General features: G+C 41.5%; 1 protein-coding gene and 1 non-coding gene across 2 annotated transcripts; one reads left to right on the forward strand and one right to left on the reverse strand.

The window, feature by feature from the left end:
* The first annotated feature begins 3,776 nt into the window (after positions 1–3,776).
* On the forward strand, positions 3,777–3,850 carry Trnat-ugu. The gene has a single exon. It is a non-coding gene; the product is annotated as a tRNA-Thr (tRNA).
* A 14,779-nt stretch (positions 3,851–18,629) lies between these two features.
* On the reverse strand, positions 18,630–58,857 carry LOC124713868. The gene is made up of 11 exons (XM_047242982.1): positions 58,773–58,857; positions 57,309–57,376; positions 56,701–56,792; positions 54,753–54,938; positions 52,483–52,597; positions 52,064–52,115; positions 46,733–46,874; positions 34,887–35,025; positions 28,562–28,711; positions 25,717–25,874; positions 18,630–18,804 (listed from the first exon to the last, which is right to left on the reverse strand). The coding sequence occupies exons 1-11, from the start codon at positions 58,855–58,857 to the stop codon at positions 18,630–18,632; spliced, it is 1,362 nt and encodes a 453-aa protein (XP_047098938.1).
* Positions 58,858–72,089: the final 13,232 nt, after the last annotated feature.

Raw genomic sequence — 72,089 nt, forward strand, 5'->3', positions numbered from 1 at the left:
TATAGAGACAGATTTTTGGATGCTGGAGGTGGCCATTGCATTAGGGACAGCCTTACAACTGTCCCCAAGTAACAAGCGAGTTGGGAGAGCCTTCTCATTGCTAGCCTGACTTTGTAGCCCTGCAGGGCTGTTGTTTATGGGCCTCCATTCCGGCGGTCGTCCTTGTTCCGCTGGCGGCCAAGCAAGAGGGTGGGAACACCATGGCTGAATGCGAAATCACACTTCTTTAGAAACAGGCGGTGCCATGCATCCTGGGGCTGACCTAACGACTTTATTAGCGAGTGGACGTGGTGTAGGAATCTGCACTACTTATCCCATGTGTGGGTCCAGGTAAAGTCGTTTCGGGCTGGAGCCTGGCTAATTTGTTTATTCCAAGATCAGCGTACCTTGTGACAAGGAGCCTTGAATTTCTCTGGATGTCGCGTTTCTTAGATGCCACCGTGCCTCACCACGATCGGCGCCCGCTAAATCGTTTTATGGACGAGACAGAGCTTGTTTGCACTAGGAAGGTTCCCTCTTCTTGTGAAATGCACTGGGGGTCTGGCTGCAGGACCTCCAGGCATTGTGTGCTGCTTTTTCAGAGAACATAATGTGTACTGCACAGCAGTGATTGGTTGAGGAAGATCGGGTCGCTTTGCTAGAAAGCGTGATTGGCACAGTAGCCACTACTGGGCCATGATAGATTTATTCAAGAACATCCTGGGGAACATCTATTTTTCAGAAGAGTGTGAGCAACGGGAGAGGAGACGACGTGCCTCGAACATCGCGGAGTACAGTCGTTTCTGTGGAGAGAGCAGTTAGTTGTAAGGACGTCCGGACGCCCAGACGAAATTGTATATTTTCGCGGGCGTGAGCCAATTACAGGCAGATGTGGCGTCATATCTTGCAGTACGATGCCCCACTATACCTAGCAGCTTCGGCAGTAGATGACAGCATTTCGTTTTTCACTGGCTATATCAGTAATGTTGCGCAGCTTCAGCAAATTCAGAAGCTTATCAATCACAGCCACCTTCTTTTATACCAGCCTTGTACTCACAGTCGTCACTCCCAGTGTCCATGGCATGCTTAATTATATTTTCACGTGAGAGACCCATCAGTGGAATGATACAGCAGAATGTGCTTGCCTAGATTACCATTCTTCCATTCACAAAAGCCAGTCTCATCAACACGTTAATTCCAGTTAGGTTCCCCAAGTCTATTGCCAAACAACCTGAGTTCATGTTATTGAAATGTTATAGTGCTGAAGTTTCTGTTTATAAGTTTGTTGTCTCTTGACCTTGATATTAATTAATAAATCTCTTTGTGATACTGCAGGTCCTTGTTATTAATTTTTCAACAACACCCATTCTCCTTCCATACGATGTCACTTATTTTGTTGTGGGTTTGAAGGCATTAAATTAATTTTATGTCAGTTTAGTCAACTAATTGGATGATCCCCACAGGAGCCACTATTTACAGATGACAGATTTCCTTGCGCTGTTGATAAATTTGGCACCTCTTGGGTGTAATGGTTACTACTTTTTAGTCATTATGGCAGATGGAGAACTGCCGCCACCATAGGCTAGCTTACAAGTTATCGCACACCACTTACGTACCGCCCCCTGTCAACCTTACTCATTCCTAGCTGGATTCCCACAAGAGTTCAGGAGAGTGAATGCGTCTGAACTGAAAAGATCTTAATGATTATATACTCGTATATACAGTGATATTTCCATAAAAGCTCTCATTCTTTCACACTTATTTCCTTAGAAGTCAAATACCAATTTCCGTAGATTTAAATTTACATATGTTTCAATATAACAAAATATTTTCATAAAGATTAGTGGTTTAATTTCCATAAACTGAAACGTAATTTTTTATCCTTTGCTGAGGAGCTAAATACAAATTTTCTTAGATATGGCTTTGAAAATTCGTAAATAATGAAATATTCTCATAAAAAATTTTATCCCCTTTTTCAGTCCCTTTGGGTCTGAATTTCCAAAAATACTGATTACTTATTCCTTTATTTCTAACTGAGAAGTAAACTACCACCTCTCACTTATGTAGCTTTATAAAATGCTTTAGAAAAGCGTTAACAAAGATTTATTTTCAAAATAGAGGTTCACCCACTACTTTACATCCTTAGTTGCTGAATTTCCGAAAACGCTGTCCCACGTATTTTTTATCTCTGACTGAGAAAGAAAATAACTACTTTCATATTTTCTGTTTCAAAATTTCCTTAATATGCCACATTTTCAAAGAAATTTTCATCGCCTACTTCAGTCCTTTAGGGATGGAATTTCAAACAACGATGCCTGCAGTATAAGATCAACACTTTCCCCAAATTTCAAGTTTCTGTCTTAGCGGTTTTGGCTAGATGGTGATGAGTCACTGAATCAGCCAGTGAATTGTTTATTTCCAATTGTGAAGCTATGAGGGGAAGATTTGGCTGATGTGATAGAACAAGAAACAGGAGTCGATGTAGAAGAGATAGTGGATCCAGTATGAGAATCAGAATTTAAGAGAGTTTTGGAGGACCTAAGATCAAATAAAGAAGAAGGGATGTATAACACTCCTTCAGAATTTCCAACGTCTTTAGGGGAAGTGGCAACAAAACGACTATTAACGTTGGTGTGTACGAAGGTATGAGTCTGGTGACATATCTTGTTTCGGATAAATATCATCCACACAACTCCGAAAACTGCAATAGCTGGCTAGTGCTACAACTATCGAACAATCAGCGTAACACTCAAGCATCCAAGTTGCTGCCAAGAATAATATTCAGAAAGATGGAAAAGAAAATTGAAGATGTGCTAGATGACGACCAGTTTCCCTTTAGAAAACGTCAAGGCACGAGAGAGGGCATTCTGACGTTGCGGTTGATATTGGAAGCAAGACTAAAGAAAAATCCAAACACGTTCGTAGGATTTGTCGACCTGGAAAAAGCATTCGACAATGTAAAATGGTGCAAGATGTTCGATATTCTAAGTAAAATAGGGCTAAGCGACATGGAGAGACGGGTAATATACAATATGTACAAGAGCCAAAACGGTAGTAAGAGTGGATTTCCAAGAACAAAGTGCTCGAATCAGAAAAGGATGTAAGACCGGGATGTAGTTTTTCGTCCATGTTGTTCAGTCTGAATATCGCAGAAGGAGTGATAGAAATAAAAGAAAGGTTTCAGAGTGGATTAAAATTTAAGGTGAAAGGATACAGAAGATACGATTCGCTCATGACATTGCTATCCTGAGTGAAAGTGAAGAAGAATTAAATATGAAGACAGTAACTGTTCTCGAAAGAAAAGAATACTGTAGATGACCGTGCAGCTTTTCCCTGGAATAAATGATGACTAACTGAAACCGTCAGCTGCCGACAGGTGTTGTTGATATACCTCGATATGGACAGCTGAAAATGTGTGCCCCGACCGGGACTCGAATGCGGGATCTCCTGTTTACATGGCAGACGCTCTATCCATCTGAGCAACCGAGGACACAGATCAATAGCGCGACTGCAGGGACTTATCCCTTGCACGCTTCCCGTGAGACTCACGTTCCCAACCGTCCACAATTCTGTTCTTTCGAGAACAGTTACTGTCTTCATATATATAGTTAAAGGCTACCCAGCCATTGACCTTCGTCTGTGCGAATGCGCACAGGTTGACCAAACTCTTACGGGAATCACCAAAGCGTGCGCGAGTAATGAGTGAATGGGCAAATGTCTATAAGAACAGTTGGGAATGTGAGTGGCACGGAAAGCGTGCAAGGGATAAGTCCCTGCAGTCGCGATATTCATCTGTGTCCTCGGTGGCTCAGATGGATAGAGCGTCTGCCTTGTAAGCAGGAGATCCTGGGTTCGAGTCCCGGTCGGGGCACACATTTTCAGCTGTCCACATCGAGGTATATCAACAACACCTGTCGGCAGCAGAGGGTTTCAGTTAGTCATCATTTATTGAAGAATTAAAGGATCTGCTGAATGGAATGAACTATCTAATGAGTACGGATTGAGAGTAAGTCGAAGAAAGACGAAAGTGATGAGAAGCAGCAGAAATGAGAACTGCGAGAAACTTAACATCAGGACTGATGGTCACGAAGTACAGGAAGTTAAGGAATTCTGCTACCTATGCAGTAATGTAATCAATGACGGACGGAGAAGGGAGGACATCTAAAGTAGACTATCAATGGTATAAAAGTCATTCCTGGCCAATAGACGAATACTAGTATCAAATAAAGGTGTTAATATGAAGAAGAAATTTCTGAGAATTTACGTCTGGAGTACAGCATTGTATGGTAGTGAAACATGCACTGTGGGAAAACCGGAACATTAGAGAATCGAAACGTTTGAGATGTGGTGCTACTGACGAATGTTGAAACTTAAATGGACTGATAAGGTAAGGAATGAGGAGGTAATCCAGCAAATAACTGAGGACGTAGGTTGCAAGTGCTACTCTGAGATGAAGAGGTTGACACAGGAGAAGAATTCGTGGCGGGCAGCATTTCTTTGACGGTCACCATATAAAAGCAGCATGTCTAAACTTCTGCCTAATGGTGTATACGTCTGCATGCAAGGGAAGTTCAAGCAGTAATGATCTGCCGATAGACGTCACGGTTCTACTAGCTCTGCAGTGCAGGCAAGTAAATACTCGAAAGGCTTGGTACAACGACGTCGCCCGGCAAGAGCGTGATAATCCGTGTTTTCCTGGGAGCAATAATTTTGCGCCGCGTAGTGCATGATGCACATAGTGCATCAGCACCTCACGTCGGGCGTGACGGGCCAGATGGTTCTGGACAAGTCTAACGCCTTGTATGCTGCGTTCTAGTGAATGAGTGCCGAAGATGGTGGAAGAGTATCTGTGATCAAAGCAGTAGAGAGAGAGAAAAGAAAATAAGTTTGACATGGTCTGTTCCAAAAAAAAAAAAAAAAAAAAAGAGGAGAGCTTGGGAGAGCTTGGTACTGGTATAGTTGAGCTCTCTATCATGTCTGGAGGATGAAAGGAAAACGTTTTAAAATGTTATATTCCACAATGAAAATACGGAAAATGACACTGATATGTTGGTGGAACCCAATAATAGCCTCTGCAGCAACAACTGCGTATGAACTACTTTCTCCAAAATCTTATTAGACATTTTAGTCACCTCTTTTAGCCACAAGAATTGGCCAAGATCAAAAAGAGGAAATAAAATGATGCCTTTATTAAATTCTTAACGATTAGAAACTGCCCGAATCCACCACCAGAATAGATTGAGCAAATATGTTCTTCAAAGGCAAGGCTACGACCATAAAAAACTTTCAGTCCACACCAAACATTGTAGTCTTCCGTATTGTCAGAGGTAAGTGTTAATGCAGCTCTAGTTCACCAACCGTCATTCATCCTCGCACCACACGTCAGTATCATTCTTCGGGCCCATCACTGATATTCTTACAACGTCTATTACTGTAGTTACTCAAACAAGTGATATTGTCACTCAAACACTCGGTTATTCATTAAATGACCTTATTGATCAGCTGTACTAACAGGGCAACAACATGTAATGCAAATAGTATAGAACAGGAGATTGTATAGTTTAATTACTACACGTATACAAATAAGTGGAATGTGTGAAAATTGTTTTGTGGTTGGGTATAGCTGACTTTTTTGTTATGTGTTACAGTCTTGCGAAGCGTTTATTTTGCCACACAAAGAATGCATCCACATGATGAACTTCCCAGATAGCACATATGAGCTGAATAGTCTATGCATTTGAGGTTTCATTTTCTGGAAAAACAGAAATTCCTAACGTCTTGCGACCCCTCCTTTCCAAAGCTCTGCGTCGTTTTCAAGAGGCGCAAAATTCATTTTACTGCCAAAACCCAACTTTGTAATGTAATAGCCGATTCCGGTGAACTTGTCTACCAATTTTAGAATACTTCTCGGATTCTTTTGCGAAAAATTTGAACGTAAAATTTAACGAGCAAGCCGAAAAAAATATTGCGCTATTTAAAACATCGTAATTGATTCATTATCTTGATCTATACAGCAGTTAATATTCTACATCACAAAACAAAACTACATGCCTCTGATGTACTATTATTTGTCAAGAACCTTGTTTTGATAACTGGAATCGTTGAGTAAATAAAAGATGTGTTACATCCTATGTGAATCATCGTATATATGAATCGCTAACGGCCGAATGCAAACATGTACAGAATTTTTAAAATTCGTCATTTTTTCTGTTTTCCGTCTTTCCTTTAGATGCTTTAAATTCCTTGGAGGAATGTACCGTCTATGCAACCATTTGAAGGCAGTTTGTTTGTTGCCATACGCGTTTGGCTTCATTTATTTGGGAAGCATCATAAGTGACCTGTAATACATGTTTCCTTTTTTTACATACAATAAACATATTATGTGGTAGATATAATATGCTGCTCTATTACATTTTGTCCTGTTTTTCTCTTGTTTTTTAGATTAAAATCAACTTTTGTAGTACAAACTTCGTAATGTGAACTTATCGTTCGGTATTACTTACAATTTCCACTCTCATGTGTGTGGTCGTGAAGATGTATTCCTTAGTTTCCATACTCCAGTAGGCCGACAAAAGAAAGACAAATACACAACAGCAGTTGGCAACACTATACACCAAAAACACACATATATTGTTCACAAAATGGAAAGTACAAGTGATACATGCGATGTGACAAGCGTGGGTGAAAGAACGCCAGAAATTGGCCAGCTGGAATATGGAAACTAACGAATACATCTCCACGACCACACACATGAGTTGACTGCGCTGGAAATCGTAAGTAACGCACTACGAACTTTGTCCTAAATAGTTGATTTTAACGTAAAAAAACAAGAGAAATTCACGACATAGTGTAATAGAGCAGCATATCTACCACATAATACGTTTATTGTATGTAAAAAAAGGAAACATGTATTACAGACCACTGATGATGCTTCCCAAATAAATGAAGCGAAACGCGTATGGCAACAAACAGTCTTCAATTGGTTGCATAGGCGGTACATACCTCCGAGAATTTTTTTAAAATTCGTTTTACGCTTGAAAGGCGCCCAATTATGTAGGCACTTTGTTTATTCCTGGTAAGGAACTTGTCCAGAATCAATTAAGCGCCTTTAGTAGCACTTATAATTTGTAAAATAGGTCCATTTTCCTTCTGAAGAAGGCAGATTAACATCTGTCGAAACCATGGTAAATGTTTAATAACCCTTTATATCCCCAACTAGTTGGCTGTTATTTTCCGTTCCTGTCAAGTTTCTACGTGCATCTGAACTGAAGCGCAGCCACGTTTACAATTTTAAGAAGAAGAAAATTTAAATTGAAAATCACGAAGAAATGTTCTTTCCCCGTATTTCTTGTAGTCTAATAGCACGAATTTGTTGAGATACGGTGTATGAAAACAATACATGATTGAAATTCATATGTAAAATGCCTTAAAGGCGAAGGGCTTGTTTAAAGTGCAGATTGAAACCCATTGTGATGAAGGAAATAGACTATACACTGGAATATGAACAGACAAACAGCTAACAGGCACAGCACATGCAAGAAAGACTATTTTTGTGGATAGTGAGAGACGTTTCTACGAGTGTTCTAAAAGCAACAAAAAAAATTATTTATCAGTATTATTTGTATATGCCGTTGACCGTTCATACTTTAGCAATTATACGGTTTTCCATTTTTTTCGTTAGATTTTCGTCCACAGATACATTTTTTCAAATGTTTAGCCAAGAAAAGGACTGTAGAATTTGAGACTCGGAGAAGTTAACCGATATCCACTACTAAGACTTAACTATTTGAAAAGTGACTCTGAAATAATAAATGAAAGGTACAATAATTTTATTAAAACTGAACATTCTGAGAGAACATACTCCCAGATTTCTATCACAAGAAATCTCCAATTTCTTGAATATCGTAAGAGCAGTGCGACTAGAATTTCGGTTAGGATGTTTTGATAGCTACGACGAACTAGTTGTCGCAGTCTAAATGCTGAAATGTAATACATACTGTTACTAAGTTGAAACAAGTGCCTCAAAAAATACTTCAATAGATACAGAGGAAGTAGGATACAGTAAAGCCGTTTCTGTGAAATTATCTGGAAACAAGATTTTCGTTTTGTATTTGTTATGCTTGGCGAAATATGTGGAGGCAGTGTCCGTAGAATGTAAATAGCTTTTTATTTAGTGTTGTAAAGTTCTAGCTTCTATTGGCTCGACTTGATAACTCAAACGATGCAATGAAAGAGTCAGCTGTCAGTAACATAATGTCGAATAAAGGACGATAAAGTAAATGCCCTTTAGATTATCTGTCACCAGTGTAGGTTTTGGTGCCGTGTCTCGTGCACAAGAATCTTTTGTTACTTGAGGAAGAATCTCTCCGGCTTCCCGATGGACTGAATGATAAAGGCGTGATTTTAACTAGAACGATAAAGAAGACAATGCCAAGAGAATTACGGACGTCTATACGCCACGGTCAAACACGTGCTCCTCGTATCTGCTTGGTATTTCCAGGTAACTCTTTCTGCGCACTAGATAACTACATGGCATTGCCGTAGGACAATAGCACTGGACGATATAATAAATCAGGTAGCTCCGCTTCCGGGCGCTCGGGCATTGACTTGATGATGGCATCACAATAACTCGAAAACACATAGATAGTAGATTATGTATGATTTACTTAAATTCTTTAGCGGAGTACACCATGTAATTAACGTTAGTGACAACGTAACAGATCGACAGCCGAAATCATGGCCCAGACATCAGTATTCATCGCTCAAACAATTGCAGTATTCCAGGACGCCACCAAGATGTCTCAGCTTGTCTATCGCAGAGAACTCTCAGCTAAAAAGTAATACATCACATTTTGCCAGCATCTCTGAACCAGTGGTAATGCTTAATTCTTCATGATTTCCTTCCTCTCACGGTTTCTAGTACTGAAGGATCGTAGGAGAGCCTCTGCGCAAACTATGGGCAAGAATTGGCAGTAAGCTGAATCCTCGACTGTCCACCCCCCCACCCCCTCCCCCATACACGAGGACAGAGTGGCTGATAGCAGGCCAATGTTGGCAAAAGACAAGATTATGGGTTGAGAGATTAGTCTGGTACACAGTTTTAGCTTGCCGCAGAGCAGTCATAAGTAAGTTTATAAAGCAAGATAAATACGTAATCCGATCTTCCGATGAGAGTGGCTGGAATCATTTAAGTTTTGGACCCATTCAAAAATAGCCTATGATACGATTTTAGTGTTGGCGCCGTTAAAGTTGTTAACAAAATATCTAATACCAGAATTTTACTTATACAATTTTCGTTCTCTGTAATGAATATCATTCGATTTCGATTTCTAACCTTTTAATGTGTCCATAGAGGATTCAGGCTTCAAAAAAATATAATTTGAAGATTTTTCGTCATGCCGTAAAAGATGTCTTGAGAGCGCCAAATGCTGATGATTATAAAGTTTTTTAAGTTTCGGTTCTCAGGCATCATAACCCACAGATATTCTCAAAATAACATCGTAAGACCCCAAAAACGTAGACAGAACACAGGTTCTCATTGTCTCAAGCATCACAAGTTTTAAACAGTTTATAAATGCCCACCTAAGCACGTTCACAAGTAAACGAAGGAAGACATCGTCTTGGTCACTTCGCATGTTTATTAGGATTATCTGTTTCGATATTTATTACTGGATGCAACGTCTAATTACTGGGATGCACAGTTCGTCAGTACGGCGGAGTGTGACAAAAAAATAAAATCAATCTTCACGCTGCTAACAGCTGGACTTCGCAGTAATTAGGTGTTGGATCCGAGCATAACCTGCAACCGATAATCGTAGTAAACCTACGAAGTGATCCAGACGGTGTCTTTCTTCAGTTATAATGACAAATGGTCACGGATTTCTGAGACGTTAATCCTCCTGTTAAGAGAGATTTTCAATGTTAAGTGCTGCATCTTATCCCAATATTGTCTTTTCCATTCTTTTGTTGATGTTGTACCTGATGTCTTATTTCTCCTGCCTTGAAAGGCTTCTAAAGCTAATATTTTATTCTTAGAAATGTTTCTTCATGTTATTTACTGCTTCCTGATGTTTTTTCTTCTAACTCGTTTCTAATTTCTGTGCTGTGCGCTATTCTTAACTTATTTTTCCAGAAATACGGGAATATTTGTTTCTTTAGCCTGTTTTCATTCATTCGCTAGAGGGGTCGAAAGAAGATTAACCTTCACTTTTCCATTATTTGTAATATTTTCTGTGTATCCTAGTAGATGTCATAATTTCTATTCATTTTACAACCATCTATAGTCTGTAGTTCACCCATTATTTTTCTAATAATTCGGTATCATGTATCTCTATCCTCTCCAGCTGCATATAAACATCGTGGCACAGAGTTTTAGTTACATACTTCTAATTATGCATTACCCGTTTTAGATGCTCTTTCCATTCTATTCTATTGCTAATTTTGCCAGTTCCACTTGATGTATGGTTTCTCCATTTTAATTTACTGACTTCTCCATTTTAATTTACTAACTTGCTGTATTTTACTTATTTGTGTTTTTATGTATTTTGATATAATTTTTATATTTTCCATGAACTTCTGCTCTGTAACCTTAAATTCCGAGAGCCTTTCTTTTCGCTGTACTTCCCAGAATTTCACTCATTGCTCCTGTTACATTTTCTTAAAGTACTACAAAATCATCTGCAAAATTCCGGAGGTTTGACTTTAATTCAGTTTGATTTCTTTTCCACAACTGCTGGTACAGTTTTGTGACTTTCTAGCTTGATATGCTTACAAATTATTTCTGAAACACAGGAGAGGGTAGACAAATAATTTACAGGTAAATAAAATGCGGAGGTAAATGCAATAGCATTAATAATGTTGTCAAAACTAAATGCCTGTTGTTTAAATGGAATAAAGGAATACCGATAAAACAGGACCACTGCCGACCGCGAGGTTGGATGCCTTCTGGTGATGCTGAGGGAAAATGACGCAATAAGGAAAGAATGTAAGCGGAAGAGAGACAACTCGGCAGTCATTATAGCAAAGTTACGGGCAACAAATGCGGAAATGCACTGGCATAAGTGGTTTTAACAAAGGAAACATTATTGTGGCGCTTCCGCTAGAAATGAGAATCTCTCAAACAGCGAAGATGGTCGGCTGTTTGCGTACTACTGTCGTGAGCACCTATGGAAAGTGATGGAATAAAGCGAATGCCAGGTGGTAGTGGACGTCCAAGTCTCATCGTAAAACGTAGAGGTCGGAGCGTCCCGTCACTGTGTAATCCAGGATAGATACCATCTGTTGACGATGGAGCTTCACATCACACGACCCTTACGCGTCCCTGTATTGACCCAACGACATCGTCAGTCACGATTGCAGTGGGCACAGCGTCACTGAGTTTTCACCGTGGATCAATAGAAACGTGTCGCCTGTCGAATGAATCGCATTTATTGTTACACCATGTCGATGGTTGAGGACCTAACACGTTGTCATCCAGGGAAATAGCTGCTTGAAACATGCACCGCACCACAGGTGAAGGCCGGAGAGAATGTAACTATGCTTTAGGGTACATCAAGTTGGGATTCTGGTTTTACTAGAAGACACCATGAAGGTGGTGAACTACGTGAACGTTATTGTGGACGTGGTTGAAGTCTTCTCTGATAGCGACAACTCTCCGCGACACAAGGCCGAAATCGTGCTGCTGTGGTTTGAGGAGCGTGATACTGAACACACATTCGTGTTTTAACCAGAAAATGTCCGTGATCGGTACTCTTTGCAACACATATCTGGCGTCAGCTGCAGGCCCACATACCGCCGTCCCGTAATTTGCGGGAATTTAGGGCCCTGTTAGTAGACATCTGGTGCCACATACTTCAAAAAAATGTTCAAATGTGTGTGAAATCTTATGGGACTTAACTGCGAAGGTCATCAGTCCCTAAGCTTACACACTACCCAACCTAAATTATCCTAAGGACAAACACACACACCCATGCCCGAGGGAGGACTCGAACCTCCACCGGGGCCAGCCTCACAGTCCATGACTGCAGCGCCTGAGACCGCTCGGGCGGCGCCACATACTTCTGGAAATCTATCAAGAACTTGTAGAATCCATGCGTATCAGAATCGCTGCTATACTGTGTTTGAAAAAAAAGACACATGCCCTGTTAAACAGGTGGTCCTAGTGTTTTGGCCCATCGGTATATATTGAAAATATTTCACACATTTGTGACTCGTGGACTAACACAACTGCCGATTCAAATCAAAACAAAGATAAATAAGCGTTAGCGCAGTGCAACAGAGCAACGAAATGGAACACGTGGCAGCAGTGTTTATCTAACAGCCCACTAATAATGAGATTCGAAAACAAACGCTCTTTGTCTGACTGAGATTAACTGCGATATAAAACTACATAATCAACTAAAAAAAATGGAAAGGAAGTCCATTACAAGGGAGTTTCGATATTAACCGTAGCAAAATAATTAAAAATTTCAGCCTCCTCTAGACCTACAAGTAAACTTAAATTTCGTATAAGCACTCAAAATCAGTGACCAAAAACCACTATCAAATATTCTAAGTTCGATGATAAGTTAAAGTATTTCACTAGCGCAATTCCTTCGTAGCCCAGACTATCTCGACTGCCGTCGAGAATATCCGCTCGTAAAAGACGACAACGCCGAACAATGACAGGCTACCAAGAAAAGACTAAAGACGGTACGCACACTGCTACTGTTCCTTAAATGCTTCTGTGAGGTCCCATACCACTGAGTACCTGTTAAATGTCGGAACAATGACCACCATCGTAAATCAAGGCTATTTGCACGGATATACAGTGAAAAACGTTAATACTCCGACACTACTTTGTAGCATCATAACTTTATTCTTAATAAAACAAACTAAAACATAACCAAGTAGGCCTATTATATTGAGTTATATAGCCTGTAAATAATTACATAAACTTTATTGACATAATTTATAAAAGTTCTTTAATAATAAGATTTAAATGAACCTCGGTTCTGTTTTCACGTTACTTTAATATTCGCACACTTTTCACAGTTAATAATTTGAATACAAATTTTTGTGACAAATAAATAAAGGGTGTTAGGAAATTCCCGTTACAAGTTTCTAGGACTTGTTAAGGGGATTGAGTATATATTACTTTGAATAGGAAACCATGTCCAGAAATATACTGTTTCTGTGTTACAGCCGTCTGAAAACATGTTTCCTAGGTAGGTTTTCAACAGGGTAGTTATCAGGGAGGGGGGTCTTAACGTCGGATTAGGTACTGTCTTTTGTCGCCTATCATACCTCTCTCATCTGTTTTGAGCCTCATTGATGTGTCTGTGAGGTGGTATGGAGTGTTGGAGGTGGTATAGATGTAGATGTTGGTCATAGCAGACGGTGCTGGAAGTACCGTCCATTGCACGCGCATTTGCCCATCTTCTCGTTGACGGATTCTCTTCAATATGATGCAGTACAGTCTCTTATGGTCCAGGTGTTCGACGTCTCCATCGAACTCCACAGTCTCGTCTACTGCCGGTGAAGGTACCTCTTTCTCGAAACCATTACGTAATTGTGCTGAAAAGGGTAATCGATGGAACAGACGTGCACAGCGACCTTGATGGAGGTGACGAGCGGCTCTTCGATTTCCGTGATCTTCGCCATACAGAAGAATCTGTCATATTTCTCCCCTCGTAGTAAACTCTTTGGCTCTTTCCATTTTCTTCTTTCGATTCTGCTTTTTCCCGTACGGTTTCTTCCTAGCCACTCTTCCATTGTACCCACTATCTTTCAATGCTCTGAGAATCTTCTGAGATGTACCTTCTTTCTGGTCTCGTCTAGAAGTTCACTGGGTGCTCTGAGTGTAAGATCCTTCTTTATTTTTCATATTACATTCCTTTTCGTACTCGACTCCAGCTTCTTAGGATGGCCCTTTTGAGGTATAGAGCCTCGTTTTATAATCATCTGACGGTATCTCCTTCTGCACTCTCACTCAGCGTGGCAGCGTGGCAGCAGTTTGTCTATATGTTTACCTTTCGCGTGAAAAATTACAATTTTTGACGTATCAAAACGGGTATTACTTTTGCGTGACATTGTACCGTCTGGACTGTAGACCGCGCTTGGAATCAAACACTGTCTTCTAGCTCATAGTAACTTAATATGAACGGTCGAAACAAGTACTTCATTGCCAACTACCCGAATATTAACGTAACGTGAAAATAGGCCAGCGTTTTATTTAAATTTCACATCGTACTATTTAACCGCTGTTACAAGTTATGTACATTGATTGGTTGATTTCGGAGGAGAGGACCAGACAGCGAGGTCACCGGTCCCGTCGGAGTAGGGAAAGATGGGGAAGGAAGTCGGCCGTGCCCTTTCAAAGGAACCATCCCGGCAATTGCCTGAAGCGATTTAGGGAAATCACGGAGAACTTAAATCGGAATTTCCAGACGCGGGTTGGAACCATCGTCGCCCCGAACGCGAGACCGGTGTGCTACCCAATGCGTCACTCTCTCGGTGTTGTGTAGAAAAAGTTAACACTGTTATTTACTGGACGTCTACATTAATATAGTACCTGAATGTTGATATGTTTGCTTTTTAAGACTAAAGTTATTATGCTACAAAATAAAATACATAATGGCACAATAAAACTACGGTTACTACGATTAATTTGTGACGTCTCGTTACAAAACAACATAATATTACTTAACTTACTAAAAGAATTTCTAAACATCCTTTTATTTGGTTTTACAATATGAAATAGTTACATTAAAATTACAAAGTAAGTATGTGATGAGGCGGAAGAGACTTCTTCCTTTTTCCCCCTAGATACATGTTTTTTCGTGCACATGGTTTTATTATTCGCACTTCAGCAGTGATTTAATACAACTTTTAGTAAATGCCTTTGACATCCACAATCATTTGAGGTGCATCCGATAGCTAAGGGATAGGTTGTCTTTATCTCGGTTATGTGACTGATGCTGCCTTCTTACCACGTGTAGCTTGTGCAGGACTTATTGCCGTGGCGCATTTGCATACCTGTATGTTACAATATACACTCCTGGAAATTGAAATAAGAACACCGTGAATTCATTGTCCCAGGAAGGGGAAACTTTATTGACACATTCCTGGGGTCAGATACATCACATGATCACACTGACAGAACCACAGGCACATAGACACAGGCAACAGAGCATGCACAATGTCGGCACTAGTACAGTGTATATCCACCTTTCGCAGCAATGCAGGCTGCTATTCTCCCATGGAGACGATCGTAGAGATGCTGGATGTAGTCCTGTGGAACGGCTTGCCATGCCATTTCCACCTGGCGCCTCAGTTGGACCAGCGTTCGTGCTGGACGTGCAGACCGCGTGAGACGACGCTTCATCCAGTCCCAAACATGCTCAATGGGGGACAGATCCGGAGATCTTGCTGGCCAGGGTAGTTGACTTACACCTTCTAGAGCACGTTGGGTGGCACGGGATACATGCGGACGTGCATTGTCCTGTTGGAACAGCAAGTTCCCTTGGCGGTCTAGGAATGGTAGAACGATGGGTTCGATGACGGTTTCGATGAACCGTGCACTATTCAGTGTCCCCTCGACGATCACCAGTGGTGTACGGCCAGTGTAGGAGATCGCTCCCCACACCATGATGCCGGGTGTTGGCCCTGTGTGCCTCGGTCGTATGTAGTCCTGATTGTGGCGCTCACCTGCACGGCGCCAAACACGCATACGACCATCATTGGCACCAAGGCAGAAGCGACTCTCATCGCTGAAGACGACACGTCTCCATTCGTCCCTCCATTCACGCCTGTCGCGACACCACTGGAGGCGGGCTGCACGATGTTGGGGCGTGAGCGGAAGACGGCCTAACGGTGTGCGGGACCGTAGCCCAGCTTCATGGAGACGGTTGCGAATGGTCCTCGCCGATACCCCAGGAGCAACAGTGTCCCTAATTTGCTGGGAAGTGGCGGTGCGGTCCCCTACGGCACTGCGTAGGATCCTACGGTCTTGGCGTGCATCCGTGCGTCGCTGCGGTCCGGTCCCAGGTCGACGGGCACGTGCACCTTCCGCCGACCACTGGCGACAACATCGATGTACTGTGGAGACCTCACGCCCCACGTGTTGAGCAATTCGGCGGTACGTCCACCCGGCCTCCCGCATGCCCACTATACGCCCTCGCTCAAAGTCCGTCAACTGCACATACGGTTCACGTCCACGCTGTCGCGGCATGCTACCAGTGTTAAAGACTGCGATGGAGCTCCGTATGCCACGGCAAACTGGCTGACACTGACGGCGGCGGTGCACAAATGCTGCGCAGCTAGCGCCATTCGACGGCCAACACCGCGGTTCCTGGTGTGTCCGCTGTGCCGTGCGTGTGATCATTGCTTGTACAGCCCTCTCGCAGTGTCCGGAGCAAGTATGGTTGGTCTGACACACCGGTGTCAATGTGTTCTTTTTTCCATTTCCAGGAGTGTACATCATGTATTCGAAAGGTAGACTGGTGTTTGCTGACTGTGTCAGCTTTCGTTTGATACTTCATATCATGTGATCACTAACATGGATGAATTAATATTAACTTCTACTGTCCATTGCGTTATTCATAATTAAAAACAATTGGAACTTCTTAATACTTATCGTAGAAGAAAGTCTAGTGTTGTAATGAGCTCATCTCAACACAGTGATTTTTATGGTATATTTATTTTTATTGTGTCTGTAACGTAATTTCCCTGAAAATACAATATCCATCTGATATTTTCGTCTATGTAGTGGTCGTCGTCTGGCCCATGGCTCTGTGGATCCGCCGGCGAAAATTGCGCGCCCACCGGTCACTCGGCTTACCTGAGGCTAGCTCCGGCTGGCCGCCAAATCGGCATTTAACTCCTCATCCACCAGCGCATGCTTTGTGAGCAATCTCTTGGTAATGTCTGAAGATGAAATTGACAGCAAAGAAAACTCTGAGCAAGTTTTAAACAAGAGATTTCTGAAGTGTTTATATTTGTCTTACTATACCACACCACATTCTTGAAGCTTATTCTGGCATTAGTGACAATTTTTTTAAAATTATTTCTGTACCTTAGCGGTATAAATTTTTTAAGCTTATGAGTCAATGCAATGAAAAGTTACGGCAATTCATATAAAGTATTCTGGTACGGGGAAACTCATTCAAAAAAACCCGTTGACTTAGAATCACGAAATCTGGCAAGATGCAGTGTTTTACAGTACAAATAAACAATGGTTATTTGTAGCTATATGTGAGACGAAAAATATTTTGTTTCTCATTTGTTATCCGACTTCCCAATTAAAATTTAAACTTTCATTTAAGTCTTGGAATCCCTGTGGACCGTCATCCTGGCGGTATCAATGTCCGTAACAGGCAATACTTGTCAATATCCTCGATTCCGGAAATCGATAAAATCGATAAACTGTTTGTATACATAATCAAGTTTGTTCGGAAATCTCAGTGTGCGAGTGGTAGTCATACCCGGCACATTATTACACACACACACACACACACACACACACACACACACACCCACACACACACAGACATATATATATATATATATATATATATATATATATATATATATGTGTGTGTGTGTGTGTGTGTGTGTGTGTGTGTGTGTGTGTGTGCGATTATACCCTGTCGGATCACCCGAAGATTCTTGATTCTATTTCCTTTTCTTTCCACACTGCTCTTATTTTTTCTGCAAGGGCTCTCTTCCTTTCCTCTGTGCATTTTGTTACTGCTTTCTTCGGAGCTTCGTTCTCTGACTTAACTTCCCATCAGTCACCTTTCTGGTTTGAGATCAAGCAAGGGTCAGGGTTGTTTGGACAGAGAGTGACAAAACTTCTTCGTTGTTCGTAAAACTTATAATTGATTTCATATGAAGCGGCTTCAAAATGGTTCAAATGGCTCTAAGCACTATGGGACGTAACATCTGAGGTCATTAGTCTCCTGGACTTAGAACTACTTAAACCAAACTAACCTAAGGACATCACACATGTCCATGCCCGAGGCAGGATTCGAACCTGAAACCATAGCAGACTGAAGCGCCTAGAACCGCTCTGCCACAGCGTCCGGAGGCCGTTTCTAAGTGGAAATTACAACGTATCTAAGCCTGAACATTTCTGTCACCGAAAGTGGGGAACAGTACAAGATCCAGTCTACTTCCTCACATGCTCTGTGCTGGAATAACATTGCTCAACACTGGACATGATCGAGGAAAGTAACAAATCCATCGGAGTTTCTGCGTTCTGAAAATGCTGACATCAGTTTCAAATATATTAAAGTTTAATTATTTAATACCCGTTATGTGATGAACAGTATGATGATAATATTTTTCACTATAGACAGAGGTTTCAACTAATAGTCAATGAAATGGCTAACGTTGTTTTATTTCTTTACAAAGAAGAAAAAAAGAAATTGGAATAATTGTTAGAAGACATTCTCATGTGTATGTACAGAAGTGTGTATGACAAATGGGATAAAATCTATTTTTAAGTTGAAGAAGTCGACACTAGCGTATAATCAAAGAAATGTTACAAGCAGCGTTTTCTAGTGACGCAGAATTGGTAGAGTTCTCGCTCACAGTATTGCGTATCATAAGGTGTCTTTTGGATTCAGTTTGGTAAGGTGGAGATATCAAGCGAGTTAGCTCTTGGCCACTCAGTAGAAGTAGTGCGTGGCGTCGATAGCGCTGAGGCTGATGGAAGCCAAGCTGTGCAGCTGATCATTGATGATGGTGACCACGCTGTCGCTGAAGAATCCCAGCAGCCACGAGGCGATCAACGACACCAGCCAGTTGAGGATGCCAAGGCCTGTTATCTCTACCTCAACGTTCCTGTGGACACAAAGAAACATTTGTCTTATGAATGTTGTGACTGCATGTCCAGAAAGTGTAGTGAGTAGGCAGTATCCTTTAATAGACACACACAAACACACACACACACACACACACACACACACACACACACACACACACTCACACACACACATACATACACACGATGTGCCGAACATTTTGAGAGGTGGTAGTACTCACCAAAACACAGAAAAAGTCCAGTAAACAAGGGCTCTAAAATGTATACAGGTATCGGCACTCGTTCTTCTTCGATACTATGAAACAAAAATTTTCTATTCAACAAGTGCTCATAGCTCTTGAGGTATGAAATTTAGAGCCAGTGTTTATTTCTCCTCGCTCTGGTCTATGTTTCTTGTCCCCTAAACCTTGGAACTCAAAGAGCTTGCTGTGGAAGAGATGCGTCTCACAGTATCGAAAATTATCAAGTGCCCATAGCTCTTACCTTATGCAATCTACAGCCCATAATCATCAGACCATTCTTCTTGCTTTTGGTGGTTACTGCCACCTCTCAAAGTATAGACACTTATATTAACAGCCTGTATACGCAACACGCATGCAGGTGCCATAAATCTGTTGCGAAGTTCTGGAAGATAGCAATAGGGTCATGGGTCGGTACGAAGAATCTAAATTATGCACCCAGGTATATCCGACAGGTTAAGGAAACTAAAAGACGTTACGTCACACTGACGAAGCAGTTGCTGGAAATATTTTATATTTTTGATGTAATTCATTGTAAGGTAAAAGAATTACTGAGAAAATCTAGAGAACCAGCTTCTCCAGCTGACAGGAGAATGATTCTATTGCTTCCAAAGCAATTATCGCGTAAGGGACGTGGATATAAGAGAAATTAGAACTCGTGAAGTCAGTGTATATATGAAGAAAGTATGTACATGAAGATACAGAAGTCTGAAGATAAGCAAGCACTACCTGTTGTTGTTGTTGCGGTCTTCAGTCCAGAGACTGGTTAGATGCAGCTTTCCATGCTACTCTATCCTGTCCAAGCTTCTTCATCTCCGAGTAACTATTGCAACCTACATCCTCCTGAATCTGTTTAGTGTATTCATGCCTCGGTCTCCGATTTTTACTCGCCGCGTCTCCCTCCAATACTAAATTGATGATCCCTTGATGCCTCAGGACGTGTCCTACCAACCGATCCCATTTTCTAGTGAAGTTATGCCACAGATTCCTTTTCTTCCCAGTTCTGTTCAGTACCTCCTCATTAGTTACGTAATCAACCCATTTAATCTTCAGCAATGTTCTGTAGCATCACGTTTCGGACGCTTCTATTCTCTTCTTGTCTATTTACCATCCATGTTTCACTTCCGTACATGGCAACACAAATACTTTCAGAATCGACTTTCTGACAGTCAAACATATTCTCGACGTTAACAAATTTCTCTTCTTCAGAAACGCTTTTCTTACCATTGCTAGTCTACATTTTATGTCCTCTCTGCTTCGAATTATCCTGAGTTATTACATCGTCTTGCCGCTGCAACAGCATGAATATTCTGCATCCAGCAAAATGCTAAACTCGTTCAAAAGAAATACTGAGATCCACACAGAGTGCTCCCCATAAATCAAAACTCATCTAATACTTTAAGTGTCTCATGGTTGTGGATCTCAGTATTTCTATGAATGTATCTTGACTTTCTTTAGTCTTGCTTCCATTATCAGCCGGAGCTGATTGAGGGATAATTCTCGCACTTGTTAGCTCTTGCCATATTCGAAATTATATCGATGATATTTTTCCGAAAGTCAGATAGTATGTCGCGAGACTCTACACACAAACGTCAACTATTTTAGGAAATCTGATGGAATGTTGGTATCCCTTCTGCCTTATTTGATGTTGAGTCCTCCAAAGCTCTTCTAAATTCTGATTCTAATACTGCATCCCCTTCCTCAAAGTCGACTCATGTTTCTTCTTGTATCACATCAGACAAATCTTCCCTCTCATAGATGAATTCAGTGAACTCTTTCCACCTATCCGCTCTCTCTCCTGCATTTATCAGGGGAGTACCCGTTGCACTCTTAATGTTACCACCCTTGTTTTAATGTCATAGAAGGTTGTTTTGACTTTCCTGTATGCTGAGACTGTCCTTTCGACAATCATTTTTTTCGATTTCTTCACATTTTTCATGCAGGCATTTCGTTTTAGCTTCCCTGCACTTCCTAATTGCTCATTCCCCAGCGAATTGCACTTCTGAGTTTCCCAGCACAGTTTTGTACCACCGCCTTTCATCGATCAACCGAAGTATTTCTTCTGTTAGTTATGATTTCTTCGCAGTTATTTTCGTTGTACATATGTTTCTCTTTCCAACTTCTGTGATGGCTCTTTTAAGAGATGTTCATTCCTCATCAAATGAACATACTACCTGATGAGCTATTCCTTACTGCTGTATATATATCCTTAGAGAACTTCAAGCGCGTCTCGTCATTCCTTCACTGATTCACGTGATCAGACCCAGTGGACCGCGCGCCAGCACAGTTAGAGCTCTCCATCTGTCTCTGTCTTCTGCTACCTGTCTCCAGTTTTCCGCGACTCCCAGCTGCAACAAGTCTTCTCTCACTCCATCTATCCACCTCTTTCTAGGTATTCCCACTGGTCTGCTACCTGACGGGACCCGGTCCATTGCAATTTTGGGGCCGCTTGTTGCCTCCATTCTAATTACATGTCCAGCCCGTTGCACTCTTTTGCTTCTCATCATTCCCAAGATGTTAGGCTTCTTGTAAAGGTCTTCTAATTTTGTGGTTTGGTGTCTTCTCCATTCTACGGTAATCTGATCTCGGACTGTTCCAAATATTTTCCTGAGGATCTTCCTTTCAAATGTAAGCAGGCGGATAAGGTCTTGTTTTCCAGCGCTCCAGGTTTGAGAACCATAAAGTACTACTGGCATTATTAAAATCTTACGCAATCGTAGCTTTAGTTGTTCAGAAACATTTCAACATTTTAATATAGGGTCTAGAGAGTGGTAGTATGTGATTCCCGCCTGCAGCCGTGCTTTTGTCTCTCCTTTGGTTGATGTTACTTCTGTAAAAATTGATCCAAGATATTTGAACTCTTTCACATATTTATACCTGGTGTGGTTCACAATTAAATTTTGAGAGTTTTGGATCTTTCTTCCTATGGTCATACACTCAGTCCTTAGTCCTTCCGTATCTCACTTCTTTGCGGATTGATTCTTCCTCAGTAATCTCTTAAACTTCAGCCCATTCTTCATCACTGCACAGTGTTGTCTGGGTCTGTACCTGCTCCTGGGTACGCCTTATAATACAGTATCTGATTTCTAAATCTCTGTCTGACCACGATGGAAACTAACTGAAATTTTCCCGTCTCACGCGTTCATTTCCAAGTATACCTCCTCCTCTTGTGATTCTGAAATTTATTACAGAACTCAATTAATCTTTCTCGTCTCTCATTCCTTGTCCCAAGCCCAAATTCTCTTAATTCTCTAGTTCGCTAATTATTAATCTTTTCTTCTACTCCTTCCCTTACAACTGCATTCCAGTCCCTCATGACTATTAGATTTTCATCTCCCTTTGTGTATTGTATTACTCTTTCAATATCCTCATATACTTTTTTTAATGGTTCAAATGGCTCTGAGCACTATGGGACTTAACTTCTGAGGTCATCAGTCCCCTAGAACTCAGAACTACTTAAACCTAACTAACCTAAGCGGTCGCGTGGTTCCAGACTGTAGCGCCTAGAACCGCTCGGCCACTCCTGCCGGCATACTTTTTTTTTAACTCTACATCTTCAGCTTGTGGTGTCGGCATGTGTACCTGAACTACCGTTGTCGGTGTTGGTTCGCTGTCGATTCTGATAAGAATAGCCGTATCACTGATCTGTTCACAGTAACAAACTCTCTTCCCTACCTCCCTGTTCATAACGAATTCTACTCCCGTTATACCATTTTCTGCTGCTGTTGACATTACCCTGTGCTCATTTAACCAGAAATACCTGTCTTCTTTCCATTTCACTTCACAGATTTGCTAGTTTCCCTTTGTGATGTAACTTTTGCATTTCTTGCTTTTATGTTTTCGTTTTCTTTAAAGGCGAAGACAAAAGGAGAAGCGGTAGCCCAGCGTAGAGCCTGCGCCTACCGTCACGTATTTTTTATTTAAAATGTTAAAAGGCATAAGACGTTTTTCCTGTTCCTCGGTAAGAGGAACGCACGTTAATTTAGAGCGTGATCAGCGGGAGCAATTTTGAGAGTACAAGTAAAAAATCTGTATTTTTGATCTGTGTAGAAGAAGTAATACATTCGTATTTTCACCAGTGAAAAACTGAGTTATTATTCCAAGTAGTACAGTAATATAGAAGAATTCAAGAAGCCCACCTGTATGCTTCGGAGTTACATAGAAGATCAGATTACAAAGGGAATGATGGACACGGTGAAGAATTTGTAGGTGGCTGCGGCGATGGGACGTAGTCTCGTATTATTAGTTGGTAAGCATAAACCAACAACAAGAGAAAGAATATTTCGTCCATACAGAACTAATATGAACCAATACGTATGAACCCATTCGCAGGCATAGCCCAGCTTATTCTGCTTGTCCTAGCGTCGAAAAATTAATCTCATATTTTCCATATACATTAACATTCATTATTATATATTTTTATTATATTATAAAGTCCTACTGTATACCGTCGGAAATAAGTCTCTTTATTTAGGGAGACAGTACACCTATCACGTTCAACCTTCTGACTTTCCACGCCCCGATTCGCTGAACGTTATCCCTCCGTTGGTTATTATACCTGTTGTCAGAGTCACGTCCCCCTTGGCAGTCCTTTCCCAGAGAGCCGAATGGAGAGATCATCATGACACCTTTTTAATTACAGGTCACATGTACTGGGGATACACGTTACGTATCTTTAGTGCAATGATTTCTATTGCCTTCTGCATCCTCGTGTCGTTGATCATTGCTGATAGTTCCGCCTTTAGGGGCAGTTTCCCACACCTAGGAGAAGAGAGTGCCGTGCTGTCCGCTCCTCCACCTTGTTTGACAAGGCCGTAGGTAGGATGAGGGTGACTTCTTATACGGGAAGTCTTCGGCCTCCAACGCTGATTATTAATCAAAATTTAACCAGTGGTGTATTTCGAACCCGGGACCGAGGGCATTTTGATTACTAATCAAAGATGGTACCCCTATAAAAATTGTGGTATGAAACATATGTCTTAATTTGAGGAAGAAATTTCTGAGAATATGCATTTGGAGCACTGCATTGTATGGCAGTGTATCATGGACACTGGGAAAACCGGAACAGAAGAGAATAGAAGAGTATGAGCCATGGAGCTAAAAAAAGATGTTCAGAATTTGATTGAATGACAAGATAAAGAATGAATACAGGGCTATTACAAATGATTGAAGCGATTTCATAAATTCACTGTAGCTCCATTCATTGACGTATGGTCACGACACACTACAGATACGTAGAAAAACTCATAAAGTTTTGTTCGGCTAAAGCCGCACTTCAGGTTTCTGCCGCCAGAGCGCTCGAGAGCGCAGTGAGACAAAATGGCGACAGGAGCCGAGAAAGCGTATGTCGTGCTTGAAATGCACTCACATCAGTCAGTCATAACAGTGCAACGACACTTCAGGACGAAGTTCAACAAAGATCCACCAACTGCTAACTCCATTCGGCGATGGTATGCGCAGTTTGAAACTTCTGGATGCCTCTGTAAGGGGAAATCAACGGGTCGGCCTGCAGTGAGCGAAGAAACGGTTGAACGCGCGCGGGCAAGTTTCACGCGTAGCCCGCGGAAGTCGACGAATAAAGCAAGCAGGGAGCTAAACGTACCACAGCCGACGGTTTGGAAAATCTTACGGAAAAGGCTAAAGCAGAAGCCTTACCGTTTACAATTGCTACAAGCCCTGACACCCGATGACAAAGCCAAACGCTTTGAATTTTCGGCGCGGTTGCAACAGCTCATGGAAGAGGATGCGTTCAGTGCGAAACTTGTTTTCAGTGATGAAGCAACATTTTTTCTTAATGGTGAAGTGAACAGACACAATGTGCGAATCTGGATGGTAGAGAATCCTCACGCATTCGTGAAGCAAATTCGCAATTCACCAAAAGTTAACGTGTTTTGCACAATCTAACGGTTTAAAGTTTACAGCCCATTTTCTTCTGCGAAAAAAACGTTACAGGACACGTGTATCTGGACATGCTGGAAAATTGGCTCATGCCACAACTGGTGACCGACAGTGTCGACTTCATCTTTCAACAGGATGGTGCTCCACCGCACTTCCATCATGATGTTCGGCATTTCTTAAACAGGAGACTGGAAAACCGATGGATCGATCGTGGTGGAGATCATGATCAGCAATTCATGCCATGGCCTCCACGCTCTCCAGACTTAACCCCATCCGATTTCTTTCTGTGGAGTTATGTGAAAGATTCAGTGTTTAAACCTCCTCTACCAAGAAACGTGCCAGAACTGCGAGCTCGCATCAGCGATGCTTTCGAACTCATTGATGGGGACATGCTGCGCCGAGTGTGGGAGGAACATATCGAACATTTGTGAATGCCTAAAAAAACTTTTTGAGTTTTTGTATGTGTGTGCAAAGCATTGTGAACATATCTCAAATAATAAAGGTATTGTAGAGCTGTGAAATCGCTTCAGTCATTTGTAATAACCCTGTAGTTTATCCACGAAATCTGCGAAGAAAGGAACATATGGAAGACATTCACAAGAAAAATGGGTATGGTGTATTAAGACATCACGAAATAACCTCCATAGGACCAGAGAGAACTGTATAAAGTAAAAACTATGGAAGACAGCGAGTAGAACACATCCAACAAATAACTGAGGACATGGGGTGCAAATGCTGCCCTGAGATGAAGAGGCTAGCGCAGAGCAGCAATTCGTGACGGGCCAACAAGCTTACTCGAAGTAGTCGATGCTGAGCTTCTCGATCGTGGGAGCGATGCCCGACATGAGGTTGACGCTGGCCTTGAGTGAAGCCGAGGCGGAGCCGATGGTGGCCGATATGGAGCCGTTGGGTCCCAAGCCCATGAAGTCCACCTCGTAATGGTCGAGGCCCACCTGCAGAACAAACGAAAGTGCCAATTAGGCCTTAAAATAACATTTGGATTTGACGAGTGACAACGAGATAGTTTTAATTCCTAAATAACTTCGTATCAGTCTCGAAGCTAAAGAAAACCGTCAGCACAATAGCAGTACTGTCTTCGTAAAATGGACTATAGCTACATAAGGAGGACAGCAGTGCTACTGATCATGAAGGATTTGTGTTCCTAAAACATATTTTTTCTAAGACTGTGATCGTGCTGTGATCGTCATTAGTGAGCAAGCCGAGGGCTACTGTGTAGAATCTAGATGGAGTGACGATTCTGCAAAAAGCAAATGGTTTCTGTATAAACTTTAATCACTTGCCAAACGTTAATGAAAATGTGTAATTTCCATTAGTGACTTGGTAGAAGAGGAGTGAATGATACAAGCCAGATGTGTTCAACTAGAACATAAACAGAATCCACATATGACACGTATCATCGCATGTTCGACTCTGGCTTAATTCAAAAGCAGATTCATTAACAGCTTACTAACGTCGTTCTTCCACGTTGCCATGATCGATCATCTACTAATTATAGATATTTCTATTTCTGCATAATGCTTCAGGGACAGTGATAACAATGAACAAAATATTAATAGTTAGAGGGAGTACAAAAAAAGAACAGAGTTTATTTAGTATTCTGAAGAAAGGACGATAAGAAGCACTGGTATTGTTACTTACGAATAGGTTGTCAGCCTTAGTCTTTCTTTACGTTAAAACTGTATGCTTGACCGAGAGTCTTGCAGCCTGAATTATCTACGCACAGATTAGGATTCACCTCGTTCCATTCGATCATCCAAAAAAATGGTTCAAATGGCTCTGAGCACTATGGGACTTAACTGCTGTGGTCATCAGTCCCCTAGAACTTAGAACTACTTAAACCTAACTAACCTAAGGACATCACACACATCCATGCCCGAGGCAGGATTCGAACCTGCGACGTAGCGGTCGTGCGGTTCCAGACTGTAGCGCCTTTAACCGCTCGGCCACTCCGGCCGGCTCGATAATCCAAGGTGAGCATTCAGGCTGCTCCACTGATGCAATCTGTCAAACCGTTTTGCTACAGTATCCTAGCACCTACGAAGTGCAAAACTCATTATGGAAGCTGTAATGTTGTTGGGCAAACCGTACTGGCATAACAATGAGGTGATTTATGCAAACCGCTGTAATGAAGGCAGGTAACCGGACTTCTCGAACAGGAGTGTCTCAATCACAACGCAATCTCGAGGCTACTAAGAAAAAATTACGCTCATTCTTTGATTTTTATATCTGAAACAATGTTTCTATTAAAAAGAGAAAAAAAACATACTGTTGTGTGATTATCAGATAGTAGTAGAAAATTTGAAGAATGACAAATTTTAGGGTCAAGATGATGTAGGACTCGTTTCGTAGAATGTAAATGGAATAAAGTAAAGGGAACTTAATGGTCTGGAATGAATAAAAGTTTTCAGTAAAACAGAAGTTTTCAATAAAAAGATGAATAACTAAGGAAAAAGAACTACAATAATACCACCATGGAGAAAAAATATTAGTAAGATATAATGTGTAACAGAATATTATCAACGAGCACTTTTCCACCTTAAGGCACCCACTGCTATTTTAGAAAGGTAAAACGTAGTTAAGGCAGACAGAATTGTTGCTGTTTACCAGACTAACCGATTTTATTTTAAGCGTTTCGTCATAGTATCCATTACTGAAAGTCATTTGTAACTAATTGCACTTAAAATATTAATTTCTACGTCACAAACTGTACTGTCGCACACGCGCTTCGAGTTTGATAATAATAAACACTGTTTGAAATTCCATCGGCACTTAGTCACTCCGAAATTTATTTGCCATTCTAGTCCCCCTTGTTGATGGGTTTAGATGCCCCTCTGAGTCTCAACAGACAAGATACGCTTCGCTCCAGTCATCATGACACATTGGATTGTGTTCAAAGATGAAGCTGATTGATATTAGAAGAAAACGCAGTTTATATTTCGCTCACAAACAGTCTACACGAATCCACTGATAATCAACCAACTCCCTTTGTTGGCAATTATTTTTAACCCATAATCTGCACATGATGACGTTTTATGAAGTCGGCGTGATATGACCAGGGTATCGCTAAACAGTGCTTTGTTATATACACAAATAATTTAACTGAAGAATTTTGCCTTTCTCAGGTTTACAAACCATCTCACCAGTGTGTCGATTACATTGAATCTAACGTTAGCTCTAAATCATGATGACATAATCTCATACAAGAATAACTGTAGGGCGAAAGTCTGAGGCTACGCAGCTCAGTTAAATGATGTAGTTGCCAAGACAACGCGCAGATTACAATTTTTAATAATAAGTAACTCTGTCACGCGTTTGAGGCAAAGTGATTGGGTACCTGTTCTTTCAGTTCGAGAAGTTGATGAAATGTGAACCGGTTGATTATATCCAGATGAAAAGTATTCACCCTCCCCGTCGTGTTTCATGTTCCCTGAGAAACAGCGTGCGCAAGTAGACACAATGTCTCTGCTATTACAGCATCCACCGTCTTTGCAGCACTAAGTGGATCCAATCCGCAGCCGGCCCTCGATTAGAACATTTCAGTTCTGCGAGTCTGTGGGACTAACAAAGAGAAGCCAAAATCCGTGCGTTACTGAAAACAGCACATTGCCCTCCACCGTACCTGCAGGTCAGCGATGCCCAGAGATCCAAAGACAGTGACGCCGAGCCCCTCATAGGCGAGGCTGATGTCGTCTTTCCTCCGCAGGTTCACGAGGTTCTTGATCCACAGACCGTCAACAGCTAGCGAACCGTGCCAAGTAATCCACAGAATCTGGAAATTAAAAAACACTGTAACAAACTTGTTTGAAATTATTTTATTAATATTACATTTTTCACATACTACTCGTAAGACTAGATTGATTTCCTCATTTTGTTGCTGCGGCATCTCCCTATTTCTTCATGCATTTCACAGAAAAGTCTTTCAGTAGTCTGTGTAGTGCATTTTAATTTATCTTTCGATCCTCGCATCTATGGCTCAGGTAAAATTAGCTACGAGTAGACACAGATGGCTACACGTCTCACCAATGTCTCTCTTATGTACTATCCTTGTGCTTCTGTGACATATTTCTGTTTTGCAACTTATAATTTCAAATATTATCGGTGCAGTTAATTATCTGAAATGGCTACAACAGACTATCGTAGTAATAAACAGTCTCATCTTATTGAACTTATTACTTAATTTTAACAATTCGTAGTATTTCGACACATAAGCTTCAGCATCAGAGGTTAATTAATATGCTTATATTGTACTCCGATAGAAGTACTAACGGTTTCTTCTTTGAAGGAATTCTCAGCATTCACATTTCAGTTCTGTATGGTTTTCTGAGGATAATTTTTAATTCAAGAAGCTTTTTGCTCACGTTTGAACCGGAGCTGTTAGTGTAGATGTCAGTGTACAGTTTTATTTTTCACCTGATCTCCTAAAGGTGAGTTCTTATTTGTAAACTTTGCGTTTATTCTGCTTCAACATTGTTCAGGTTTTTAAGCGCAGAAAAAATGGGTTAGACATTGATTACGATTATTCCCTCTCCAAAGAGTGTATCTGTTTGTTTCACTTTCGGTATCCATTTAACCTTATTATAGTTCAGTGTTTCACGCTAGATACGGAATATTCTACTCTGTCTTACAGATAGGTGTATTAACACAGAACACAATGAGAAGATAGTGTATTGTCCCATTCAACACTTTTCTACAAACAGTACCCAAAACGTTACTTATTACTGAACTTTGTATGACGTGTGTTGTACAACAAGGACGGAAAATATTTTTATATTAAGAATGCCCACTTTGTGCTCATAAATTCCTACTATACATGCCTTAAAAGTCACTTCAGACGTATTATTTTTACCCCACCTAAGACACTACACGGATATGTGCAAAATATTATGTATTCTCCAGGCCCCAGTAGATTTGCAGACTGGACGTATTTAGCTTCTCCGAGAACTGTTCACTAATGAACCGTGATCTGTCGTAACATAAACGTGTTGCTTCAGTAACCACGCAACATACTGATTTTTAACGTCAAATCTGTCCTGCGATTGAACTCGTTTCCTTCTAACTTGCTCTTTTTGTGACTGTGACGAGTGATGTGGTACATGTGTTACTTCTACACATCTTGTAATACCTGGCCCAAGGCCACTAAATATTGATCCTTCTGTTTGACTCTTAAACCTGCGACTGCAGTTACCAAATGAAACCGATGTAAAAGTTAAATACATGGTGGTGAGCAACAGTCTGAAAGGTTTGTAAATGTATTGCAGGGTAGGATGTGCTCAAAAGCAGTTGTTGAGAAAATTATTCAAAATGTTGAGCCATTTTCGAGTTAATTAGCATTGAAGTTAACGAATCAGGCCGCTGCGTGCGCAAATTCAAACGGCCCTCCAGATACAGTTAGTGTAAGTTGTTCTCATAGCTTAGATGTTAACGCACGAAACTGATCAGCTTTTGACTTAGGAAACCAAAGGAAGAAAACGTTTGATGATACCGTCTCTGATGGGGCCGCTTGAATTTGGCCGCGCGACGACCTGATTGGCACACTTCAATGCTTATCAACTCGGAAACAACTCAATGTATGGAACTTTTTTTGTCTTAACAATTATATGCCAGTATGACATACGCGTCAACATCCTTGCAAGCTGTTCAGACTTTTTATGACCACCCTGTATAAAACTCATTATCTGGCTTCATTATGATGATGTGCAGCATTTCAGATTGCAGTCCATTCTCATACTTCAGGACTGTGCTGCGGAGGTTTGTGAATTGTAGGTATTTTCAGGTGAGTATGCAGGGTGTTGCGGAATGAAGTTTTCGAAATTCGGGCGGTTGCTCAGTACATTTTTCGCCAGAGAAAACTGGACCTAAATTTTAAGTGGAGTATTCGTATTTTCAGCATTGTGGGATGATTCATTTCCTATCCCTTCGATAGCTCCCATTCCATCCATTAACACTATGTCGCAGACTGAGGGACGATGGCCCAGAGAAGTATGCAACTACACAGATAGATCTGAGTAATTGTACAGCTGTTTTCTTATTGTGATGATCTTACGCTCTGTATAATTGTACAGGCAGATCATTATCAACTGATCTGAAAAACGTCTGTCCTTATGGAGGGTAAATGGGTGGAAACATATCCAAACAGACGACTACCTATCAAACCAAAAGTCACTAAAAATTTACTGTAGACTGGGGGAAGCAGGAACTATTTCAGGTGAAAGGATATCAACGAAAGCCGGCCAGTGTGGCCGAGCGGTTCTACGCTCTTCAGTCTGGAACCGGGCGACTGCTACGCTCACAGGTTCGAATCCTGCCTCGGGCATGGATGTGTGTGATGTCCTTAGGTTAGTTAGGTTTAAGTAGTTCTAAACTCTAAGGAACTGATGTCCTCAGATGTTAAGTCCCATAGTGCTCAGAACCATTTGAACCATTTTTGAACATCAATGGAGGACAAGGAGAACCCCGAATTCTAACAAAAAATTTTGGAACACGCAGCTGCTAATCAAAGTACAAGCAGGCTTGCAGTTGCCCATTCGATGCACATAGATCGTTTGAGTGTCTGGTGGTTCCTGAACAGTGATTATTCTAATAAAATTCATGAAAATACGCAGATTAATAATTCTGAATAATGAAGACCGCAGTTCTCACTCTGGTTCCCCCACCAACGTCCCTGAAGTTTCGATGGTTACTTGTAAGCCACATTTTACGAGAGAGAGTTGTTTTGACTCCCGTAAGACCCACGCGTGTGCTGTTGAAAATTTGAAAATTCACACACTGCCTTGTGCATTTTTTTTTTTTAAAAATGAAGCATGACCCCAAGATGACTGTCGACGAGCGTCATCTACTTTTCTGGATTGCTATTCATTTTAAACATTGATGGCTAGATGCTGATATTAATATAATAATTCGACTTTATACTTCAGTTGTGTACATAGAATACTATAATTTTTGAGCTCTTAGTCTGTAATTGATTTTATACTAATCTTCTGTTTGAACCTATAGCAATAATTCACCGATGGACGTCCACTCTATATCTACATCTATACTCCGCAAGTCACCTTGAAGTGTGTGACGGAGGATGTTTTGTATACCACAGTCACATCCCTCTTCACTGTCCCATTCACGAAGAGTTCGTGGAAAGAACGTTTGCTGGTAAGCCTTCGTGTGGGCACGAATCTCTCTATTTTTGCATCCATCGTCTTTCGAGCGATATTCGTAGGAGTAAGCAATATATTTCTTCTAGGATATCGCTCTCTCGGAACTTTAACAATAAACTACATTGTCATTCAGGACGCCTATCCTGGAGCATCTGAGATTGCAGTTGGTTGATACAACAATATACAATGATATTATACATAGTATTTGCTCTCACATTTTTATTATTACAACATTGACCAAGTTTTAAAACAAAATATTTGGCACCAATTGCCAAATCATCCTAAACCCCTCTGCAGTCATTCGCCGTCGTCCCTTTCCCATACACAACGTCGTCGTTACCAGAAAGTCTCAGGCGGCTACACGTATGATTTGTCTGGTTATGGAAACACGAGAGCTGCTACGACACTTTCTTGGGGCGTTCTTGATGATATCTTTGTAATTGGTGAACACTCGCCATCGAGGACATCGTGCACTCTCAAAGCCCAGAAACCACACAGGGACATTCTTCCTTAAATATTTCTCGGATTTCGTGGCGCCTCAGATTTTCTTGTAAAATAAAGCTTTCAACGACTTCCTTGTCGTCATCATTACAGCCTCTGCTAAGACATAGAAATTCCGTGACTTCATGACGTCTCCATCACCTCTTTCGACAAACTACATACGAAAGTACCACAGAGCCTGTTGGTAAGACAGTTAACCACTGACGACGACGACGGAGGAACTCGTTGGAAACTTAAGTTCCCAAAAAATTCTGACAGTATAAGACATCTAAGAAAAATGTTTGCAAATCCGGGACCCAGTTATATTTCTGAGAACCTGTCCCATATGCTCCAACTTATGTTTGACAGTCTGTAGGGGTCACTGTTTTCATCTTTTCCGGAAATCTGCCAGCTGACCGGCATCCGTGATCGTTTCTACTTCAGCACCTTCATTTTATGGATGGTATATCTCTGACGAGGAACTCTGTGTCAGATGTTTTACATCCGGTGTTACGAAATAATCCATTTTTGTCCTGTTTGAATAGGGAGCAATAAAATGGAAACGAGACACAAAGAGGAAAAGTAAGTAAACTGCTTATCGAAAAGTGAATTGGCATAACATAATATATGTATCGCACTGTGAGAAAGACGATCCATAACTTCAAGGAGAAACGTTTGACGTTTTCTTCGGAAACATGGTCGCACTGAGGCATGCACCTCTTAGTCCGAAGTGAATCGACAGCCACAAACGCCGTTCTCCAGGACTCCAAAAATGTGGAAATCACATAGAGAGGAATGGGACTGTATGGAGGATGTGTAAGGACTTCCCAGCGAGACTTCTGCAACGTAGCAGAAACAACCTCGATAACCTGTGGACCTACCCAAACATTTTTCCACGAAGACATTGACCCTGTTCTCTCACAGTGGCAACAATGTATTAAAAGTTTTGACTATTACTCTTAAAATAATACGGTGGCTGTTTTCAACCTCCGATTGGTCACCAAATGGGAACCACAGTGAAAATAAAAAAAATTATTTGCTACATTTAGCTACACCTACCATCCATTTTTCTACTTATTCTCAGTTCCGACTTAATTTGTCGTAGCGTGGTACAAACTTTAGAATGCCCTCGTCATAGGACTCAGCCGCCTGTAATCCTGATTCCCTAGGCTGATCTGCAGCTCATTGTGCCAAATGGTTGTTCTCATGATCAGCGGTACGTATGAGCGATGAGATTAAAATCGGAGGAAGCCTAGTCCGGGCTGTATGGTGACCGATCAAACACTTCTCATCGAAAACGCTGCAGGGGCGTCTTTGTTGCACCTCCATTACGCGACCGTGAATTGTCATGAGGAACACGGATAGTCAAACATTTTTACCAGCGGCCAAATTTTGTGTCCCTTTTAGTAGCGAAATTTTAACCGCCCACCTGTTCCGCCGCAATGGTGAATTATAAAGTTATGGAGTAACTTTACTTTATAAAATTTAGGAAGCAAAATTACAGCAAGATACAGTATATCACAATAATTACAAACAATATACATTACGTCAAAATTTTCTGGCATCTAATGAAAAAGCTTTCAAAACTCTTAACACCTTCCGCCCACTACGAAAGCAGGAACGCCCACTGGTGGGCGGTAGGAAACAGGGTAATTACCACTGATAAAGAAGGAAACGCGTGACAGTTACGTTATGTGTGCTACTGAAAGCAGGCGAAACCGCTGAGCAGACGGCACACATGGCTGCGGACACTATTTTCCAGGCATCTTTGCGAGCTCACTTTGCGCTCAAAACTGAAAACAAACACGTGAGGCGGTGACAGGCATACTAGAGACACTGCCCAACGCATCTGCGCTGAGCTTTAACGGACTTTCACTGCCGTTTTAATTTTGTGAGTGATCGGAGGTTGAAAAAAGCAGCGAAATTCCTTTTTTGTGTCTCTCTCGTTTTCATTTGATTACCCCTCATGTATTATGTCAGTAGTAACCTTTTCTTTCGTCTTTTGGTTATGGTTATATATGAAACTAGTCGTTATGCAGCGTAAAAAATAAAATAATTAAAAAATTACAGTCCTATCAGAACGTGATGATAAACATGTCTCTTTGTAATTGAGTGAGACACATATATCTCACGGCCCCTACCGCCGGAGATTCGAGTCCTCCCTCGGGCATGTGTGTGTTGTTCATAGCATAAGTTAGTTTAAGTAGTGTGTAAGTCTAGGGACCGATGACCTCACATTTGAACATTTTGAGACACACCCAGGCTACAAAATTACCGTATGGAGATAGCGGCACAGTGAGCATAATTGGCACTGACCTCCCTGGAGAAAGAGAACTGCAGGTCCAGGGGTATGGGCAGCTTCTGCAGGCCCATCTTCTTCACCAGCGCCGCCACGTGCTCCAGCACCGCATCCACGTACGCGTTAGCGTTGAAAGTCAGCGAGAGGGCGCGGGCTCTGTGGACGACCAGGTTAGCGTATTAAGACAGCCCGTGAAAATTCTTCCTCCGTCATTATGATTAATCAACAGTAATTTATACATTAACGATACATATTCTGATTTTTCCTTACCATGTCTGCTTATTACACTTACGAAAAAAAATCAAAACGCCATGGAGGAGTCGAGCGACGGAAATGAAAGTTGGTAGGCTGTTTCTACATTTGAAAGATTACGTGTATACAAATTTCACGCCAGTCATATTAGAGTTGCGGTAATAGCGCAGCTATGAGGATACAAATCAAGTTTGCTTTTAATACCCGCTGCAACAGTCGCGAGCATTGAGATTGGACGTGGAGAGTTGATGTTTGTGAAGAATGCCCCTGTGGCGACGAAGACCCATTATCATGAACACAATGAATTTGAACGAGGTCGTGAGGTCGTGTGATAGTTCCTTCTGCTACAATGCAGAAAGACCTTGCCTTGTACGTGATTACTGTTAGCGATGGTCATGAGAATGTACTGTAACAAGAAGTCCGGGCTCCGGACGGCCATCGTGTTCGGCGTATGGATTTGGCGCATCGTACTGTATCTGCAGCAGTAATATGGGCAGCAGTTGGCACCACAGTGACACAATGAATTGTTACAAATCGGTTACTTCAAGGACAGCTCCGAGCGACACTCCCTGCAGCGTGCATTCCTCTGATCCCAAACGACAACCACCTGCGACTTCAGTGGTGTCCCTGGAGGGCAGGATGGACGTCTGTTGTGTTTTATGATGAAAGCTGTTTCTGTATCGGTGCCTGTGATGGCCGTGTGTTGGTTGGAACGAGACCAGTTGAGGACCTACAACCAACCTGTCTTCGTGCTAGACATGCTGGACCTGCACCTGGAGTTATCCTCTGAGGTGCAATTTCGCATGACAGCAGGGGAAATCCCGTCGTTATTCCACACACCCTGGCTGTAAAATTTTACGTAAGTCTCTTGATTCGACTTGTTGTGCTGCAGTTCATGAAGAGCATCCCAGGGGGCCTTTTGCAACAGGATAAAAGTTCGCCAAAATACCGCTGTTGTAACCCAACATGCTCTACAGATTGTCGACATTTTGCTCGCTCGATCAGCAGGTCTGTCTCCAGCCGAACTCATAGGGGACTTCATTGGATAACAACCCCAGTGCCTTCCACAAACAGAATTAGTCGTCCGCGTATTGACCGACCAAGTGCACCTGGCACGGAACTCCATTTCACAAACTGGCATCCGGCACTTGTACAATATAATGCATGAACGTTTGCGTGCTTGCATTAAACATTCTAGCGAATACACCGGTTATTAGTGTACCAGCATCTGACGTTTGCAATGGCTTATCTTGTGCTTACGTTAACCCGTAAACTTGCAATGTTAATCACTTAAATATATTACCTAGAGAAGTACATTCTCTAAGTCTCATTACTCTACAATAACAATTTTTTGGTGATGCGATTATTTTTCTATCAATGTATTTTGAATATAGTTCAGTATCATATCACAAATTACACAGAAATAGGACGGTCTTTCAACAGTACGTTATTTGTTTGACCTTGAAAACACAACGAGTTGTGCGCAAGCATTAGAAAGAACATATGAAAAATTTACTCTTATATTACTCCTTTCCGTGCAATGCATTGTCTTGGAAGATAGGGACGTAACACAAAGATCGTATCCGCCAATTTTGCTATTGAAACAGGTTGCTGTTAGTTTTCATTGTTTTAATGCAGTTTATGCTAAGTAAATGTAACTATAACGGTCCCGCGTCTGGTTTAAGAACGTAATGTACTGAGAATCAATATGTATATACTTACAGACGAATATTTACATGATTCATAAGAAGATGGTGCATCTAACATTTATTTTTTTTCACTTAGTTTCTCTTGTAGAGACGGGAAGAGAATATGGTGACAGAAACTTAGAAGAGCGATTTCCTGACAATAGATTACCCTGTCACATGTGGGAAATAAGCTGAATAATAAGAAACTTCACTAAGCTGAGGGATGAACCACGGACCTCGGGATACTCGAGCTTACTAACAATAACAACGCAGTGCAAGTCTTTCAAGGACGTCACGTCGGCGTCTTGCGTGTCTCTGGGCCAAGGGCACGCAGCGTACTCACAATGGGAGGCCACGACGTTGGGACCACGGACTTACTTTAAGCCTTATACACCTTAAGCAGGCCATTAAAACAACATAATGTGCAAGTAGAAGGTGCACTAGTCTGGGGATCCCGAGAAACTTGCAAGAGAAGTTTTACGCTTCTATTATGCCTCTGATGTACTTATGTGACGGTACCAGCTTTGAGAAGTCATTATGGTCAAGTTGTTAGCGTTCGCGGGTGGCAAGACCGTCTTTGGCGAGGCCGCAATTCGAATCACTGTACCAATTTTTAATTTATATTTTTTCTGTTGCTGGTCACCTTATTTAATTTATATGATAATTGAGAAGTAATGTTCTCTGACTATTTACTGTTTGTAATTAAAGTTTCAAGGACATTGGACAGACTTGGAAAGCCAAAATCAAACCTCGGTAAATAATGATGCGAATGACGTTATTCACAATCAGTAATACAGTAACTCACAATATGCCAGACCACAAGAGTAACGTAGAATTACTCGTCGGATTTTTCCTCCACATCACGTTGCAGGATGGTATTTGTCGTACAGACATGGGAAACATAAATTAAAATATGACGCAAATACTTCATGAAAATACAGGTGCTTTTTCATTTCATTACCTCTCGAACTTCATATAGATTAAATGATGTGTCCAATGGTGAAAAAAGTTGATTAATAATCAAGTTTGAGCGGGAGTTGAACCGTCGTCTCATTCACGCTCGTCTTTCGAAGCTCAATCGCTAGGAAAGCATTTCCATTCAAGTTTAAAAAGGATCTCATAGATTTACTAATACATCTCATTCTTGATTATGGTGATCCTATTCTCCAAGAACTTTGTTATGAGAGCTCACGCCGGCTGTAACTGACGATGAATGCTTATGTGCGATGCATTCATGACGTACGCTACTTCGACTATATCACTCCTGCCAGAGGACTGTTGACATGGCTACGTGCCGATAAGCGTAGAGATTATCACATCCTCTGTTTGCTCTATCGCCTTCTCAATCGTTGTACTCTCTCTTATTTATCTTCAACCCACACAACTGTGTAAACGGCACAGCAGAAATACTCGTTCTCAACAAAGTAGAGTCGTCTCTGTACCACTACATAACACTGCCATGTCCTCTAAATCATTTTAGGTATCAGAAACACGACTATGGAGCGACATTCCTCATAGTACCAGAGGTATGAAATTCCTTTCCTACTTCAAAAGAAAGGTAACGGTCCACCTATCATAATAGCTATATCTTCTACAGGGTGGTGCATTGATAGTGACCAGGCCAAATATCTCACGAAATAAGCATCAAAAGAAAAAAGAACGAAACTCGTCTAGCTTGAAGGGGAAAACCAGATGGCGCTATGGTTGGCCCGCTAGATGGCGCTGCCATAGCTCAAACGGATATCAATTACGTTTTTTTAAATAGCAACACACATTTTTGTTACATATTCATGCAGTAGATAAAGAAATATGAATGTTTTAGTTGGACCACTTTTTTCGCTTTGTGATAGATGGCACTGTAATAATCACAAACGTATAAGTACGTGGTATCACGTAACATTCCGCCAGTGTGGACGCTATTTGCTTCGTGATACATTAGCCGTGTTAAAATGGACCGTTTACCAATTGCGGAAAAGGTCGATATCGTGTTTATGTATGGCTATTGTGATCAAAATGCCCAACGGGCGTGTGCTATGTATGCTGCTCGGCATCCTGGAAGACAACATCCAAGTGTCCGGACCGTTCGCCGGATAGTTAAGTTATTTAAGGAAACAGGAAGTGTTCAGCCACATGTCAAACGTCAACCACGCCCTACAACAAATGATGATGCCCAAGTAGGTGTTTTAGCTGCCGTCGCGGCTAATCCCCACATCGGTAGCAGATAGATTGCGCGAGAATCGGGAATCTCAAAAACGTCGGTGTTGAGAATGCTTCATCAACATCGATTGCACCCGTACCACATTTCTATGCACCAGGAATTGCATGGCGACGACTTTGAACATCGTGTACAGTTCTGACACTGTGCACGAGAGAAATTACAGGACGATGACACATTTTTTGCAAGCGTTCTATTTAGCGACGAAGCGTCATTCATCGATAGCGGTAACGTAAACCGGCATAATATGTACTATTGGGCAACGGAAAATCCACGATGGCTGCGACAAGTGGAACATCAGCGACCCTGGCGGGTTAATGCATGGTGCGGCAATGTCGGAGGAAGGATAATTGGCCCTCATTTCATCGATGGCAATCTAAATGGTGCAATGTATACTGAGTTCCTATGTAATGTTCTACCGATGTTACTACAAGATGTTTCACTGCATGACAGAGTAGCGATGTACTTCCAACATGATGGATGTCCGGCACATAGCTCGCGTGCGGTTGAAGCGGTATTGAATAGCATATTTCATGACAGGTGGATTGGTCGTCGAAGCACCATAGGATGGCCCGCACGTTTACCGGATATGACGTCCCCGGATTTCTTTCTGTGGGGAAAGTTGAAGGATATTTGCTATCGTGATCCACCCACAACACCTGACAACATGCGTCAGCGCATTGTCAATGCGTGTGCGAACATTACGGGAGGCGAACTACTCGCTGTTGAGAGGAATGTCGTTACACGAATTGCCAAATGCATTGAGTTTGACAGATATCATTTTGAGCATTTATTGCATTAATGTGGTATTTATAAGTAATCACGCTGTAACAGCATGCGTTCTCAGAAATGATAAGTTCACAAAGGTACATGTATCACATTGGAACAACCGAAATAAAAGGTTCAAACGTACCTATGTTCTGTATTTTAATTCAAAAAACCTGCCTGTTACGTTCTGTATTTTAATTCAAAAAACCTGCCTGTTACCAACTGTTCGTCTAAAATTGTGAGCCATATGTTTGTGACTATTACAGTGCCATTTATCACAAAGCGAAAAAAGTGGTCCAACTAAAAATTCATATTTCTTTACCTATTACACGAATATGTAATAAAAATGGAGATTCCTATTAAAAAACGCAGTTGTTATCCGTTTGACCTATGGCAGAGCCATCTAGCGGGCCAACCATAGGGCCCTCTGGTTTCCCCCTTCAAGCTAGACAAGTTTGTAGTTTTTTTTTGTTTGACGCTTATTTCGTGAGAAATTTGTCCCGGTGACGATCAATGGACCACCCTGTATATATCTGTATACACCATGTATATATCTTTCGCGCCATTTTTCGCTCTCCCTTGTCTCTCCTAAGAAACATTGTCATTTGCGTTTCAATCTTCTCCTCTTTCATTAGTCCTTCCACTTCTGGCACTAAACACGGCTTCAAATACTCTAAAGCAATCAATGCTTCTTAGTGAACGTTACTAGGGGCGTCCAATAATTGAGTTTCCCTATTTTATAAAAATAAATTACACAAAATTTGTCCTATAAAAATAAGGTTCTTGAAATTATGTGATGTTTCTGTTGCTATTCTACGAAGCCACCATGGTTTCCAAGCTTTTTTGGTAATGCTACCTAAGTCTTCGAAATCAGTGTTGTGTTTCAGCTCTGGTCCTACGCTCGTCACCAGCTGTTCACTGTTGATGTGACTTCAAACCGCGCTGGTGTGCTTACCCCCAGGATGACCATTGAGTTGGGGGAAAATGGGAAAATCATTTGGGAACACTTCCCAGCTGAACCTTCCAAGCTCTGCCTGGGCCATTCGAGATTTATGAGACCAAGCACCGCCATGAAGGAAGAGAACTTTACGAGACAAAATCCGTGGACATTTTCTTTTGATGTCAGTTTGCAGATACTTCAAGACATTACAGTACCCACCTTCATTCATTGTAGTTTTGCGAGGCAGGTAATGAACGAGCAAAATCCCCTGAGTGTCCCTGCCGAATGTGTGACATTTGCCACTTTTGGGGCACTTCGGCCACGTTTATCCCACACTATGCGCTGACGATTTGTCTCAAGAGTTGAATGATTGACGCAGGACTGATCCCCATTGACAGTCCATTTGAATAGCAGATCTCCCCCTCTCTGAAGCATTTCCACAAACATTCTGACCGAATTCATCCGTTGCTGTTAGTGAAAACGTGACTCATCTTGTAAGGATTTTGCGGCAGTGAAGATGGGTTGTCAGGATGTTTGCGATGCTGAACGTCCAATTGAAGCCCCAGCAGGCAGCCGCGTAAGGATATTTTCAGTGGTGACGCGACCATCTTCCTCCACAATATTGCGAAATGAAGTAGTGGCATCACTATATGTCGCTATTGTGGGCCTCCCTGTGCGCTGTTCGTCATGCACATCTTCGTGCCATTCCACAATCTGTAAATCCCAGCGTCGAACCATTTGAATGCTCACACAGCCATCCCATAGAGAGTGGTTAACTGCCGATGGATTGACGACAGTAAGTCAGTGAATAGTTCCAGAATGAGAAATTTCAGTCTGCCGCGGAGTGTGCGCTGATTTGAAACATCCTGGCAGATTAAAACTGTGTGCCGGACCGAGATTCGAACTCGGGACCGTTGCATTTGCCTTCTCATTCTCGAAACATCCACCAGGCTGTGGCTATGCGATGTCTCCGCAATATCAGGAGTGCTAGTTCTGCATGGTCCGCAGGATGGTAGGAGACGAGGTACTGGCAGAAGTAAAGCTGTGAGGACAGGGCGTAAGTCGTGCTTGGGTAGTTCAAGGGTAGAGCACTTGCCCGCGAAAGGCAAAGGTCCTGAGTTCGAGTCTCGGTCAGGCACGCAGTTTTAATCTGCCAGGAAGTTTCAGTGAATAGTTGTTTTGCTGAAAAAAAAAAGAGCGCAACTCACAAGCGGGCACGCTATGTGGTGGTAGCTCCATGCTAGCTGGCAGCATACTGGCGAGATACTCCGGTATGCATCCTAATCCGGTGTGAGTGTTATCAACACATACCTCCCGAACTCATCAGTCCTCACATGTCACCCTCAGTATATTTTGCAGAGAAACAGCACAGGGAAACGACTCCCTTATTATTATCATTATTATTACTACTATTATTAATGCAAATTATTATTACTGTGGTCGTTATGGATTTCTTTAGTGTGGTTTGTTTTCGATGAGATTTACTATTATGACTTAAGGTTCTAATAAGGTCTGGCTAAATAAGCAACCAATTACTAAATGAAATAAATATTATTGCTCGCTTTGGTTGAGATCCGGAAAATGGCTCGTGAATAAGGGACCGATGGGTTCAGGAGGGCCATATAGAATGCTTTGTAGGATTTCAGCGGCCGCAGGCGATAGAGCGCTAGAGGAAAGAAATGCTATTCCCTCGACTGTGCAGGACTGTACAGCTCACATCACGTATCGGTACACTATGTGATCAAATGTATCCGAACACCCCAAAACATACGTTTTTCGTATTAGGTGCATTTTGCTGCCACCTACTGATAGGTACTCCATTTCAGCGACCTCAGAAATCATTAGACACTAGTGAAGAATTGGGCGCTCCGCGGAACTCACAGGCTTCGAATGTGGTCAGGTGATTGGGTGTCACTTGTGTCATACGTCTGCACGCCAGATTTCCACATTTCTAAACATCCCTAGGTCCACTGTTTCCGATGTGGTAGAAAGTGATAACGTAAAGGGTCAGGTACAGCACAAAAGCGTAAAAGCCGACCTAGTCTGTTGATTGATAGAGACCGCCGGCAGTGATGAGGGTTGTAATGTGTAATACGCAGAGATCAATCCAAGCCATCACGCAGGAATTCCAAACTGCATCAGGATCCACTGCAAGTACTATGACAGTCAGGCGGGAGGAGGCGAGAAAACTTGGATTTCATGGTCGAGCGGCTGCTCATAGCCACGTATCACGCCGGTAAATGCCAAACCACGTCTCGGTTGGTGTAAGAAGTGTAAACATTTTAAGATTGAACACAGGAAAAACGTTGTGTGTAGTGAAGAATCACGGTACACAATGTGGCGATCCGATGGCAGGGTGAGGGTATGGCGAATGCACGGTGAACGTCATCCGCCAGAGCGTGTAGTGTCAACAGTAAAATTCGGAGGCGGTGGTGTTATAGTGTGGTCGTGTTTTTCATGGGGGGATGGGGTCTTACACCCCTTGTTTTGCGTGACACTATCACAGCACAAGCCTAGATTGATGTTTTAAGCACCTTCTTGTTTCCCACTGTTGAAGAGCAATTCGGGGATGGCGATTGCATATTTCATCACGATCGACCACCTGTTCATAATGCACGGCCTGTGGTGGAGTGGTTATACGACAATAACATCCCTGTAATGGACTGGCCTGCACAGAGTCATGACGTGAATCCTGCAGAACACTTTTGGGATCTTTCAGAATGCCGACTTCGTGCCCGGCCTCACCGACCGACATCAATACTTCTCCTCAGTGCAGCACTCCGTGAAGAGAATGGGCTGCCATTCTCGAAGAAACCTTCCAGCACCTGATTGAACGTATGCCTGGGAGAGTTGAAGCTGTCATTAAGGCTAAGGGTTTGCCAACACCATATTGAATTCCAGCATTACCGATGGAGGGCGCCACGAACTCGTAAGTCATTTTCAGCCAGGTGTCCGGATACTTTTGATGACATAGCGTATCTCGAGGCCTACGAGAAAGACAGACCGCGGCGCGTGTCACAACACATGCTACAACAGGTCTTACGCGTGCTTGCAGCCTTCTCCAACGGACAGCGAGTAACCATTTCAGACGAGTTTAATAATTCTGATCTGCGTCTTTAAATGTATGCAAGTTCTCGATAGTTCTCACAAAATCGAGACCTTTAGAGGGCATCTTTCCAATTAAATGATGATTTGCCATGGGCACTGCACGAAACTGAGCGTTCGCAAAGCGTGGCGGACAAGCCGGCTAGTGTGACGTCACGCGTTCATTGCAGGGCCCGTGTATCTCATTTCACCGACGTACCTTAACGTCTGGAGCGCAGCGGACTTTCGGAATGGTGACCAGTTTCAATGAGTGAGAGGCACTCCCAGTGCCAACAGTGGACACACACTATCGCTATTTCCTTTGGAATAACGACCTGGTGCCATTCCCGTGTCCAGTGTTTCTGCCTGGCGCACCACCACCGGTGCCATTCTCTCTGCTGCCACGTCAATGGCAGCACCAGTTGATACCTGTTTCTGCTTCGGTAGCAAAGCGGTCAGCGCTGCGGATGGCTACGCAAAGAGGTCCGGATTAGATTCCTGGCCGAGTTGGAAATTTTCTCCGCTAGGGGACTGGGTGTTGTATGATCCTTTCGGTCGTATCATCATAACTGACATCACACGAGTATGAATGGTCACGGCCCGAAATACAATAAATCAAAAATAAATTTGCCTTGCTGAATGTCCTGGGTGCTCCTTGCGTACGGCACTGTCCGCGTGGTTGCTTGTCTCGCAGCAAACAATCACTTTGCCTCAAGGTAAAAACATTAGGTCTGTTCTCTAGGATGATGATCATGCAAGGACTTTGAAATCCTGCGTGATGTAGAGTATGGTCGTTCTGAATCAATCGATTCTATATTCACATTATCAGGCATCTTATCGCAGAACTCTTAACTGAGTCACGATGGCTCGTTCCTGAAGTTGTAGAATTGCTGGTATGTGTCTCTCCCTCTTACACGAGATATAATATGTTCTCACAAACAACCAATATTCAAATGATGTTTTTCAATAAGGAATGTGGAGAATTTCCTGTCGTTAAATACAGGCTGTACCAAAAGTACCAGTTGGCCTTATCTAATTCTCTACTAGTAGTTTTTTTATTGTTGTAGGTGATATTGATTTGTGAGAAGAATGGCTGATGAATCCAATTGCACCTTGGAACAACGAATCGTCATGAGTACCTGGGCTCAGAGTTACGTCACACTGGGAAAACACTGATAGAGATTCGAAATGGTTTCACCACCAGACTTAATATGGCAACACTACCGAAATCAACAATATTACCTTGGGAGAAGGAACTGTTTGAAATTCGTTCCACAAAAAACAGACCACGCTTTGGAAGACCAAGAAGAAGAGCAGACACATGTGCGGATGTTGCAGCATGCTGGACTGAGTGACCAAGACTCGGAGAATCTGACGCCTGTTCGCGGTTACTGGAGGCGACGGTTTGTTGTCATACGACTGTACGCTGCCATTCTGAGTTTGTTCCAGTGCTACCGATGTCGACACTTAGGCATCCGGGTTGGCCACTATATGTATTCGGTTGTAGAAGAATAATAATTTATATCATACACTTTCTGACTACCAGACTGTAGGGGGAGGAATTTGATTAAATAACAAATATTCAAGCAGTATACTCCGAAATAAGTTCGCGACGTGCGGTTGTCAATATTTCGCCGTCGGGTAGCTACCAACAGCTCGACTCCAGCTGGATACTATTGTGGATCAACAGACTCTCCGCCACTCAGCGTTTCGCTTGCTTTTCTTCCTTTCACTGTCGTTATCATCGGTGGTCTGCAGGACACATCGACATTTGAGTCATCGTCCATACGTTCGCGAATAGTGAAACACATTGAAACAGACCAGTGTTGATTTCTGCTGAGATCCGAACAAATAACAATTAGAATGACAAAACTGTGAAAGATGTTCAAAATGTGAATATTTATTTGATAGGCATTAGCAGATATCTGTAAAACAGATGAATGTCAGTATTTAATCTAGAGTACTATATTACAGAATACGCATCAACTTTATTCACATTACTTAATAGCAATATTTAAGCCCCGTTTAAAACAGTCAGAGTAGGAAATCGCTCTTCCAAAATAATTCTCCTTACATGTTAAATATACAGCGAAAATTTTTTATCAATGAAGTTTGTGGAAAATGCATTACGTATTTGGATTGTCTTCATTGGATTTTGCTTCACAGTTGTGACGGAAGGTATTTTTATACCTACTACCAAAAAGCCGCTAACAGACTATTTTGCTGCAACAAATTTGAGCTTTTTCGTGATCATCTGGCAGAATTTAAATCTCAAAGTGTCCATTTATACACCACGGTTAAGTTAATTGTAAAGTATGTTGAATACGTAATTAATGCTGTGAAACTTGGAGACTTAGATCTGCCAGAAGATGATGAAATAGTCGAAACTAACTGCAGTAAAATAAATTTTAATATCAGCGTTTTGGCGAGAAACGTAATAATTTATTTGATTTAGCCCATCAGGAAAGAGCGTAGGCACATAGAGGAAATACTGGGCAGTGGAGTGCTTGCATTCATTTCAGATGAGAGTTTCCAGTACTTGGTTCCCTTCATTTTATTACTTCGTTCCCGGCAGTACCTGTATGGACCGCTCCATCCAGAAGCCAGATTTCATTACCGTTGAAAATTCACTGTCAGTGGAATGCCGTTGGATATTTAGAAAAAAGAAACAATAAACGCATTTCATCATAGCGTTATGAATGATCGAAGAAAATGTTTTCATGAAATTTACTTAATTAATTAATGTGTAGCCGCTGCGTTTGCTGACACGTTTTTATTTAGTAGCACGACTGGTTTTATGATTTTTTTTATATTGAAATAACTTTCTAGTGGATGTTAAAATTCTAGTTGGTGAAGCAACGTCAATAACCAGCGTCAGAGCAGTTTTTAACAGAGAAAACATATTGAATCCATCACCTGAACCCGGAAACAGTCTTGTCGTCACGAAGGAACAACTCCCGCAGAGAGAATTTGTCCAGAATGGCGTCGAACTGGCTCTGTAGCTGCCTGTTCAGCCAGCTTTGAAGGCGTGACTTCAGTTTGGTTACCAGCTCCGAGTCTGCAACGGAGAAGTATATCAAGACAGATTCTTATGGCACATACACCATTTCGCCATTTTTTGCCCTTTATATTGTGTTAGTTCCATTAATATTATCAACGTTTAGACAGTTTCAAATTCCTTCTAGTTGCTTGCAATTGCTCAGTCGTTAACTTCTATGATTAAGGTAGCGTCCTCTTCTTCGGTACTAAGTAATTTCTCGATGCTTCTGCAGATGGAAATGAGTAAACCACGTGTGGATCAGGCTAGGGGATCAGTGATAACATGAGTTTTATGTACGGCACTATCATTTAACGTTTTCTTTATGTGTTGTGCCTGTTATTTCGATCCATTAATCGCACACTCTGTGGAATGACTCCAATCCCCCATGCTCTAAAAATAGTATACACTACCAATCTGGCGTTATTTAATTAGGATATGTTTTAAATAGATTGTATTAAATGTTTTCTCCGAAAAATATTTTGAGCAATTAGTTCAGGAGCCAGCAGAGTTGCAATTGCTTGCAAAAACGTACTTGACCTGTTATAAACAAATAATTCTGAGTAAATAGGAAGTGCTATGGCGGATGCCGCTGTTAGTGACCACAAGGTCGTTGTAGCGAGACTGACTACCGCATCATCCAAATCCACCAAAATTAGCGGCAATATATCTATTTTAAAAAAGCGGATAAAAATTCTCTTGGCGGATTCCTAGGAGACAGTGTTCAATAGTTCCCAGCTATTTAAGATTAGATTGTGTAGATTAGATGTGGATTCAGTTGAAAGAAATAGTAATAAAAGATGATACTCACCTCTTTGGTGCACAAAACAGATCAGAACTCTGTTACAGAGGCAAAGAAAAAAGCATACCAATTTAAAAGAACCCAAAATCTCCAAAATAGGCGATTTTTTATTGACGCTCGAAATCTAACATGGACTTCAGTGCAAGATGCTTCTAATAGTTTCCACAACGAACCTATGTCTCGAAGTCTGACAGACAACACAACGAGACTCTGGTGTACATAAAGTACAAGAGTTGCCATCCACAATCAATAACTACAATGTAAATAGTGATAGTAATATCAGCGATAGCACCACTCAGCAACAGTTACGCTGAGATATTAAATGTCATGGCACGTCTCGTAACGTCGTGTCGGATCTCCTCCTGTCCTGCGTAGCACAGCACTTCGACGTGGCATAGACAACAAGTCGTTAGAAGTCCCATGCAGAAATACTGAGCCATACTGCTTCTAAAGTCGTCAATAATTAAGAAAATTCAGCTGGTGCACGAACTGACCTCTCAATAATGTCCCATAAATGTTCGATCGGATTAATGTTGGGAGATCCGGTTGGAAAAATCATTCGTTCGAATTGTCCAGATTGTTCTTCAAACCAGTCGCGAACAGCTGTGGTCTGGTGACACGGTGCCTTGTCATCCATTATAATTTCATCGTTGTTTGGGAACATCAAGTCTATGGTCAGCTGGAAATGGTCTCCAGGTAACCGAACATACCATTTTCGTTTAATGATCGGTTTAGCTTGACCATAGCACTCAGTTCATCCATGTAAACAAACACAGCCCAGTCCATTGTGGAGATACCATCAGCTTGCACAGTGCATTGCTGGCAACTTGGGTCCGTGACTTCGTGGGGTCTGTGGTCAGTCGAACACTACCATCAGCTTTTACCAACTGAGATCTGAGCTCATTAGACTAGGTCACGATTGGCCAGTCGTCTAGGGCCAAACTGATATGGTCACGAAACCAGGAGAGCCGCTGAAGGCGATATCGTGCAGTTAGCAAATGCAACGTCGGTCGTCTGCTACCATAGCCAATTCAGACCAAATTTCTCCGCACTGCTGTAACGGATATTTTCGTTGCACGTTTCACATTGATTTCCGTGGTTATTTTACACAGTGTTACTTGTCTATTACCACTGATAATTCTATGAAAATGCCGCTGCTCTCGGACATGAAGTGAAGGACATCGGCCACGGCGTTGTTCGCGGTGATGGGTAATGCTTGGGATTTGGATTCTCGGCACGTTCTTGAAACAGTGGATCTCGGAACAGTGAATTCCCTAACGATTTCCGAAATGGAACGTTCCATGCGACTAGCTCCAGCTATCATTCTGCTTTAAGAGTCTGTTAATTCCTGTCGTTCGGCCATAACAACATCGGAAACATTTTCAAGTAAATCACATAAGTAACAGCTCCGCCAATTCACCCCATTTTGTAACTCGCGTACTCTGTACTATGCAATCTGTATATATGGATATCGCTATCACATTACTGTCAACTCACTGTATTGAACACATTTTTCCGAAATTCCTTTTCCAAAGGAGGCGAAGTAAGTATTCTGGAATTAAAATGGCAACATGAGTAATTTAGCAGATACCCTAGGTGTAACAAAGCAACTTAAAGTACTTAACGAAAGAAAGTGTTCGGTCATAAAACATACCAATAAGGTTCATTTCAGAATATGTTGATACAATACACCCATACTTAGCAATCGTATACAACCACTCGCTCGACGGAAGATCCATAGCAGAAGGCTGGAAAGTTTCCCAGGTCACACTAATATTCAAGAAAGGAAATAACAGTAAACAGCTGAATTGAGAAAATTTCATTCCTGTGAAACGCAGATAACACTTTATTCGCACGAGATAATGAGTACTATCGACAGGGGATCTCAAATTGATTGCATGTTTCTAGATTTTCAGAAGGCTTTTGCCACCGGTACTCACAAGAGAATTCTAATCAAACTGCGTGCCTAGGGAGTATCGCTTGGTTTGAAGAACATTCTCGATAAATCGAGCAAATGATTTGGTTACCCAGATGGGCCGACATAAATGCTATCGAACATTTATGGGACAAATTCGAGAGGTCAGTTCGTGGACAAAATCCTGCACTGGTAATGCTTTCACAATTGTGGACGGCAGGGGTGTTCCAACGACTTGTTGAGTACATGCGACGCCGAGTTGCTGCACTACATCGGACAAAAGAAGTTCCGACATGATATTAGGAGGTATCCCATAAAACTGAAATGGTATCCGTCGTTCCCCAGGAATTTGTTATAAAGCCTCTGCTGTTTCTATGTACATAAACGATTTAGAAGACATCCTGTTTGCAAATGATTCTATTATTTACCGTCTAGTAAAGTCATCAGAAAATCAAAACCAATCGAAAAATCTAATCGTAAAACCACGTAATCTGTACACTGAGGTGACAAATATCATGGGATAGCGATATGCACATATACAGATGGCGGGAGTATCTCGCACACAGGGTACAAAAAGGGCGTGCATTGATGGAGCTGTCCTTTGCACTCAAGAGACTCATGTGATAAAGGTTTCCGACGTGATTATGGCCTAACGACGTGCATTAATAGACTTTGAACAGGAATGATAGTTGGAGCTATACGCAACGGTACATTAGATTTTGGATATCATTAGGGAATGTAATATTCCGAGATCCACAATGTCAATAATGCGCCGAGAACACCAAATTTCAGAAATTATTTCTCATTGCTGACAACGCAGTGACCGACGGCCTTCGCTTAACATCCGAGAGCAGCGGCGTTTGCATAGAGTTGTCTGTGCTAACAGACAGGGACGCGGAAATTAATGTGGGACGTACGAAGATGTATCCGTTAGGACATTGAGGCGACATTTGGCCTTAATGAACTGTGGCAGCAGACAATTGTTGCTGCCTTTGTTAACAGCAAGATTTCGCCTGCAGCCCCTCTCCTGGGCTCATGATCATATCAATCGGACCACATATGACTGGAAAACCCAGGCCTACTCAGTTGAGTCCCGGTTTCAGGTGGTAAGAGCTAATGGTAGGGTTCGAGTGCGGGGCAGATCCCGCGAAGGCAAGCACCCAAGTTGTCAACAAGGCACTGTGCAAGCTGGTGGTGGGTCCATAATGGTTTGGGCTGTGTTTACATGGAATTGACTGGCTGCTCTAGTCAAAGTGAACCGATCATTGACTGGAAATGGTTACTTTCGGCTACTTGAAGACGACTTGTTCGGCTACTTCGTGAAATTTTGCAGGCATTTATGGACTTCATGTTTCCAAGCAACTATGAAATTTTTATGGATGACACTCCGCCATGTCACCGGGTCATAGCTGTTCGCGATTGGTTTGAAGAGCATTCTCGATAAATCGAGCAAACGATTTGGTTACCCAGATCGGCCGACATAAATGCTATCGAACATTTATGGAACAAATTCGAGAGGTCAGTTCGTGGACAAAATCCTGCACTGGTAATGCTTTCACAATTGTGGACGGCAGGGGACTTCCAACGACTTGTTGAGTACATGCGACGCCGAGTTGCTGCACTACATCGGACAAAAGGAGTTCCGACATGATATCAGGAGGTATCCCATGACTTTCGTCATCTCGTATATGTATGGTGCGAAAAGTGGCAATTGTCTCTCAATGAGGATAAGTTGTGAGGTCATCCAAGAGTACAAAAACAAAAAAACAAAAAGAAAAATCCCTTAAATTTCGGTTACATGATAAATCACACAAATTTAAAGGTTGTTAGTTAGACTAAATATCCTGAAATTTCAGTTACGATAGTGTAAATTTTAACGATCACATAGATAATGTAGTGAGAAAGGAAAACTAAGATTTACGTTTTACTGTCAGAACGCATGGAACATGCAACAGGTGTAGTAAAGAGACTACCTTGTTTTTTTGTCTGCTAGAGAATTGCTGTACTGCATGGGAGCCTTACTAGATAGGTTTGACGGAGGACATCGAAAAAAATTGAAAGGAGGGCATCTCGTTTTGTATTATTGCGAAATAGGGGGGAGAGAGTCATGGATGTTATAAGCCAGGTGGGATGGCAATCATTAAGATAAAGACGTTTTCGTTGCGCAGGATCTCCTCATGAAGTTTCAATCACCAACTTTCTTCTCTGAAAGAGAAAATATCTTACTGACGCCAACCTACATGGGGGGAAATGATCGTCTGAATTAAATAAGAGAAATCAGAGTTTGTGCAGAAAGATTTAAACGTTCATTTTCCACACGGTAGAGCCATAGTCTTAAGGTGGTTGTGCAAATTCCGTAAGTGTGAAATGCAGAATAATCATGTAGATGTAGATCTAAAGATAGTTACTACTGAAGTAAGTAGATAATTTGACAATTTTTGTGTTTATGCACTACAAATAAAGAATCGGAGGTGTCTCTCAGTCAGTACTCACCAAATAATTTTGTTGAAATCTGAGTGCTTTCACTAGGTGTGTCGCTTTCCACCTGAAACAATAATTTGACAGCGTACAGATTATAAATTTCAGGAACAATCGTAAATATAGCGGAAAGCAGAAATAAGCTTCGTAATAATTTTTTCAATTGTTTATTTTTGCGTTCATCACTAAAAAGCTAGTATGAATCTTTATTTTGCTAAAATTAGTTTCGACTACTTCAGAACTATCTGGCTGACTCTTAGACTCAATTTACACCTTTACCAATAAGCGCAAAGTACATTACACACGTAATTAATTTGTGGAAGCAAGTGGGCCTCGTGTGTGACACATCATGCAGCAGTTGGTGTGCTGGATGAGAACTACAAGTGTAACGAGGAACGTCATTAATGCACTGAGAAAAATGCTGGTTTACTCACTGTCACTGCAGTATGCACGGGCGAGTATTCAATGTCGTAGTTCTGCGAGCGTAAGTTGTCGCCGTCTACCTTGAGACCAATGCGCCCTTTGAATCCAATCGACCGCAAGGACACCCTGTTACAACAACACAAACGCGTCACATACTCATATTTTGTATACTATTGTGTTTACGAACATATATAACATTTTTGATCAAAACTGTATCTCGTTCCTGTGCCTAGCCTTACTTGTAACCATTTGTTGAGGTTTTACCACGGGGACTTTTTATTGTAAAGCACATACAATTTCAAATCTGTCACTGTAGCACGCTGAATGTTTCTGTGTCTTGTACAAACACACCATCAAATATATTTTCATATGAAGAGAGGCACTTTTCTTTGGTCAAACCAAAACTAGTCTTAACTTAACACTGAAATTCAGCTAATTTAGAAGATACTGCGGGTACGTACGTTGCATGTTCCGAAATCGCTGCACCTAGAGAATTCCATTGTATCTAAGCAAACACTAAACAGGAACTACATTGGATTCTGCGTTAAATACATTCATGATTATTCTGCAGGTTCTGTTTTCGATAATTTTTCACTTCACCCGTATTCTTCGACAGAAATGTGTCATCACATGTACGAGAGATCAGTCGTAATACATACGAAGTATGTGTAAAATATTCGACAGGGCGTTTTACTACAAGCATCGTTCTAAAATGGTTGAAAACAACCTTTGGAACTCGTTTATAGGTACTTAATACCAGGCTAGGCGTAAGTGGCATTAAATGTCGATGTAACTTCTAAGAATTCAGAGGAAGCTATTTGTGAAGTGTGATGGTTAACTCCATATTCCGCAAGTTTTAGGACTACGGCAAGCACTGGAATTTAAAGTCGTGTTCTCAAAATCACAGTAATATCATGTTCTTTTGACAAGCATCACTGTCGCTCTCAATGTCTGTGGTATTGAGATAATCCGCAACTTTCCTAACGCTTTGTAGAATGGTTACTAGTCTCCACGAAGACGCAGTATGACATCAATCTGAGTACGAAAATCAACAGATGCCGCCGTCCTGGAAGGAAAACTGTGCTGTTGCTGTCAACGATGTGATTTGCTTGAGTAGTCATTTCTCTTTTCAATTGATCAGTGACCATGTTACAGAGCTTCCTAACTTTCTACATGGTAATTTCTTGGGTTGCTAGAAGCACTCCTATTAGTCACCTTCGTTGCATTAGTGTGCTACGTCTATGCATTTCACGTGGGTGTACTCATTCGCAAAGTACAGTTTCAACCGTAGTGTGTTGACTACCAATCTTTTATCTGCGTACACTTGACTTCCTAGCGTAAATTAATTTGCGATATTTGGGAGCAAACGGGAACTCTTTGTGACAATCGATCCGGTGGTCTAACCGAAAGTCGACGTCACCAGATGAAATCCGAAATGAAATGATCTCAGATATCAATGCCACTTATCGTTTTTTATGTTCCAATCGCGCAGATTAGTGAAGAAGATTTGGCAAGTTATTTAATCAATCAGGTGAAACACGTTTCTCAGTCTGTTAATCAAATAACTTCTTTCAAATTCAAATACTTTTCCAATGAAAAAAGAATAAACTTTTCCGGTCACTTTATGTACACAGAATTTAAGTGTGTGTTCATTTTGCGAAGAACGCTTCTTTTGCAGAATGTCATCTAGATTCATTTAAATTTTCAGTGGTAGGTGGGTAGCATAACATGTGTTTGGTTTTTGTGTTGCCCAGGAACCTCATTTGCACAGAAAATGTTTTACTACTGTCACATTTTGCGACCTTGCGATCATTTGCGATGAGCTAAAACTGTGTGTCGGCAGAGGACTCGAATGTGCACAGCTGCCTTTGCCTTCAGTGGACTTTGCTCTACTATTTAAGTCACTCGAGAGCTCGGCTTGTTGTAGGCCAATGAGGATGCTCCATACTAGCATCTGGAAGAGTATGGCCACTAAAGGCAAGTGTCTGGGCTCGAGTCCTGACCGACATACAGTTTTAACTTACCACAAACGATGACATAACCTCGTTTGTGTTTATTTTCGATTCTTAATATTTACATCGAAAGACTGGTGGGTCCACTTAGACCGTAAACGTTATGATTTATCAAAATAATGGTAAGATAACAAGTATTGCTTGCCAGTTAGTCCATCGTAATAATTTCACCGTTGTTTGAAACATAAGACAATGTGAATTACTTTGAAACAAGCGTGATTTTCTGTGGGCGCATTCATTAGCGGGAAAAAAGGAAGGAGGCACTCTACCCGAAAGTCCCGCGGCTGAAGGCAGGCAGCATCCTGAGGATGGGGTGCGACACAATGGAGTAGTTGCCCGCGATGGCGATGGTGCCGATGCTGCCTTCGACGACCATGTTGAGGAACGGCAGGTCCACTTTGCACGACGTCACGTTGAGAATTGGTGTCGATATGATCTCAATACCGTTCAGCTCCCTGAAACAGGATGGTCTCTGCAGCAGACATCGCGAAGAAAGCTGAGCGAAAGTCTAGTGAGGGGTCTAGCGCATGTTCCATTACCTATGCACTTGTTATCAAAACCATGTTGTCGCGTTTCAGGCATGGCTCATCTCCAGTATGCATGTCAAAAACTACACGACAGTTGTCAAAATGACTCTAAGCATTATATGACTTAACATCTGAGGTCATCAGTCCCCTGGACTTAGAACTACTTAAACCTTTAAACCTAAATAACCTAAGGGCATCACACACATCCATGTCCTAGTCAGGACTCGAACCTGTGACCGCAGCTCGGTCCCGGACTGAAGCGCCTAGAACCGCTCGGCCACAGCGGCCGGCACAGTTGTCAAAAGCACAAATTACAAATGACATTTTAAAGACAAACCTAGACATGTTCATAGACATCCAAGTTTACATACCAAGAAACCAATACAAATCACAGTACCTTGTCAAGTGCCTGCCGCGGTGGTCTAGCGGTTCTAGGCGCTCAGTCCGGAACCGCGCGACTGCTACGGTCGCAGGTTCGAATCCTGCCTCGGGCAGTGATGTCCTTAGGCTAGTTAGGTTTAAGTAGTTCTAAGTTCTAGGGGACTGATGACCACAGATGTTAAGTCCCATAGTGCTCAGAGCCATTTGAACCATTTGAACCTTGTCAAGTGATAACTCCACTTATACACATTCAGTTGAAATGATACTTTGTAATAATTTTATTTTTGACGCATAAATTTGGTTGTCTATGAATTTGAGTAGGTTTGTACTTAATATGGACATGTAATTTGTGCTTGCATTACAATTGTAAACTTCTGGAAATTGGAAGTTTGTGGTAAGATCCTATGGGACCAAATTACTGAGGTCATTGGTCCCTAATCTGTCACACTACGTAATCTAGCTTAAACTTACTTACGCTAAGGACAACACACGCACCCATATCCGGGGGAGGACTCGAACGTCCGACTGGGAGAGCCGCGCGAACCGTGACAGTACGCCCAAGACCGCGCGGCTACCCCGAGCGGACTAATCTTCTGTTTGACAGATATTCTGATAATGGTTTTTCCTGAAGAGCGTCGCCTAAGTTTTTACAACATGTGAACTCTTGTTACTTAGCGACCTGAAGCAGTGTTAATGTAATTGTGTAATAGTCACAGGCATTCTTTTACCTCATATTAAGCTATATGCCGATCTGAATAGCTAATATTACAGTTTATGGCTAACGTACAGAAACTGATAACATTCTCAGAGTAGTGCCTTCCCTTTCTTGGCACACAGTCTGACAAATTACAAGGAAATCAGAAATTTGATAATGTGGAATGAAGCTAACATGACCTTAATAGCAATACCTCTGACGATGAATACTAGCTTTTAACATGAGAAACACCTTTACTAAACACAATATTGATTTTAATTTTGATTTTATCTATGATTAGGTGAAAGTGCGTCAATACCCTCCCTGAAATACAGTTATTGTACTAACATATTTATGATGCTGAAGACACTTATTTCTTGTGCTACGCAAAAAATTGTGTGTTGGTGTTGTATGTGGTTGAGCCAGACTTGTTGAAGATTCATTCAATATTTTTATGTAATTACATACTGTTCATAAAGGTCATGATCAGGATTTATAACAGTGAGTGGAGCGGGAACAAGCTGACCACAAGAGCGTCAAGGAATGTAACCAACAACGTACTGAAATAGGACATTTGTGAAATCTAAAGTATTCATATATTTAGCAGCTACTTACACCGATGTTTCCTTAGTAGGCTGGAAGAAGATGTCCTTGAGGATAGCCTGCAGGGATCTAAAGGCGGGCACGGGTGGCATAGTCTTGGACGCCTGTAGTAAATACAGAAACAAAAACCTGTCACTGTCCCACCTCAAGAAGTGAAAACACCTCACTAATCATGATGTTAATCGAAACATTTTCTAGTTCTTACCATGAATTTTCTGACTAAGTAACCAGAGAAATAAAATATGTGTTACGTAGTGCAGTATTATTGTTGCTACAGATCGACAACTTGTTTTATCTATTTTTACCCACACAAAATGGACAATAAGGAAATACATTTCTCTAGAATGCATCAAAATTTAAACTGGTTTCAGTTTTAAAATAAAGCGTTTTTTTTATTTGCTCTTGCTGAAGCTATGAGACAAACTATTTGACGGATATCCATTGTACTAGTACAGGTAGTCAGTATTCTGTCTAGTAATACTAGTGAAGCCAAGTGGAATGACTACTTCTGCAAGAATTATTCAACATCGATGTTACTAAATGAATCAAACTAATATGAATATTTCAATCATGACTATTTCTGTGTTTTAAGTGTATACATAAGAGACAATAGCACTTACGTCAATAATGTGAGCGTTAAAGCGCGGCTCAGCACTCTTCAGAGCTGTCTTCAAGGGCTCTTCAATAGCTGCGAACAGAAGTCCAACGTGATACTATGAGTGAAATTGCCGAAACAGCAAGCCGTATAGTCATTTATATTGCTCTAAATGTAAATGTTTCGAGGTCTTCACTAACAACCAACGAGAGTGATAACATGGGGTGAAAAGAACACTATTTAATCTGGACGTAGGGTGACAATAATACAATTTATAAGGAATCAGTAACTGACAAGTGTGTTGGTGTTTGCATGTAAACTACCAGTTAAGAACTTGTTTTCTATCGCATGGTTTAATGAAACTACCGAAATGGGACGGTGGCAGATTTAGGAAAACCTACGTCACAGGATTCCGTTCACATTCGTATGCAACAACTCTATTTACGATTTAAAAAACCCTTCTGTGTTGTTTAACCTATACTTTCCATATAAATAGAAGACCGTATCCTCACATGGAATTAAATTCAATACTTTGAATCTGATACTATATTTAAAACGCAAAAACCGAATACATAAGTTTTAAAAAATGGGAGATTTGGACAAAACTTGTAATTATACCATTGATTCGGATCTTTGCAACGAGAACGTCTACTTTCACGAAGTGCAGTTAGCTTTACTCATGAACAAATTACTGCTCTGTTTCAAATAAACATTATTTAACGTTAATGGCTTGCGACCTGTGCTAAAGACATTTATCATCTCTTAGATGAAAAGTATGCAATGCTTGAAGAATTTAGATTCACTGTAAGTGTTAACTTTCTGAGACGTCACATTTCATCTTACCAGATCTCGAACAGAAACATAGCAATTTCATTACAAAAATTATTTTGAGGAGATACTTTCAATGATTTATAATTCTGTAAAAATAGAACTCTACAAATTACAGGAATAAGTTAGCATTAAAAAGGAGCTACTTCGTTTCATAGATTGGATCTATGAAAAAATTGAAGCATATTGCAATATCTGAAGAATTTCGATTCACTAAAATGGGTTTGCTTTCCGAGACGCCACATTTCATCTTATCAGGTCTCGAACAAAAACACAGCATGTTCATTAAAAAAAATGTTTTGTGGACATAATTTCAGTGATTTACAATTTTGTGAAAATAGAACTCTACACATTACGGGAGTAAGTTAGCATTAAAAAAAAGCTACTTTTTCATATAATGGATCCATAGAATAATTTCAATTAGAATGTATTTGGTTTCCAGGATGTACACGATAATTTCCGATTCATACTGCAACGAGTGCCGCTTCTAAATGAAATGTACCGTTATCTACTAAATGAACCACCTCATTCCCCGTGAAGGTGTGATACTGAAATGCGTAATTCGTAATTGACTGCGCGTGATACGCCCTGAAAGACGAAATATTATGAAACAGAACAAGATATAATCAGCAATTAGGTAACGTACGTTACAGCGACATACCTAGGAAGGAGCCTTGCTGCTTGGTTGGCATGGCGGCGGTGATCCCTGCCAGAAACAGCAACAGCACAGCAGGGATGGTTCGCATGATGTCGGCTGCGCAGAACACCAACGCTCTGCGTAATCTCTGCAAACAGAGTAACCAAGTACCCAGATTTTACGTGAGGCTGGAGACGGAAAAGATCTAGACTGCTAAAATGCTCTGATAAAAAAGTGGGGAGTATTGAAATTTTGGATGTCAACATTTTAATTTTCTTCCTTGAAAGGTGTACAAGTCATTGTGTTATAACCAGTACTTACAAAGATAAGTATCGCTTTGGGCGCTCGTGGCACCATTACGGACAACGTCGCTTTTACTGCCTGTAATTATTATTATTACTATTATTAAGACACGCACAAATTCATCGACACAGCCTCCTTTAGCGTACTGTGTGCAGTGCCTGCCCAGTGCTCAGATTCCTTCGCTCACACGTGGGTGGTCTGCGAGCTACCCACCTCCGGACGCTCTAACTTCTTCAGCGAGCTCTAAACATACCTGTCACACAAACGTCTTTAAATGTGGGTGCAGGCGGACTTCAAATAGCACGAGTTCTGATGTCAAGTATGAATGTTCCAAAAATCCGTATTTAAAGTGCCTGTGTTTACCTGATTCGCCTTCGTGCTATAAAATGACTTGTTTCATTCATTACCTGCATTGTTCTCAAGTATTTTTTCATTATATCGTTGCTAAAGGCTAACAAGACATTTTGAAGTTATTTTGTTAGCAATAAGAAATCAATCAATGCTCACAATTTCATTTGCATCACGGGAAACAAGAGACACCATCTTTCCGCCAGATGAAATTGAGTGGCCACCACCTTTCAATAACACATTTCCGTAGATAAACTGGCACTCTATATTCGTTACTACCGAAAGTGTACCAACGAAATGAAATACAAAGATAGAAAAAAACCAAAACACCTAAAACTAATTAATGTAGAACAATGGAATTTCGGAATTCATTTACATTATTAACAGTGCAAGATCGCAGGATAATGCAAACGAGAGATAAGCAACTGTAAATGGGAAATTCTGGTACATTAATAATCGGTGTAACAACCAGAATGTTGAATGCAAATAAACAAATGTGCCTCATTATGTTGTACAAGCGCCAGATGTCAGTTTGTGGGATAGAGTTCCATGCCTGTCGCACTTGGTTGGTCCGTAAAGAGACGATTGTTGCTATTTGTGGATGACGCTGGAGTTGACGTCCGATGATGTCCCATATGTGCTCGATTGGAGACAGATCTGGTGATCGAACAGGCCAGGACAACAAGTCGACACTCTGCAGAGCATGTTGGGTTACAACAGTTAAATGTGGGAGAGCGTTATCCTGTTGGAAAACACCACCTTGAATTCTATTCATGAACAGGAGCACAGCTAGTCGAATCACCAGACTGACGCACAAATTTTCAGTCAGGCTGCATGGTATTACCACGAGAGTGCTCCTGCTTTCATAAAAAATCGCACCACAGGCCGCAACTCCAGGTGTAGTTCCAGTGTGTCTAGCACGCAAACAAATTGGTTACAAGTCTTCAACTAACTTCCTTCTAACCAACACGTAGCCATCACTGACACAGATACAGAACCAGATTTCATCAGCAAACGCAACAGATCTCCGACCTGTCCTTCGATGAGCTCTCGCTTGACACCAATGAAGTAGCAAATGGGGATGGTTTGGGGTCAACGGAATGGACGCTACGGGGTGTCTGGTTCGGAGCTTTCCTCAAAGTAACTGATTTGTAAAACTTCGTTGTGTCACTGTGGTGCCAACTCTTGGTCGAATTGCTGCAGATGCAGTACGATGCATCAGAGCCATACACCGACCACGATGGTCTTCCCTCTCGGTAGTACCAGGTGACCGTCCGGAGATAGGTGTTCTTGCGACCGTACATTCTCGTAACCATCGCTGCCAACAATCACATGGCTACATTCCTGTCAAGCCCCTCTGCAGTATCGCAGAAGAAACATCCAGCTTTTCGTAGCCCTGTTACATGACCTCGTTCAAACTCAGTCAGGTGGTGGTACTGGCGTGTTTGTGGCCTTAAAGGCGTCGTTCATTAATATTAACACACCAGGCCAATCTCAAAGGTAACTAACTCGCATGAGCGCTATAGCTTGTATTCAAAGTAGACTTGATTTGCATCCTTACAGTGGCGCTACTGTTGCCATCATGTTCGAGATCTAGTAACATGCGTACAAACTGTCGTTTACGTCGCACAAATCCTTGATTTTGCGATGTTTTTACCGTCAGTGTAAGTCTGGATTGCAGCTGCAGTGAATTCATGTGTCCATGCAGTGTTCCAGTGCTAGAAATATATAGCATCCTGATAGGTAACGCTTTTTCGTGAACCTCCAGTGACACTGACTGGAGTAATGCAACTTTTAGGCCTTCATACTTACATTGCGCTGCAGTCAGTTGTTGGGTGACTGTCGAAGTTTATTCAACGGAAACATTTGCTAGCTACAGTTCCGGATCTATATTACATTGTGATCCATTACCATTATCACGTCATCTCTTACTGAAATCGTTAACCAGGAGAGAACTTCATGACGTGGATGAAAAGACAAAATCAATAATTTAGCATGACTCAGTACCAACATTCTTCCAAGTATTTTTCCGTTTGTGTTTCTGTAAACAAACTCCAATTGAGCGCACACAAGCTTACATGTAACCACGACCTTCTCGTATGTCGCATGGACTTCTAGCAATGAATTTCTGCTTTTTAACGACCAATTAGGTATTCTACACATTTCTTACTCACACGCAAGATGTATCTGGTGTAAGTGCAGATTTTTTTTATAGGTGACTGAGGATAGCGTGCTGAATAAAAATACAACAGTATTTAAATCATTTGCAGACTAATAATTGTAGGTATTGCAAATTGTATGTTTTTAGGCTGATTAGTACCTCCACGTACACGGGGCAAGAGCAAGCTATTAATGCTTATTTTCCCCTGGGCAGCGGCTCAGGTATTGCAGTGAGGACGCATGGGCACAAAACGGTTAGTATATACCCGATACGCGTTGCCCACCTTGTGGCGCAGTGACGATTATGCAGAAAATAGCAGTCGTAAAGTCTGTGACGTGTTTGTGTGTAGACAGTTGGACGCAGAGAAAAAGCAACCAACACAATGATGTGTGTACATATTAAGGCACCACATATAGATATATCGGCAGTTATACTCGTTGCACCCTGTATATTTGTACAGTGTTCAGGAACGGACTGCAGGACGAGCAAGTACCGATTCGATAGCCAACTGACGTCTTGTAGCACAGGCAGTTTCCGAAAGATGCACACGATTTCACAAGAGCACAGTTTCTGTGTGCATGAAGCTTGAAACTTGGGGTCAGATTTAAGTAACGCATCGTAATTAAAATTTTACCTTGGTGCCAGTTTATATGAATGAATGGTGTGTGTTCTTTCAGTCATGTCCAAAAGAACAGACACCGCGCGGAATCCGCAGCTGTGATACGTATTATGCCGGCTGTAGATGGAAGGGGGAGATGGGAGGAAAGGGAAGGAACTAATAACATGAGCTGCGTGTGGAATCAGTGCCAAGAGTGAAAATGTGTGTTGGACCGGATCTCGAAACCTGGATCTGATGCTTATTAGGCAGTTGGTTGAACCACTGCTCCAATAGGACATAGTGTTTATCGCAAACGCAAGAAGTATCTCGGCACGCTCCCTGCTGACTCCCAGCTCACCCACAGTCCCTGTCCATGCACTCTATGATCGCTAATTTTAGATTCACGCTGGAAATCGAATGTACGGTACATGTTAATTTGCATTGAAGGTTGTGGATTCATAGCCCAACGAGGTGAATCAATTACATGAATGAGTGGTGGGGAAATTCAGTTTTAGATGCATACCCATGATAAATTATTTGCGAAAATGCAGTGGAATTAAGTCTGCCACATAAACTGAAGAAGATGAGAAATATCATAGGTCTCGACATTAAGTTTAAAATGTAATGGAGGAAAACAGCAACGAGTTACAGTAATACAACTATGTTCCAAATTTATTAACAGTCGATCGTCGTGTAAACGTTTTGCGATTATAGAAGAGAGCAATTCAATACTGCCTGCACAAGTGGTACGAAAAAATCTATAAATTGTAAATACGGAGCAGCGAACATGGAGTCGGCGTACGAGAAGACGACTAATACTGTACTAGGGCAAGAGGTATATGCGCACTTACTTCTCCACCAATTAAGTGGATTTAGAACTAACCATACAACTTTTTAATGCAGTATGTAGTAATATACAGAAGGAATTGTAACAGAGATAACTACTTGTCGTGATGTAATATCTAGAAACTTTTATTGTCCGTAAGTTAGAGTTCACATCTTAGCAGGTTTATCGCCACAATGGGACATTTACAGCACATTCGCTGTTTTGGTCGCATGAGAACTATTCTTTGATGACGGTATCTGCAGCACAGTTTGCTTTTAGTGTGTAGTTTTTTGATCAACGCATTATGACAGATTGATGACTGAAAGATTGTTTCAATAAAACTAACATTTCAAGACGACTGGTTGCTGTTACTGTTATAATTGTTCTGTCTTTACCGTTCAGTCACAAAATTCGCAATGGAAAGGACAAAATTGGTTGTTAAAATCTGCAGACATAAAATAGCACTGTTGAGCTTAGTTAGACGTAAGCAATAAATAATTGTAATTATTTAACTCTCTTATCATAAACGCCAATGTATGACGCACACTAAGCAATGAATAATAATGTATCAAATTAGTGCTCGATACCATAGAATGCAGGCATTCAGTTTTAGTTTATAGGAATCCTTTTCAGTCGAACTTGCTTTAAATGTCGTTTTATACTAAGAATGTCCTGCCACTTAATGCGTGACGCCTTTTTGTATATAGAAGTGGGTAAATGTATCACAGTAATACCAATTTTAACAAAATAAGTGTAGTTCTTTAGTTTCAGTCTCTTTATGAGAACCAAAGTCGGGAAAGGTTTCCTGTCAGCTTAACATTACTGGAAATTTATCGTTATCCTAAGATAATATAAGATATACTAGGTATTTAACAGTAGCAGCAACTGGGAACTATCAAAAGCAATGTAGCTGTAAAATTACATAAACCCACAGTAGCAAAATGAAACCAATCCAAATCGAATTCATTCAAAAAATTATTATGTGCTCAGCAGCAAGATTGGATTGGATTGATTTGGGGGATGAGACCAAACGGCGAGGTAATCGGTCTCATTGGATTAGGGAAGGATGTGGAAGGAAGTCGGACGCGCCCTGTCAAAGGAACCATCCCGGTATTTGCCTGAAGCGATTTAGGGTAATCACGGAAAAGCTAACTCAGGATGCCCGGCGCGGGATTGAACCGTCGTCCTCCCGAAGGTAAGTCCAGTATGGTAACCACTGCTCCACATCGCTCGGTGGAGCAAGACACTGGTAACTATTTGTACTTAGTGTGTCTTGCTCTTTATGGTGTCTTCTGTTTCAGGTGGTCTTTGAATAAAGAGTATAATCACACAAAAAAGAAATGGCAATTCTAGCTTTTGAAAGAGAGCAGATGTATCCGTGACAGACGAGCGCAATGATGGAGCACTGTCTCTAATTTAGGACGATGGGGCTCGAACCTCGACAGTAAGAACATCCTGTCTGCAGAAGCTCCGAACTCATCAAGGTGAATGCCGAAACCATTTCTGTAGAAACTCAGGTTCATTTATATTCCCTAACCTAACATAAACTCAGTGTACTGTATGACACCTTTAGCAAATCAACAAAACGTTAAATTGTAACAGGAGGCTTCATCTTACATTGTCTTACACCGCCCGTCCATAAAATTCAGTATATGATTTTTCTTCTAGAGTACAAGCGACGTCAGAGCAGTAACTACGATGTTTACTTGAGCTGACAACTGTAAAAAACTCTAGGAGTATACCACAACCCCCTACATATCGCCGCTGTTTGGATCGTGAGGACATGATTAGATTAACTACAGCACGGACGGAACCATTTAAACAGTAATTCTCCCCCACCCCCCACCCCCACACCCGTCCATACGTGAATGAAACGGGAAAAATCACTAATAACTGGAAAAATGGGACGTGCCCTCTGCATGCACTTCACAATGGCTTGCAGACTGTAGTTGTAGATGTAGCTGATATGCATTCGACCAGTCAGTTGTGAGCAATGTTAAGCAATGGACGTGCGATCTTTAAGTGTCAACGTTGTTGCGTTACAAATAGCAGTGGAACAACATTTCTAAGTCAGATATTCAAGACATTCTCCAGAATGTTTTTAAGAAGAGGAAAGTGTGTTCAAAATTTGTCCCGCACACCTTGTTTCTCGAACAAGAATAACGAAACGCGGATGCCTACTGCCATATGATGGAAATAGAAAACGCCTACAATTATTTTCTGGAAAATAATCATCGCAGGTGACGAGACTTGGTGTTATCAAGGCGAACCTACTGCAAAAAAGTACTTCAGAAATTCGTATGAAAGGTCAACACTGACGACATAATCGACATTCAATGCAATGAGAAGCACGAGTTGAATAACATACAAAAGAAGGACTTTTCTTACTGTTTCATATGATTTTGTGGACGTATTATGGCCTTTTCTAAAGCGCAAGGCTACTATATAGAAAACAAGACGCACTGAAATCACCATTTTAACGTTTCTCTATATTTTATTAATTCAGTTTCGAAACTGTTTGGACTGACGGCGTAAAGCATGCATGGTTTGTATTCGTTTCTGTCTATTTCCTTTGAAATAAATGTTTGTTCACCTAACCTAAAATTCCTTGTAAAGAAGCGTAAGTTTCGTACGAATTCTGGAGTTTGCAAAAAAATTTAATTGTTGTGAAAACTCTAAGAGTAAAATCCATTGTTGTCAGCACAGCAACCGAACAGTTACAGATGTTACATTACACTAGCCACGAGTTCACTGATAGCCTCTAGTACTTAAAAATGGAATATGTTTCGATACAATCTTATGAAAGAGAAGTGACAGTGAAATGGCAGATACGCATTAGGAAGCGGCGCCGGCGCCGTCACCATCTTCCAAAATAGGCGAAGATTGTAGGCTGAAAGTGGACGTAGCAGCTAAATAAAGGAGTCATTGAGTGTTATCTGAGAGATTGAGCGTATGGTACCTGATAGTGTCAGCGGAGAGTTGGAGCTCTTGTCACAGCTTGCGAGGGATTAGCGCTCGGCTTCCTTGACGCACTACGCTTCGGCGCGCCGACGGGATCTGCCAAAAGATAAAAGAGAGCTTTCCGTATCTGACAGCGCCGAACCGGATTAAATGGAAACCAGATCGTAAGCTACTGAAGCCTAGCGATAAGAGCAAGTGGAACGCCGGAGCGGCACCTTTTGTGCTGGCCGCTGTTTTGGTGTCACAGACACAAACACAATGTGAGAGACCTCTTCCTAGGGCTCTCATTTAGGTGCTATCTCTCCATTGTAGTTACACGCTCTTGCAAAACTGATTTACCAGTCTCGATACTCTCTATTGTTAGCTATCGTATTGTTATCTCGCAGTTTGGACGAAATGGACTTTTCACACTCACTTTATTTGATATATCGATGTTACAAGTACAGAATTTACGGAACGCTTTTTTCCTTGTGTTAGAGATTCCCTAGAACAAGTTTTCAAACTTTCTTCTTTGCTTCTCTTATTCTTCTGTTGTTCTGCGTAGAACTTTGGCTTATTTGATTTTCCAGTTCGTCTGACAAGGGGACCGCTCCTACTCGTCGTCACCCATTTCATCCGAATTTGTATTTGCAAAACTTGGCCAGAAATGAGATTGACGGAAGTGGGAGCTCCCTATGGCCAAGTGTTTAGAAAAGACAGCATTTTTGGCGCTGGTCTGTCGAGGCCTGAGTCATTTACATCTGTACATTTTCTTGGCAGTGGTTAGCGTAACGGAAAGAGTACATAGCGGTAATCCAAGGGTTGCGGGGTCGAATCGGTATGTGGAAACGTTTTTTGCCCCTTCTCTTTGTCTATTGCCTTCTTGCTGTATAGTGATTATCTCCACGCATAAATCATGAGGAATCTGGCACTTACGGGCCGTTTTCAATTACTTTCGCTGCTTGTATCACCTTCTCTCGTGGGATATCCTATCTTTATACAAATGAAACTACAAGTGAACTGAACTGTAAACAATGTACGGTACTTCTACGCAGTCGTGCCGTCGACTTATGCCAGCTGACGTGTTTAGCAGAACTGCTTGGACATGTAAAGTCTGTTTGTATAAAATTGAGCGATACCAATGCGTACCAACATGTATGTATGTCTCCAATAAGTATCTGTACAATATTGTGTTATTGGAAAATATTATTTTCTACTGTAACCAATAACTGATACAGATAACATCCATCTTACTATTTTGTGATACGTAGTTGGAGTTTCCAAAACTTATGGATGGTAATGTAAATCATCAACGTTGAAATAGTAAAGAGTCTAGTTTTATATATGAAGTTCTGTTGTACGCCTTGAAGTCTTCTGAATATTTATACGCAATGCCGTATTTTCCATTTCCGTGCCTTTTATGAACATATTAAAAATACAATACACGGGGCATTATTTCGGTTTATTTACGTTGTAAGTAACGTGAAAAATGAAAACAAGAAAGGTTCCCGCTTAGAGACATGACCCTACAACCATCAGATTTGTACTCTTCCCGCTATGCCAACTGCTGTCTATAAGCCATGCAAATGTATGTAAATGGCTCGTATAACACCCGATTCATGCCAAAAACGCTATTTTTCGAAATAATTGGCCAGCTAGGGCTCCCATTTCTGTAACTCTCATTTCTGGCGCGAAACAGGTGACAACGAGAAGATGCGATCCCATTATGAGTCTGTAATCTCCTTCTCCGAGACCCGTTACACAGAAGAAATGTTTGTTGCACACGACTGTCTTCAAATTATGTTGAAAACGCTGAACGTTCCGAAAAGACTGCAGCTGGGGAACAGCACTACAACAGTAATAATTTCAGAGGAGATTAATAAGGGCACATAACACAGAAATACAAGTGTTTTGTAGAAAAATACAATGTTTTAATATGAAACCCAAATACGCTGAAACTGAAAGGAGGAAGAGGAAATAATGAAAAATTCACATATCTTTTCCCAGCATTCGGTTATAGGAATTACGGGACATTTGTTATTATAGATTTTTAAATTATACAAGATAAAAACAAACGGTATAGATACGGGTAGGGGAGGATAATTATATAAACACAATGGCATAACGGCATTGAAAAACCTACACTCTCTCTCTCTCTCTCTCTCTCTCTCTCTCTCACACACACACACACACACACACACACACGCATACATCCGTATCTGCTGACGGAACATACTTTAGTGGATGTTGCCGAAAGACTGTCGGAACCACTACGTATAACCTCCTTATTTCTCCAATAGTCATTATGTGAGACACGACACGGGTGAAATAGCATACTAATTCGTTAAAACTGTAATTTGGAGCCTTCGTTAAGGTCCTCCTCTATAACTTTTGGCGTCTGCTATTGAAGGTTGTTAAGAAAGCATTTCAGCCTCTCCTGTGCTTTCTTAACAATCTCGTACCGAAGGGAAACGCGCTGCTTTCTTTCAATTTTCTGAACCTGTCTCTCTCTTTCTCTCTCTCTCTTTCTCTCTCTCTCACACACACACACACACACACACACACACATCGGTTAAATTAACTTAGTCGCTGAATCTGCGAACATGTCGCCATCCCATCCATGATGTCAAAAGAGCTCCACTCCATGACCCTCTTAAGACAGGTTTGCAATTTAGTCCAGGCGGCTGGTGGTTAGTCTATTGGTTAGAAACTATACGCAGTTAACTAGTGCTAACATCCAAACCACTGATCAAATACTGGCAGAGAAACTTTATGCTTCACCGGGGTTTGAAGCGGCCATCTACGACTAGAACGGCAGGGCATAACCGTGCGGCAGCGGTCTAGGGTATAACCAAAATTACTAACTTACATTACTTTTTTCTCTATGCGACTCTTAGTTACCCGAAGTCGCCACTACGTGAACAATTTTTACACTTAAAATCCTAGAGGTGGGTTTTACAGACAGAGCACTGGTTCCATCTTTGAAGGAGGACAGAAGTATTAATCGGTGGTGGGGTTGTTGAAAGAATCGAAACGTGAATCTAGGTGATCGGAAAGCATTTTAAGATATAATATGATAGTGCCTTGAACAGTAAACGATCGACGTTGTTGATTGTAATGTGTACGTAAAAGAAAATACCATGTGTATCTACATCATTGTCAAAAACTAAAACAACTTTGTCTCTGAGAAATATACGTCGATGTTCCTTCAGTTCCACGTTTCGAGATTTAGAGTCGAATAAAGAAAGTAAACCTGAAACGAAAAATAATTGTCGTGGTAAGAAACACTAATTCATAAACATACAAGATGAGTTTACATAGTAATATTAACAGGAACTGCAGCTTTGGAATTAAAAGAACTATAGTTTCATACATGGAACAACTGTTCTTTATCGCCTGTTACCGGATTAATTTTGATAGTCCGACACTGATTTTTATCAGCGAGCTACGGTCGCTTAAGTTACATAGGAATACAGATCTCCTAGTTATAATGCTTTTAACGAGAATCATCAGTCTTTGAATCTACACTCATGCTCATAAATTAAGGATAATTGCAGAATGTGGTGCTACACAACGTGACACTACACAAAACTACCGCTAATAGCATAGGCACTTAGGGAACACACGCGACACAGCTCTGCAAGTCCACGGTATTGGTGATAAGTTGAGAAAACAGTACCGAAACACATAAGCTACAAAACTCCACTGTTTCCTGCGCATGTACCCCGACATCAATATGAGATCACCATGCACACGTACACAGGCCACAGAACGGGTCTGGATCAGGTGGTCGAGCAGCTGCGGGGGTATAGCCTCCCATTCTCGCACCAGTGCCTGTCGGAGCTCCTGAAGTGTCGTAGGGGTTGGAAGACGTGCAGCGATACTTCGACCGAAAGCATCCCAGATGTACTCGATGGGGTTTAGGTCTGGCGAACAGGCAGCCACTCCATTCTCCTGATATATTCTGTTTCAATGTACTCATTCACAATGACAGCTCGGTGGGGCGTTATCATCCATCAGAAGGAAGGTGGGACCAACTGCACGCCTCAAAAGGCGGACGTACTGGTGCAAAATGACGTCCCGATACACGTGACCTGTCACAGTTCCACTGTCAAAGACATGCAGGGGTGTACGTGCTCTAATCATAATCGCACCCCACACCATCAATCCACGACCACCATACAGGTCCCTTTCAAGGACATTAAGGTGTTGGTATCTGCTTCCTGGTTCACTCCAGATGAAAACCCCGCGAGAATCGCTGTTCAGACTATACCTGGACTCGTCCGTGAACATAACCTAGGACCACTGTTCCAGTGACCATATACTGTGTTCTTGACACCAGGGATCAGTGGAATGCACCTTGCAGGTCTCCGCGCGAATAAACCACGTCTGTTCAGTCGTCTGTAGACTGTGTGTCTGGAGACAACTGTTCCAGAGGCTGCGGTAAGGTCCCGAGCATGGCTACCTGCAGTATTCCGTGGCCGTCTTGGGGCACTGATGGTGAGATATCGGTCTTCTTGTGGTGTTTAACACTGTGGACGTCACGTACTGTAGTGCCTGGGCACGTATCCTGTCTGCTGGAATCGTTGCCATAATCTTGAGATCACACTTTGTGCCACACGGACCTGCTGTGTTTTAAAAGCCTCCAGTCGCCCTAGTATTTACCCCTCATAACGTCATCAAAATGTGTTCTTTGAGCCATTTTCAACACACAGTCACCATCAGCACGTCTGAAAACGTCCGCACACTTGCTCGCTGCACCGTACTCTGACATGCACCAACACACCTCTGCTTATGTGGACTGCTACCAGCGACACTGTGCGAGGTGATTTAAACCCGCAAACCGCTCACCAGAGAGTTGTTTCACCATCTGTCAGCATTATCCTTAATTTATGAGCATTAGTGTATATAATAATTCATGTTAAGGTCTTTCTCAGTCACTCCTAGTCAGAACTATTCCATATTGGTTTGCTACAGGCAGATAACTGCATTTGGTTCCCCAATTAATTGTTTAATTTTAATCCATTGTGTTTTATTAAGCTTTCGTATATGTCTGGAAGGTATGCGGTATTGGTAGTATTTATCATTTGTTGCTACCTGATGGTGGTCTAATAACCCAGAAACCAGCCAGTGATAAAGTAACACTAACTGAATAAAACATTATGTTTTTTCCTTTTCACTTAAAGTAAGAATTTCTGCATGTAGTGGCAGCTAACAATTTTTTATTATTTTCTTTTGAACTGATAGCTGTTTCTTGCTTTGTGACAAATTACAACTTGTTGAAGACGTTCAGGTAAGATCACAAAAACTTATTCTGAACTCTAGGCAAGGAGACAAAGTACAAATGGAAATTATTTTTGGGTCTTGTGATATCGTAAATTACAAGTACACTATTAATGTTTATTATTATCAGCAAAAACCATTAGAGAGGAAAGTGAGTGTAAGACTTTAAAAACGTACGAGGTGGCCTCTGCAAACTTTACACAGTACTCTTACCTGCAGGTACTGCTAAACAAATAGTACGACGTTTATTCTACCAGACGTTTGATTTATCTGCGTTTTGCCTGAAGGTAATTCTGTAAGACGAAAGGTAGTGAAAGGATGTAAGACGTTCTTCAGTCAATACACAAAAAAGCTAACAAGTTATTCTGTGAAAAACGAGACAGTGTTCTATTGTAGGTCACTTCTTTAAACATTTAGGATATAGTGGAAATGGCTAAACCGGTATGTAGTCGGACATCTTTACCTAAGTTTTCATCCACAGATTAGGATATAGATATGCTGCGAAGAAATATCGTTGGCTCTTGAGAGATGACATATAATTCATGTATGTCGCCACAATCTTCTGTTTCTCTGATAGATACTAACCATTTCCAGAAATATGCGTTCCTTTTGATGACATGATGTTCATTATCATCTTCGAGGTGCAAGTTTAAGTAATTGCTGCCCGAGTAAATATAATTCACCTATATTTTGTTGTTTATTATCAAGTGTAATGTTCCTCAGTATTGAATTATAGTAATTATTGAAATTCTGAAGCAATAATTTTTATATCCACTTATATCACAAATACCATTTTGAAGTGAGTTAGATTTTCGACAATTTTTTTCATTTTTGTGCTATTTAGTAAATATTCAGGCTAATTTGCTTTCTTTGTTGACGTGT

The sequence above is a fragment of the Schistocerca piceifrons genome, chromosome 1, assembly GCF_021461385.2.
Source record: "Schistocerca piceifrons isolate TAMUIC-IGC-003096 chromosome 1, iqSchPice1.1, whole genome shotgun sequence".
In the NCBI taxonomy this organism is placed as follows: Eukaryota; Metazoa; Arthropoda; class Insecta; order Orthoptera; family Acrididae; genus Schistocerca; species Schistocerca piceifrons.

What these genes read in the sequence shown, in the direction of transcription:
- LOC124713868 (XM_047242982.1), bottom strand. Translation starts at nt 58,857, where the DNA reads ATGCGAACCATCCCTGCTGTGCTGTTGCTGTTTCTGGCAGGGATCACC. An exon ending in TTCAGCCGCGGGACTTTCGG is followed by an intron (nt 52,598 to 54,752) that starts GTAGAGTGCCTC and finishes TTGTTGTAACAG; the next exon opens with GGTGTCCTTGCGGTCGATTG. An exon ending in AGTTCTCTTTCTCCAGGGAG is followed by an intron (nt 28,712 to 34,886) that starts GTCAGTGCCAAT and finishes TTTAATTTCCAG; the next exon opens with ATTCTGTGGATTACTTGGCA.